This window comes from Erinaceus europaeus, chromosome 2, assembly GCF_950295315.1.
Source record: "Erinaceus europaeus chromosome 2, mEriEur2.1, whole genome shotgun sequence".
NCBI lineage: Eukaryota > Metazoa > Chordata > Mammalia > Eulipotyphla > Erinaceidae > Erinaceus > Erinaceus europaeus.
Genome location: NC_080163.1, coordinates 19779118 through 19851206, shown reverse-complemented (window position 1 = coordinate 19851206; position 72089 = coordinate 19779118).

Below are 72089 nucleotides of genomic sequence, written 5' to 3'. Positions count from 1 at the left end.
AAAACCAAAATCCACATGATTATCTCAAGAGGCAAAAAAAGCCTTTGACAAAATCTAATACACATACATGTCAAAACACTACAAAAATGGGAATAGATGGAAAATTCCTCAAGATAGTGGATTCCATATACAGCAAACCTACAGCCAACATCATACTCAACTGACAGAATTTGAGAGCATTTCCTCTCAGATCGGGGACTAGACAGAGCTGTTCATTATCACCTTTACTTTTAAACACAGGACTGGAAGTTCTTGCCATAGCAATCAGGCAAGATAAAGAAATAAAATACAGATCAGAAGGGAAGTATTCAAACTCTCACTCTGTGCAGATGATATGATAGTATACATCAACTGCAACAATAAAAAAAAAAACAAGAGCAATCAAAGGGAATAAATAAATAAATATTTAAAAAGCAGTGAAAGACTTGTATGCTGAAAACTATGATGTATAATTCACTATTCAAAGAAATATAAATTGATACCAAGAAATGGAAATACATCCCATGTTCATGGATTGGAATAATTAATATTCATCAAAATGAATGTTCTCCCCAGAGCCATATACAAATTTAATGTGATACCCATCAAAGTTCCACCAAGCTTGTTTAAGAGAATAGAACAAAAGTTACAATCATTTATCCAGAACCAGAAAACACCTAGAATCACCAAAAGCATCTTGAGGAAAGAAACAGAAATGGAGGCATCACACTGCAAGATCTCAAACTATATTATAAGGCAATCAGCATCAAAACAATCTGGCACTGAAACAAATATAGGCACACAGATGAACGGAACAGAATTGAAATCCCAGAACTAAACCCTAATACCTATGGACATCTAATATTTCATAAAGAGGCCCAAAATATTAAATGGAAGAAGGATGCTCTCTTCAATAAATGGTGCTGGGAAAACTGGGTTGAAACATGCATAAGAATGAAACTGAAACACTTTACCTCACCAGAAACAATAGTCAACTCCAAATGGATCAAGGACCTGGATGTTAGACCGGAAACTATCAAATACTTATAGGAAAACATTTGTGGAACACTTTCCCACCTAAACCTCAAGGACATCATTATTGAAACAAACTTAATTGCAAGGAAGAAGAAAATAAAAACAAATCAATGGCATTACATCAAATTTAAGAGCATCTGTATAGCCAAAGAAAACATTACTCCAACAAAGAGACCTCTAACAGAATGGGAGAAGATCTTCACATGCCATACATCAGGCAAGAGACTAATAACCAAAATACAGAAAGAGCTCAGCAAACTTAGCAACATAAAAGCAAATGACCCCATCCAAAAATGGGCAGAGGGTATGAACAGAACATTCACTACAGAAGACATCCAAAAGGCTAACAAACACAAGAAACACTGCTCCAGGTCACTGATTGTGAAAGAAATGCAAATAAACACAACATTGAGATACCACCTCACCCCCGTGATAATGGCATATATAAAAATGCTGGAGAGGCTGTGGGGACAAAGGAACCCTTTTGGACTGCTGGTTGGAATGTAAATTTGTTCAACCTTTGTGGAGAACTCTCACAAAGCTAGACGTAGACCACATGACCCAGCAATTCTTCTCCTAGGGATATACCCCAAGGACTCCATAAAACCCAACCAAAAAGATATATGTACACCTATGTTCATAGCTGCATAATTCCTAATAGCTAAAACCTAGAAGCAGCCTAGGTGCCCGACAAAAGATGAGTGGCTGAGAAAGTTGTGGAATGGAATACTATGCAGCTATTAAGAACAATGAACTCACCTTCTCTGACACATCTTGGATGGAGCTAGAAGGAATTATGTTAAGTGAGCTAAGTCAGAAAGACAAAGATGAGTATGGGATGATCCTATTCATAAATAGAAGTTGAGGACAAAGAACAGAAAAGGAAACTCAAAGCATGATCTGAGTGAGTTTGGAGTAGGGCACCAAAGGAAAAATCTCTGTGTGAAAGGTGAGGGTCAATGCTCAGCTTCACTGGGCCGGTGTGTGTGTGTGTGTGTGTGTGTGTGTGTGTGTGTGTGTGTGTGTGTGTGACAGGACATAGCCTTTTTGTGGTGGGAATGGTGTTTATGAACTCCTATTAACTTGTAGTAATATAAATCACTCTTTAATTAATGAGAGGGGAAAATTGATTGAATGTCTCAAATTTTAATGCACAGGACATAGTCTAAGTCTTTGAAATGTTGAGTCTCCTAAAAGATTAGACCAGGAGAGCATATGCAACAGGTGACATTGCATTATAAAATATAGAAATATAATGTCAACAGAAAAATTATGATGAGGTTGTGTATGATACAGCAAATCCTAACAATAGGATTTTGAAAGTCAACCCAGTTGCCAAATAATTTGATTATAGAAATAACTATTTAGGGAGCCGGGCTGTAGCACAGCGGGTTAAGCGCAGGTGGTGCAAAGCACAAGGACCGGCATAAAGATCCTGATTCGAACCCTGGCTCCCCACCTGCAGGGGAGTAGCTTAACAGGCGGTGAAGTAGGTCTGCAGGTGTCTATCTTTCTCTCCTCCTCTCTGTCTTCCCCTCCTCTCTCCATTTCTCTCTGTCCTATCCAACAATGACAACAACAACAATAATAACTACAACAATAAAACAACAAGGGCAACAAAAGAGAATAAATAAATAAAATATATATAAAAAGAAAAGAAATAACTATTGTCTTCTTAAACCCTAAGACAACAGGAACCTCTTACTTCCTCTATAAATGCCAAATTTCCCCCAGTTCTGGAACCTCTAGGGTGAGGCTTACTTTCCAGCATGCTTCTCTCAATTCATACCAACTGATGCTGCATCTGCTGTTCCCAGCCTATTTAATGCAATGAGTACCACCTCAGCAGGCTTCACTTTGGAATGTGTCCTGGGACATCAGATATGGAATGTCAATCCTTTAGCATCATTACTTGAGTGAGACCTTTTCTTTCTCATAGGATTTCTTAATTCCATTTTGGGTAGTATACTTCCTACAAAGCCTCAAAAAACAGATATAAACTAGTTCCCACCAGATAGGACAGATGTACACATGCATCCATAAATTAGGTCAAAATATATACCTTAAAACAAGAGTGCACAATAGTTTGCAGTGAGTCAAAAAATGAAGCAAGAGAGTTGAAAAACCTAAAAAGACACCTTAATGTACCTAATTGTTGTTAAAATTTCGGAAGGCTCTTGTCGGGCGGGTCTAGCTTCGCGGTGGTGAACAGAGACGCGGAGACAACGGCTGGGCAGGGAAGCTGTATTTCTTTATTCAGGAACAACGATTCACAAACTAAGACAAACTAATCACCAAACAGAACTCTGCTGTCTCTTTGCGGCAGCACTCCCTCTTACTCTGTAACTCGGGAACTCTCCAACTCTGGAACTCTGGAACTCTCGTACTGAGGAACCCTCTGAAACTCTGACACACTGGAACTCTCTCTTACTCTGTAACCCTAAAACTCTCGAATTCAGGAACTCTGTCTAACTCAGGAACTCAGGAACTCTGTCTAACTCAGGAACTCAGGAACTCTGGCACTCTCGAACTCAGGAACCCTCTCCCGGGGTTCCTTGGGGCGGGGCCAAGCAGGCCCGCGAAATTAACAGGACTCACCCAATTCTCTTGGCGGGGGAGGGCTAGAACAAACCAATGTAAAGCATACGACAATTCCCCCTTTTCTTTTTAACTAAATGACTATAGTATCAAGGGTGTGGTGTGAACAGAAACATATATAACAAAAACCAGCATGTTGCCAAGGGAAGGCCTGAGGGGGCCATATCTGCCTCTGGGGGGCTACTTGCCTCGACGGGCATTTGCATGGGGGCAGGGAACGGCCTAGGGTCCCAAAGGCAGCTGGCTGCAACTTACTTACTATGAAACAAAACTTGTTATTAGCATATCTACTGCACGATCTAACATTTCTAATAGAGAAGGAATTTGAGACTTTTACATATCAACAACGTCTTTTAACCTTTTGTTACACCCATTCAAGATGGAGACACACCCTAGGTGTGGGCCGGAGAGGAAACCTCAGGCATGAGAATAATTAGCATAGCCATTGTGCGATCTACCATTTCTAATAGAGAAGGTAGTGTTTTACATATCAACAAGTCTATTTAACCTTTTGTTTAGACTAACTTAGTTAAAATATATTGATTGTTAACTAATTTTTACCTTAGACTTTAAATGTAAGTTAATTTTATCTTTATGAGAATTACATTGAAAACCTTTTTCATTTAACTTTGACTAGTAAGAATTTAGCCTTAAAGCTACTGTTTACCAAACTTTAAACATACACATAAACATGGTCATTAATACACAAGGAGAGAAACCTTTGTTACGAAGACATGTCATTTTAAACACGAATTTAAATCTGTACTGTCTTAGTGGTTGGGGGGGGGGGTCACTATTCGGAGGTGGCTTCCCGCGCAGCTCCATTCCTGAGCAGCTCCACCATAAAACTGCTGTCTTGTCTTGGTGTATTATTAGATAGTCCTGCTCTTCATAAGGAAACAATAGTTTGAGGCAGTAATCTTATGAGGATAGAGTAGAATTCCCAAGAATGAATAATGCACATCGAACCAAATGGTTGATTATATGACAGCCCTATATAAAAAGTCCTTGTGTGTGAGAACCAACATGAGTTCATGAGTTTACCTATTTGTCATCATTCAGTGACACAATGGAGACATCTGTATTTTCTGTCCTCCAACTCTAGCTTCAGCATAATAATAGGGGCAAACACCCACATGGACACACTGCTGTCAAGTCAAAAGAAGAGTAACAGTAAGATATGTTTTCACTCATGTAATGACACTTTCATCTCCTTGGACTCTGAGACAATCAGGCAATAAATAAATAAATGAACAAATAAACAGATTTAACAAACATATTACTTTTTCTATTGCTTAGTAGTATCCCATGGGGTATATATATTGTAAAATATCATTAAATAACTAGTATATATTTTTTTAAAAATCAATGATAATCCAGATACATCTTTTAAAATTTAATGGGAGGGGGTCCCGCAATGGCACAACTGGTTAAGCACACTTAGTACTGAGCAAAAGGACCTGCACAAGGATCCAGGCTTGAAGCCACTCCCCATCCTGTTTTAACTTCACAAATTGTTAACCAGGTCTGCCTTTGTCTCCCTCTCTATGTCCCACTCCTTCAACTTCTCTCTGTCCTATCCAATAAAATGAAAAAAAAATGGCCTCCAGGAAAAATGGATTCATAGTGTCAGCACTAAGCCCCAGTGATAACTCTGAGAAAAAAATAAAATAAAATTTAATGGGGCACAGGGAAACAGTTACTAAAGGAAAAAAAATTATAGCATTGTAAAAATACAATAGGTCATAAGAGTTAAGTTCAATAACCTAAGCATTCACCAGAGGGAAACAAAGAAGAGTTGAATATCAAATCTGAAGTAGAATAAAATATTAACAACACCAAGTAGCAATCAATAGACAAAGTCAGTGAAACAAAATTCTGGTTCTTTGAAAAAATCAATAAAATGTATAAACCTCTAACTAGGCTATGGTGTGTGTGTGTGTGTGTGTGTGTGTGTGTGAGAGAGAGAGAGAGAGAGAGAGAGAGAGAGAGGGAGAACAGAAATTGCTAAAATCAGAATGAATGAGAAAAGAATAATACATACTTCTTGAACTTTTAAGAATACTTAAGGTAAATAAATATGCCCACACATGTGATAACTTAAATTAAATGGCAATTTTCTTGAAAGATGCAGTCTTTCAAAACTAGCAATGGAATAAATAAATAAGCTATATTTTTTAGAGATAAAAATAATTAATTAACTTCTAAACAAAAAAAATGAAAAGAAAATGTTAAACCAGATGTCCACTCAGATGTCCATTCATGATAAAAATTCTCAACAAATTAGAATAAAAAGTATACTTACAAAGAATATACATAAAACATTCTCCAGATAACATCATAACACATTGCAAGAAACTCAGTTGTATGTAAAATATCAAGAAAATCAGGAGTGTACCCTTTTATGAATTGTAATGGATGTTTCAGTTACTAAAATAACACAAAAATTAAAATAAAAAGGATACTGATTGAGAAGGAAGGTACTGAAATATCTTTGTTCACAGAGGACATAACTATCTGTTAACATCTGAAATAATTAGAAAAAAATCTCCTGGAATTAATAATTTATCCTAGTGATGTAGCAGGATGCAAAATCAATACAAACAAGAAGTCTAATATTTTCCTTTATATCAGCAATTTTGAATTTAAGTATAAGATACCATGACCCCAAAAAGGACAAGAATGTCTGATATGGCTCCAGACTGAGGAAGCAGATGACTGGGGTGATATCTATAGGTTTTAGCTTACAAGAACTCTTTGCAAAGGAAAAGTTAATTTCTTAAAACCAATAGGGAGAAAACAAATTTGAATTAAAAAATGCCCTAAAGACATGAGTATATGCCTCATCAGTGATAGTCTAAAGAAGGCAAATGAGAACATAGAAATACACCCTCTCAGTACTGTTTTAGCTGTGTCCCAAATATTTTGATAGGTTGTGTCTTCATTTTCATTAGTTTCCAGGAACATTTGAATTTCCTGTTTGAGTGAGTCTCTGACCCAGTGGTTCTTAAGGAGCATGTTGTTTAGTTTCCAAATTCTGTGTCTTTTAATAATTGTCTGTCTGTTGTTAAATGTTAGTTTTACTCCACTGTGGTCTGAGAAGATACTTGGAATGATTTCAATGCTCTTGAATTTATTGATGCTGTCTTTGTGGCCTAAGATGTGGTCTATCCTTGAGTATGTGTTATGTGGATTTGAAAAGAAGGTGTATTCCAGTTTTTTGGGGTGGAGGAGTCTGAAAATGTCCAAGAGGTCTAGTCTGTCAATCTCTTAATTTAATTCTCTTGTATCTTTATTGGTTCTATGCTTTGTTGATCTGTCTAAGTGTGAGAGTGGGGTATTGAAGTCTCCCACTATTATTGTATTACTATTGATGTATTTTTGAAATTCTTTCAGTAGGTGCTTAATGTATTTAGATGGTCCCTCATTGGGTGCATAGATGTTAATAATTGTTAAGTCTTCTTGGCTGATTGATCCTCTAATCATTATGTAATGCCCTTGCCTATCTTTTATTACTTTATTTAATTTAAAATCTATCGTGTCTGAGATGAGAATGGCTGTTCCTGCCCTTTTTTGTGGTCCGTTAGTCTTTATGATAGTTTTCCATCCTTTCACTTAAGTCTGTGTTTATCTTGTTGTGACAGATGGGATTCTTGCAAGCAGCATATGGTTGGGTTATGTTTTCTGATCCATCCCGCCACCCTGTGCCTTTTGATGGGTGAGTTTAAGCCATTGACATTTATTGATATTATGGATTTAATGTATTGTAGTGTCATTGTTAAAAAAAAAAATTGTTTGCTCTGATATATTGCATACGAAGAAATACTGCAGTCAATAGAGTTACCAGCCATCAGTATGTCAACACATAATAAACCCATGTTTGGGTTCCCGGAAGATGGCGGACTGAGAAGCTGCTAGTGGCTTGAGCTCTGATCACATCTTCTGGAAACGGTAGGATTTTCTGCCTTTAGTAGGCCAGTCAATAAGGGGTCCTAGCGGTGACACCAAGGAGGTGACTATAACTTAATTTGGGTTAAGAATTAGAGTAAAGGTGGCACGGACTAGCGGGCGGGCTGCTCCAGACTTCCCAGGCGGCGACAGGCAAGGCGGGTGAGCCAGGCACTGTCCTCAGCCCGGGAAGGTGGCTCCTCCACCGGTTGCAGAGCGCTGCTGGGCAGCTGGCAGAGGACCAGGAGGGAGCACTGTAGCTCGGGGCTTTCTCTTGGGAGTCTCTGTGGACTACCGTGACCCTGAGGGCGGATCCGAGGACTTCTTGAGTACAGCTCTCATTGGATCAAAAGGACTTGGAGCTAGTTTTCATTTTTGAGAAATCCTTTTAAAAAGTCTGGAGGGGGGGGTTTCCTGGAAGATGGCGGATTGAGAAGTTGCTAGTGGCTGAGCTCCGACCACATCTCCTGGAAACGGTAGGATTTTCAATGACCCTGGGTCCATGCTCCCAGAGGAATAGAGAATGGGAAAGCTATCAGGGGAGGGGGTGGGTTATGGAGATTGGGTGGTGGGAATTGTGTGGAGTTGTACCCCTCCTACTTTATGGTTCTGTTCATTAATTCTTTCTTAAATAAAAAATTTAAAAAAAAAGAATACACCCACTCCATTACATGTTACCAGAAAATACAAGTTAAAATGATGAAATACCACTAAACATCTATAAATCAACAGAATCCAAAAACTGGCACAATCAAAGACTATAAACATTAGTCATTCTCTCTGCTTGCTGGTGAAAAAACAAGTTGGTATTGTCATTTCAGGAAGACAACTTGGTAGTTATTACAAAATTAAACATACAATTATAATACAACAATCTTGCTCATTGGGTTTACCCAGAACAGTTGAAAACAGATGTCTATGTAAAGTCATTCATTCCACTGTAAAATCCATGTATATAGGCTTCACTCACAACTGCCCATTTGGTGGCACCAATGTCTCTCTCCGTAGATAAATACATAGTTACACCATAGAAGCCATGGAAATAAAATGAGGAAGCCTATGTGTGTATTACCAAATGACAGCAAGCAATATGAAAAAAAAAATTGTGTGGTGTGAGATCCTGTAAATTATTCAAGTATGAATGATCAAATATGAATCTAATCAAACTTGGACTTAGTGAAATCATTTCATGAATTGACAGTAGGGTGCAGATATTTCACAGTGACTATTTGCAGGCTTGCAAATGCTGGGTGTAGTAAGTATCATTTAAATGGACAGGGGAATTACAGGAGACTAATAAACTGACAAGGAAATAGAAGGAAAAGAAAATAGTCTACTCAAGTCTGACTTCGTCTTCACTGAAAAAAAAAAAAAAAAGACCAAAGTAATTACTAGAAGAATGTGTAGGGAAAAAAAAAACCTCATATTCATATTCATTTAGTTTTAAGAAATCCAATTTTACTTCTCAGAAAATATTTTGACCTTTAAATATACTATTCCAGGATATATACAATAGGAGGATTCATAATTGCCTTATTTAAAACCTTTATATAAACATATATCTGTCTCATTCTCAATACACACACACACACGTACACACACAAGCACACACACACACACACACACAGACACGTATATTCACTTTGTAAAAAATTTAGATAATGTGTGCGCTGAACAATTTGAACCAAATAATCAGAGCTTGCAATCTATACCTCCATGGAGAAACCATCAGTAGCCTGACTCCTAACTGCCAAACTGTAACTTCTCTCAGCAAAATTCAGTCCACCTAAAGGAGTGGATAGAACTATCACTCTTAATTTAACAGTGTAGATTGTGTTTATATCTAAGCCAGTAGCAAACGTGCAAGTAAGATGATATTTTAATTTCTTTTTAATTTCCATCATTGATGTACAACCCCCTAGGCTCTTCTCTCCTCAATAAATGAGTAAATTTACTACTGAGATATTATCTTTTTTTTTTCTCTAGCAATTCATATCCTGGGTTCTGGTTTGCCAATAAGTTATTACCATGAGTAATTATTTTCAACATTTAAATAGATTATTTGAAAGATATCAACCATGTTCTAGGCAAACTTCTATCCTATAAGGGCAGACAATGTCTTAAATTATGTTTCTTGGGAAATTTCAACAAATATGTTTATATTTTAACAAGACAAACCTACCAGTAGTGTGGGCATTTAGCATCTAGACATCCATAAATCATATTTCAAAGTACTTAAATTAATTGCTGGTGTTTTAAAAAAAAACATATGAATGTATTAATTTATATTGTACTTTTAAAACATTGAGGGATTATTTCTATTTATCAGTATCTTGTGAGGTTGTTTTTTGTTTGTTGTGGTCTTAAATAGAGATTTCTTTATAGATTTCTCTAGCATTCTTGTATGTGTCTTATAGGAGTTTCAAGAACCAATATTTTAATTTTTATTTCTGCTGTATGTGATTAATTAGTAATTTCAAAGAAAGTGATTTTGCATATGGAAGATATAAGTAACTTTAGCAGGGAAGAAGGAATAAGTTCTTTGAAACTCAGATAAAACCTACCTTTCAAGTTGGTTCCGAACCACAAAATTCAGTTCAGCCCATTGTAGTATATTAAAAGCAGGGAAGAAAAAAATTGCATTGCATATATAAACCCAGATCTTTTATCTTCCCTGCTGTTACTGCATCTGCTAGAGGTTGCCATAATAGGACCATCTACACTGAGATTTATGCAACAATAGTACTAGCCTGCATTCAATTCTAAAATTGAGAATGTATTCCCTGTTGTCTGGTAGCCTTCTTATTCATCCTGAAGGTCCTTTAAAATTTACCATTTCTACCCCACACTTACTTATTAAAAAATGTTAGTGAACATCTGCTCAGTAAAGTAGGACAGTAACTAGCACTTTGAGGGACCATTAAAAAAGCAAGAAATGAATGAGCCCATGAGTAGATAAAGAAAAGGAACTCGACTTTGAAAATACTGTTGGAGGGGCTGGGTGGTGGCATACCTGGTTGAGTATATCTGTTACAATGTGAAAGGACCCACGTTCAAGCCCTAGGACCCCACCTGGAAGGGGAGAGCTTCCCAAGTGGTGAAGCAGTGCTGAAGGTGTCTCTCTGTGTCTCTCTCCCTCCCTTTGGTCTCTTTTTTCTTCTCAATTTCTGACTGTCGCTATCAAATAAATAAAGATAATATCAATAAAATATCATAGTAAAGAAAAAATGCTATTAGAGATACTAAGATAAAACTAAAAAAAAGAAAACTAACCTGTGAAGAGCTTACTAAATGGCAGCTTAGAGATGACATAAATAAATAAATAAACAAACAAACTCCAGAGAGAGAACCTGGGAGTTTAGAAAGCTCAGATCTAATTCTGGGGTCAGTGAGAAAGTCATGGGGGAGATAAGGAATTTAAGATGAATTTCGCTCCTGAGAAGATTCATTCTGTGTAGAATGAGAATAAATGTAATTCGACACAGAGAGAAGACTGTGAGAGAAGCCGGAGAAGTCCGAATAAGATGAAAGCTCCAAATAAACAGTTCACTTAGGCAAGAACACAACTTGGTCCTGAGAAATAAAAAAATTAAAAAGAAATAACTATAAAAAGATAAACAAGCCTGTATTTTACACATCAGATCATGGGAGTAAGTTTTCATTCTATAGCTCCTAGAGGATCAGACATAACAAACATCCATTTCTATGAGATTTACATTTTAATTAAGATGCATTGTAAACATCTAGACAGAGTAAAAGCAAAAAAAAAAGGAAAGAGATAATCCAAATTAAATCGATCTCTACAACTAAACATCATTTCTGACACATCAAATAAAGTCACTTGGGATCCCAATGTCAACCTTTGGAAAGGACAGGATTAGACACATGCATGATCTCTTGGCTTCCTTAGGTGATAAAAATCTCAGCTTAAAAAGTGTAGTATTATTTCTTCATTGTCATTACATTGACTCTCACATTTGTCAGATGCCATTGTACACGTTCTGGGTCGAGTCTTGCAAATGCCAAGTTTAACTGGAAAATCTGGGTTATTCCCTTTTGCATTCTATTCAGTTTTTACTAAGTTTTTAACTTCAACATTGTATCTTACATCTCTACATATGACCAGTTTGGACTATAAAATCACTGATTTTTCAATTTTCATAAAGTGGGTCAGATTTTTACTGTACTCCACCAACCTAACATGGAATGGACAGTACACACAAAACAATAAATGTTCTGTAAAATATAAATGTATACAAAATTACTCATACTTTATATCTGTGTAAGCTTTCATATATGCAAATACATTTTTGTGTATGGGATTATATTTCACAAAGCACATTTCTTTATGTTTTTTTCAGCAAAACTAAACACAAAACTAAATTATTTATGTATGTTGTGTACAAATGCATGCAGATATGTGTATATGCACACTATATTTAGTGACATCAGAATCTGTTTATCCATGATAAGTGATGAGTTGGGGGGCCAAGTGGTGGCACATGTGGTTGAGTTCACGTATTTACATAAGGATCTGGGTTCAAGCCCCTAATCCCCATCCTCAGGGGCAAAGCTTTGCAAGTCATGAAGCCCTGTGGCAGATCTCTCTTTCCTTCTCAATTTCTGGCTGTCTTTATCCAATAAATAAGCACACAAACAAACAATATTTTTTAAATAAATGATTAGTTGGAATGATCTAGGACATGACCTTACTCCAGAAGAGTTCAGAATTAGATGTTGTTTTTTATTGCTTCCAATGCCTGACTACGTGGTACAATTCTGCACAGAATTAGGCATGACAAGTTGCAAAATTCAGTGGAACCCCGGCCCTTTAGCCAGTCAAATTCACGTACCAATCCTACAGGTCAGTTTGTCAAACCTGATCTTAGCTGGGAAGGCTACTCATCACACAATTCTGAAAGCCAAATTCCTCTAAAGTTCTCTTTTGTGTTTCTTATCTACATATAACCACTTCTGCAAGTGAAGAGTTTCAAGGATTTTAAACAACTGGCATGTCAGTACCTCTTGCTTCACAACTACCACTTCAGTGAGAAATTACTTTCAGTAGTTTTTGGGGATATCAATGCATATTTCTGTGTATTTGAACTTCACTAGGAAACAACATATATTAAACTGTTAGCTCAGTGGCCCTTTAACTAACAAAATGGTACAGTTGTCTTTTGGTGGCTGGAGAAATGACTAAGAGCTGACTTTAATATATGGGGTTCCAGACTCGAACCCCAGACCATTCCGTTATTTGTTGGAGCACTTTTCTGCATATATATATTGAAATTTCACTAATTGGATGTAAGTTTTCAGATTGGAGAGAGGAAGGAGATGGATACCACAGCACTGAAGTTTTTTCAGGTTTAAGCCTATATGGTATTCCAGGACCCAGACCTAAGCCCATATGGTATCCCAGAGGCTTAAGCCTGGATCCTACACCTGGAAAAGTGTCTTGCTAGGTGAGCTATCTCAGCCTGTCTTCTTTCTTTTTTAAAAATATTTATTTATTTATTCCTTTTTGTTGCCTTTTTGTTGTATTTTATTATTGTTGTAGTTATTATTGTTGTTGTTAATGTCGTTGTTGTTGGATAGGACAGAGAGAAACGGAGAGAGGAGGGGAAGACAGAGAAGGGGAGAGAAAGACAGACACCTGCAGACCTGCTTCACCGCTTGTGAAGCGACTTCCCTGCAGGTAGGGAGTAGGGGGCTCCAACTGGGATCCTTATGCCAGTCCTTGTGCTTTGTGCCACCCGCCCGACTCCCCTGTCTTCTTTCTTAAACTACAATAAGGTCATCATGTTATTGACTTTCCTGAAAGGTATATCCTGTGGACCAAACTATTTTTTTTTAATGATTCATTAAACCTCTTTAAAAAGTAAAAATAGCCTACCATAAAATGTAAAATATTATTATTAAATATTCAGAGTTAGTATTTTCCCCCTCAGAATTTATTAGCATGCTGTTCAAACGAATGCTAATACTGTGAACTCTTTGGGCAACACCTTTAATTATTCATGGAAGTAATGTCTATGATGTGTTGATGGTGGATATGCCAGGCAACATATTTTTCACCTCTTCATGATGATGGCTTCTGACAATAACTCCCTCTCTGGGTAAAGTGAAATGAGATGCTTTAGGCAGCTATTTCTTTTAACAACTCTTCATCTGATATACAACTTTATAGGAAAGTTTCTGCAATCTGTGTCAAACTCTTTGTCTTCAGGGAGGCCAATTCACCTGTGTGAAACCTTCATCTCCTCAAATGAATGGGAAAGGCTGGAAGGCAAGAGGGCTGTGCAGAGAACGAAAAAGAATGCGACATAAATCAAGAGAGATCACTCCAACATATCCTAACCTGGTAGAACACAGAAACTCATAGCAAAGAAATGAAATATGCACTAAATGGGAAATTTATTTTTATTTATTTATTTTTTTCAGTAAAGAAACTTGCTATATGGGAAGTGAGTTGAAATTCTGTACAAAAATCTGGCATCAGAGAAAGGTCATAGTTCTTAGATAAAAGTAAAGGTGATTATGGTAATAAAATAGGCCTAAAGGGGGAGTCCGGCAATAGGTAACACAGCAGGTAGCACAAGGATCCTTGTTCAAGCCCCTGGCTCCCCACCTGCAGGGGAGTCACTTCACAGGCAGTGAAGCAGGTCTGCAGGTTTCTATCTTTCTCTCCCCCTCTGTGTCTTCCCCTCCTTTCTCCATTTCTCTCTGTCTTATCCAACAACAATGTTATCAATAACAACTACAACAATAAATAAGGGTACCAAAAGGGAATAAATAAATATTTTTAAAACATAAAAAAATAGGCCTAAAGGGTAGACAAATGATGACAGTGAGTAATTATGCTTGCAAAGACAAATTTTCTATACAGAAAGGATTACATAACTCACAAGCATTTAACTTCTCCTAGATAAGCATTGCTTGCTATATGTATAGAGGACAATTATACTTAAAGGCACATGTGGAGCAAATATAATATATTGGACACAGAAATCTCTATTTGTACAGTTATTTTAAAGCTCTAGTCATTTTCCTTAGACATTCATGGAGAAGACAGTCTGTTAAAGGAATCAAGAGGTCAACAACATTATTACTCAGTGATATTTCTCTAAAACTCAGCATGGAAGACATTTTAAAGTGAACTCCAATGTTAACAGCATTTCTTTGAGAAAAAGACAGAGGTGCTACTTTCAAAAAGCTTCAAATTCTTTCACATATCACTACTAAGGGTTACTTAAAAATGGAGAGTACAGAAGGAGGGGAGAAGAGAAGGAAACATGGTGTGGGGGAGGGTAGAGACCAGGCAGTGGCACACCTGACTGAGCACACATGTTCCCATACTGAAGGACCCAGGTTCATACCTCCCAGTCCCTACCTGCAGGGAGGAAGTACGGATAGGTGAAGCAAGTACTGCAGGTGTCTGTCTTTCTCTCACAATTTCTCTGTCTCCCCTGCCTCTCTGCTTCCTCTGTCCTAACAAATACATAAGAAATAAAGTTAAACAAATAAAACCAAAGAAATTTAGGACTCTGTCTCATGATGACTTCATAAAAGGACTAAGTGGTCAGTGAGAGTGTTCTGCAGAGAAATTTCACAGAGACATAAGAAACTTTAACTGGATGAGAAAAAGTTATGGGGCATATACTCAACCAAATATTAAGCAGGAGTAAAAAGGAATGGTATTGTGTCCTTTGGGATAAAGTGGGTGGACTTGGAGAAGATTATGCTCAGTGAAGCAAGTAATGAAGTGAAGAACAACTACAGAATGGTTTCACTCTTAAATGGAATATAGATAATTGAACATACAAATATGAAAAAAAAAATTCAACCTGTTTTCAAGACTATGGGACAACTATAGCAGTTTTCTATGGAGGTGGGGAAGAGAACACAGACTTTTGGTGACAAGAATGAAAACATTAAATAAACAAATGTGACAAAAAATAAAAGGAAAAGAGAGAGAAAGAGGGAAAGAGAGAGAAAGAGATAGAGAGACACCTACAACACTGCTTCACCACTCACAAAACTTCCCTCTGCAGGTGGGGACCAGGCATTGAAATCTGGGTCCTTGCACATTGTATTATGTGTGTTCAAGCATGTGTGCCACCACCCAACCCTAGAGAATTTATTATCAATGTCATTTAAAGATTGAGCATTAAGGACCTGGGAGGTAGGATAATGAGCTAGAACTCCAGACCTGCAGTCCTAGGTGTCCTAGATTCAAACCCTCCCCCTGAAAAAAAAAGAAATTGTACCCATGTACTGACAAATGCACTATAAACCATAAACCCCCCAATAAAATTATAAAGAAACCTGAAAACAGTGATTACTTGGACTGCTCCTGTAATTTACTCATTTTTTTATTATTGACATCCATTTTCACCCTTTTCTCTCTATATTTTATTTGATAGGATAGAAAGAAATGAATAGGGAAGAGAGAGATAGCAAGAGAGAAAGATAGACATCTGCAGTCCTGGTTCACTGTTCATGAAGCTCCCCTTGCAGATGGGGAGCAGGTGCTGTAACCCAGGTTGTTCACCGTTGTTGGTATGCATGAGACCCCTTCTGTTTCATTTGGTTTAAATCCCCCCTGCTTAACACTATTCTATTTACATAACCACTTCATTCTATTTACATAACCGCTGTTAACAAGCACCTCCCTCCAGGGCATTGGTTCAATCCCCACTGTTTCATGATATGTTTTTGCTCCACCCCCCCCTCCTTGTCACACCCTGATCCCTTCTTTATCACACCCTGATTTTCACCAGTCACTTTTCTCTCCACCCTCTCTATGTCACATCCTGTTTCCACCCTACTTGGGAAGTATATATAAAGACAGCATTGTGAGTTTTAGAGTACTGTACTTTACCTTGAGTTTAGCTTAGCTCGTCTTAGATTGTGCTGCGTGAATAAAGAGATACTGCCTACAGCTCAACCATGAGTCCCTGGTCGTCTGTTACCCGCCTGTGAAGCCAGCCCAGCAAAAACAACCTAACCCGTCGAAAACAACACACCATAGTAATATATACTCTTAACCTGGTATGCCATCACCAGGCCACTAGGAGTTTACTTCTTAGAATTCTTGAGAAAAAATATATACATCATAGAAGATGTTTATAGCAGTGTTATGAATTATAATAAATTTGAGGTTTTTTAAAAATTTTTATTTATAAAAAGGAAACACTGACAAAAACCATAGGATAAGAGAGGTATAACTCCACACAGTTCCCACCACCAGAAATCCATATCCCATCCCCTCCCCTGATAGCTTTCCTTTTTTTTATCCCTCTTGGAGTATGGACCCAAGGTCATTATGGGGTGCAAAATGTGGAAGGTATGACTTCCGTAACTGCTTCCCCACTGAACATGAACATTGACAGGTTGATCCATACTCCCAGCTTGTCTCTGTCTTTACCTAGTGGGGAGGAGCTCTGGGGAAGCAAAGCTCCAGGACACATTGGTTGACTCATCTGCCCAGGGAAGTCTGGTTGGCCTCATGTTAGCATCTGGGACCTGGTGGCTGAAAAAAGAGTTAACCTATAAAGCCTAGAGAATCTAAAGGGTGGAATAGTTCAGATGAAGAGTTGAGGGGGTCTCTGTTTTACAGGTAGTTAGTAGTCCTATTTTAGTTATATTCCAAAGATCCCATGACAATATGAGTTTTTGATTTTTTCTTTCTGAGCCTGAAATCTGATATGCAGGTGGATCCAAGTTATGGTCTGGGGAGATGATGTCATGGCTCAAAAAAGGACCAGAAATCTGGATAAGAAAAGAGAGTATCTCCCAAATACGGGAAAGGTATATAAATATTGTTGACTATAACCCCTATCAGTTTGTGTTGGGAAACTGTGAGGATATGGTTGAGCTTGACCAGAGGAGTGAATCTAGCCTGTCAGTCAGCCTCTCTATGTTATCAGACTCCCTGCCTCACAAAGCACCCTGAATTCCTAATACTATGGCCATTAAATAAAAATAAATGGGAGGGGGGAGTGTAAGGAAATTGTGAGGATGTGGTTGAGCTTGGCAGGGCTCACAAAGCACCCTGCATTCCTGATACTATGGCCTATCTACATAATCATTGTTTTGCCTGAAAGATCCCCACCCATTCCATTCCTTTCATCTATCTTCTTTCTACCCTCAAGAACCTCCCTGCCTCCAGGGTATTATTATTAATCCTACCAGTTAAAACCTTCACAACAGTTGCTAAGGCAGTTCCTACCTTTCCAGTCCATTTTTGCCTTTCTCCACACCTTTCCTAGCCATTTCCGTTTCCGACTTGCCATTTCTGGGTCAGACCTTTAAAAGCTTTGGCTCCCTGATCAATAAAGACATTGCATTGTCTCACCACGTGTTTGGTTCCTGAGTCATCTCCCTCAGTGGCTGAGTGAGTAGCAGCCCAGGCTGGCTCTGGTCCAGTTCTCTTCAACACAGAGAGTACTTGCCTGGGAAGAGGCACCCCCACGTTAGCTTGGCAAATTTGATCTGATCTTGGGCCCATATTTTCAAGGGTTCAGTCACAGTTAATGAGGTTATTATGTAACAGTAAATGCAATAGCCATGAGGTCATGAAGTACTATTGAAGGTAGTAATTAACAATTGACAATAATAATATGCCTGTGTGTATATGCTTTTCATATACATAAGTGTATAAATTCAAATATAATATGGAAAGTAAAACTAGTTTATATTTATAAATGTGTAAAATCATGAGTGAATTTTCACTTCAATAATGTTTTTGAGTATTAATTTTCATTTTTCACAAGAAAGAAGACTTGGTAGTCAGTGTAATATGCATTAAGAAAGTACAATCATTTGACAACTACTGTCTTATAGATAATCATTTCTCCCTTTCAGGTGATTTAAAAATTACTTAGAAGAACCACTTAACCCATTAGTAGACCAAGATGAAGAAAATTTTATTTTATTTTATTTTATTTTTATTGCCACCAGGGATAACACTTATGTTCAATGCTGACACTACAAATCTACTAATCCTGGTAGTTATTTTTCCTTATGCTTTTTAAAAATATTTATTTATTTTATTTTTGTTGCCCTTGTTCTTTTTCTTGTTGTTGCAGTTATTATTGTTGTTGATATTGTTGTTGAATAGGATAGAGAGAAATGAAGAGAGGAGGGGAATACAGAAAGGGGAGAGAAAGACACCTACAGACCTCTTCACCACCTGTGAAGTGACTCTCCTGCAGGTGGGGAGCAGGGGCTCGAACCGGGTTCCTTACGCTTTGCACCACAGGTGCTTAACCTGTTGCACTACCTCCTGACTCCCTTTCCTTCTGCTTTTATTAATATGACAGAAATAAATTGAGAGGGGAAGAGGAGACAGAGTGGGTAGAGTAAGATAGACATTTATAGACCTGCTTCACTATTAGTGACATTTCCGCCTGGAGGTAGGAAACAGGTGCTTGAACCTGGGTCCTTGCATGTGGTAATGTGTGTGCTTAACCTGGTGTGCCATAACCCAGCCTTTTAATTTTTAATATTAATATTTTTATTTTTAATATTAATATTTTTATTTTCACAATGGTTATCACTAACTTGTTTGGTGTCTGCAATAAGAATCCACCACTCTTGGCAGCCATTGTTTTTTCTTTCTTTATTTGATATGACAGAGAGAAATTAATATGGGAGGGGATGGTGGAGAGTAAGAGAGAAAAGGATATATCTATAGCCATTTCATCACTAGTAAAGATTCTACTGCAGTTGGGGGCCTGGGTTCTTGTGCATGCTAATATGTTTGTTCTCCTAATTACACCATCATCCTTGTAGTCTATCAGGCTAAGAATCAGTCTCTTGACTGAAAACAGCTGTCTTCAATTTCTTGCTGCCTAGCCTCTCTTCAGGGTAGTTTACAACAAATTTGCCTCATAACTGCACAGTGGCATTATGTAAGCCAACCAAGGAGAGAGGGAGTGTGTGTGCGTCCTAACAAGATGGTTTACAACATTATTTATCACCTTAGTTATAATTGCTAACTAGAGAATAACAAGTATTAGCACACACTCCAGTGGAGGATATGATACACCATTCAGAGACCCATGAAGGGGGTGTTTGGTGACTATGACTCAACCTGTCATCTACATAAATAGGTTGTAGTAAGGTCCCTAAATACTTGCTTAGCATTCTCAGGTCAATGGAGAGAAAGAAACTACTGGAGGTTAGAAGAAAATGATGGAAATTTCAGAAGACGTAGTAAATTAGGGATATTGGACTGGATTTAATATGTAAAACTGAAGGCCCTATAATTGAATTTCACAGGAAAACACTCCCTGTACTAAAATAGTAATAAAGGAGTTCCTAAAAATAGTTGGCTAGCTCTCTGTATGTGGAATTGACCAAAAGAGATGGATATTCTAGGGGTGGACCTGAAAGCATTTTTACTACCCAGTTCAGAAACTAGATGGTATCACAGAAAAATGAGAAAAGCTGAATATATTTTGAATGTCTACTCTTTTTTCCAGGTACAAAAGTGATTTAAACATAAACCACATTGAATTTTTTTCACAGATTAAACCTCAAAGATAGTTGCTAGTCTTCTCATATATAGTATAGTTAATTCTAAGAAAAGCCAAATTCCTTTAATTTTCCAAAACTGGAAGGCTCAAACTGCAACCACTCTAACCAGTGCTTCCTGCACTGTCCACCTTTTCTCCACCCATGTATGTGGGAGTGCCTAGGAAGTGGAATTTTTTCTACCTGTGTGGATTATTACTTAAGAGCAAAGTCCAACATGGCATCACCAGAACCCAGAGAGGGAGATGATATGGAAATAGACAGATGTGATAAACAAAGTACATAGTTACTAACTCTAAATCAGAATTTTATGTTTTATGTCTTATTAGGGACTTAATATCTATTTATAAAATTGTAAGATAATTGGGAGTCGGGCTGTAGCTCAGCGGGTTAAGCGCAGGTGGAGCAAAGCACAAGGACCGGCATAAGGATCCCGGTTAGAACCCCGGCTCCCCACCTGCAGGGGAGTTGCTTCACAGGCGATAAAGCAGGTCTGCAGGTGTCTATCTTTCTCTCCTCCTCTCTGTCTTCCCCTCCTCTCTCCATTTCTCTCTGTCCTATCCAACAATGACAACAACAATAATAACTACAACAATAAAACAAGGGCAACAAAAGGGAATAAATAAATTAAAAAAGTAATAAATATTAAAAAAAATTGTAAGATAACAAAGGTATAACTCCATATGGTTCCCAACCAGAGTTCTGTGCCCCACCCTTCCATTGGAAACTACCCTGTTGTTTATCCTTCTGGGACAATTAATTTTGGAGTGCAGAAGGTGAGAGTTCAGAAGTATATTTGTAACTATGATTTCAAAACTTTGAATGTTCAACATTTGAAGATAAAAGAATCACTATTATATAAAACCAAAAGAGGTGTTTCTATCCACATTCATCTGGGACTTCAGTTGCAAGGCCACTTGCTGTCTTGGGGAGGGAGGCATAAAGTTCCAATTAATTTTGCCAGCTGATGCCTCAAGGGGACATTCTTCATTTACTATCTGGATTCATTTCTACAAGGAAAGTTGTTGCCTTTTAGGAATGATTACTTGGCAATAAAAGACAAAGTATGAAATCTAAAAATGGAATTAAAAAAAGGCTGGCAAAATGGGTCACTTGTATAGTGTATTGCTTTGCCATGTGCAGAACCCAGGTTTCAGCCCACTTCCTACCTCATTGAAGAAAGCTTCATTGTTCTGTGTTCTCTCTCTCTCTCTCTCTCTCTCTCTCTCACACACACACACACACACACACACACACACACTACCTCTCTGCCTCTATTTAAAAAACAAAGAAGAAAAAAAGTTGTGCAAGGAAGAAATATAGTCTATGAAAGCAATAATTTCCAAATTCCATATTTTAGGACTCTGTAATATATAAGTATACTATATACTCAAAAGCTGAAAGCAACCCATTACTAATCCTCTTCATTGAATTAGCAAGGAATCTTGAATTCACTGGTACCACTGATTTACTTACCTGCCCTGCCTGGGAATGGAGACTTTTATTTTCCCTTAATGTAAGGGGGAAAAAAGATGGAAAACAGAAACAAATAAAAAATATAGTAATAGTATCCTCAGTGTAACCCAGGTGTTTTGACTAATTTTCAGAATGAAATGTATATATTAGACCCTCCAGTGTCACCTACTGCATGGACATGTCTAAGACATTTGCCCTCCTGACCCCCCTATGTTATAGTAAGAGTCTGTATTTTCTGAAGACTTGAAGAACCTATATTTGTAGCCATACAAACTAGGCACTATCTTAATTTTTTGCCACCAATTAAAAAAAAAAAAGACAAGGGGAAAAGAGGTATCCCACTCACCATGTAAAGCATATGCCCTAGCATGCAGAAGGACCCAAGGTTTAGCTTCAGCCTCACAGGGGAGTGCCATGGACAGCACTGGGCAGCTCCATGGGTAGTGCAGCAAAGCATGGTTCCTCCTTTACTCAGAGGATGCTCACAGTATGCCTTTAAAAATCTTTCTTAGAGAAAAAAAAGTGTTGAGTAGAAGCAAAACTTCATAGCACATCCATTTGAAACTGAATAATGGCTCATTTGGTAGACTGTGTGCTTTGCCATGTGAAAGATACTGGTAGTACATGGGAACATCCTGAAAGTATCAGGAGAAGATACAAACAATGGAGTGGTACTATGGTATATCTCTTTTCTCTCTGTCTCTTCTCTCTATCTGAAAATAGTAAGAAGAATAAGAATGAATAAATGAAAGTCAATATCAGTCTAGGAGTAGTGAAATGGTGCATGTACCTCCCCACCCAAAAAAAAAAAAAAGTTAAGCAGACCATGGGCTTTATAGCACTACTTCTTTTATTTATTTTCATTAATTATTTAATAATTATTTATAAAATTACAATATAATTAGAGATATAATTCCATACTGTTTCCACCACCAGAGTTCTGAATACACAACCCCTTTATTGTAAGATACAAGAGTTTTCCCAATGTTGGAGATATGGGTTTACTATTATTAAATGTCTACATTTGTATATAGTTGTCTTTTTTTTCCCTTAAGTTTCTACCTTCTCTTCCTTTCCAAGATACATATAATCGTATTACTATGACCAAATGACCCTCTTTTTTTCCCTCTTTTCTCTGGGTCCTGATGGACTTGGAATTCAGACCTCTCTTCTCCTCTTCCTGTTATCACTTCTCCCCCACAGGGAGTATGAATCAAAATTATTATTATTATTTTTTTTTAAATATTTATTTTATTTATTTATTCCCTTTTGTTGCCCTTGTTGTTTTATTGTTGTAGTTATTATTGTTGTTGTCGTTGTTGGATAGGACAGAGAGAAATGGAGAGAGGACGGGAAGACAGAGAGGAGGAGAGAAAGATAGACACCTGCAGACCTGCTTCACCGCCTGTGAAGCGACTCCCCTGCAGGTGGGGAGCTGGGGTTCGAACCGGGATCCTTATGCCGGTCCTTGTGCTTTGCGCCACCTGCGCTTAACCCGCAGCGCTACAGCCCGACTCCCTCAAAATTATTTTTGAGGTGTAGAAAGTAGGAATTTTGGCTTCCATAAGTGCTTCTCTGCTGGACATGGACAGATAAATCCATCTCCCAGTCTTTGTCCTGTCACCTTCCAGACACCAAAAATGCAGATTCTATCATGATTCCATCCTGACTTCCCTAGGCAGAAGTTACCTCAACAGTGTGTCCTGAAACCTAGTCTTTCCAGAGCTCTAGGCCACTAGACAATGTGTCTGCTTTGTTATATGCATAACCAGGTTTAAGTTCAGCGTACCCTACACTGGAAGTTTTGATGTTATGATTTCTTTTTCTTTTTTCTTTCTGCCTCCAGGGTTATTGCTGGGGCTCAATGCCTGCACTATGAATTCACTGCTCCTGGATGCCATCTTTTTTCCATTGTTGTTGCTGCTGGATAGGACAGAGAGAGGCAAACGCTAGAAGAAGAAGGACAGAGAGAAATTGAGAGAGTATAGCACTACTTCTAAAAGTCACTAACCTCTCTGCAAGGTGTCTTTGAAGCAACAGAAGCAGTGTTGGATGAACTAACAAGTATGAAATTATATCACCAACAAAAGCAGCATAGTTACATTGATGTACACATAGCATCCACATAATCTTAGGCAATGTAAATTAAGCTGTGATTTAGTGTCTAGACTAAAGTTCTATTTTTTAGTTGTATGAATCAAGTACTTACATTTATTTTATGGAAGATAACTAGTTAAAACCTTCTGAACACTTTAAACCTTTTACAAACTATTAACATCTTGCTTCAGCTTGTATCAATGACTCTACATTGAAAAAATAAACTTGTGAAATTCAGATATTCATGAGTATCTAGGGGTGATAATGAAATAGTTCATCTTAATTAACATGTATTTTTTAACTGGAAAGAGGTTAATTAATACATTAGAATTCATTATCTCATCTCATTACTTAGTGGTAAGAGTAGATTTAAAAAGAGATATAATATTATATATAATATAATACATTATAGAAAAACTAAAGTAAAGATAATATGGAGTAAAGTGTCATTTTTAAAACAACTTTGTAACTATAAGCATTATACTTGAATCTTTTAGTAGATTGTTTTTTTAACTTCACTAGTTCCCCTTAAGTCTAGCTCCTCATTTGATTTATGTACATTTATACCAGCTGTTTCAGGAAATTCCTGATTTTAGGATTTATAGCCTTCTTTCCTTTGTTGTTTTAGTTTGATTTCATTTGCTGATCAAATATTGAGACCTGAATGATTTGATTTTTTTATGTCACATTCCACTAGTCACTTTTGTTAAATATGTTGTGCCAGATAAGAAGACAGAAGTTAAAAGCTTATGAAAAATGTTCCATTAAAAATGAGAGGAAAACAAATTTGTAAATTAAAGAAAGACTCCTTACAAAAAAAGTTGTATGCTTGAAAGCAAAATTGATTCAAAAGTGCTTGAAAACATTGTATATCTCAAATTATAGATCATGTAATCACGATAAGTCTACTGGACGTTACATTCCTGATCTATATAAAATTTGATTTGACTTGAGATTTTCCATGAATTTCTTTCGTTGCCTAGGTTTTTAGATTATGAATAAAGCAGATTCTGATTTTCGAAAAAGAATTCCATCTAGGATGAGTTAGAGAATATTAGTAGTCAGCACAAAGAACATTGGGAGGGATTACCATAAATTAAGAAGAGAGTCAAATGTAACTGTGTTGGGCAGTACTCCAGCTTCCCCCTGCTTATCCCTGTGGTCTATTTACATAACCACTTACCTAGGAAACGCCCTGCCTGCAGGGCATTGGTTTAATCCCCACTGGTTCAGGATGTCTTTTTGCTCCGCCCCCTCTCATAGTCACCCTGATTTCCACCAGTCTCTTTTCGCTCCACCCTCTCTACCTCACATCCTGTTTCCACCCTACTTGGTGAGTATATATACAGCTGCTCTTCTGTTTTAACACACTGGGGATTGCCTTCTGGCTGGGAGAGTTCCAGAATCTATCTCCTGCAAAGGTAGCTCAGCATGAGTTCCTGATCCCTCTGCCACACAGCAGCCTAGGTTGGCTTCAATTGAATTCTCTCCAACCCAGAGAGCACTTGCTCAGGAAGAAGCACCCTCAGGCTATCCCGGCATAAATGCATGTCTCTGTTTACCTCTGTCAGAATACTAGACTACTTTTGCTGAGAACCTTCCTTACTTCCTCAGTGTGAACTATAATATATGAAGTGACACTAGGCAGCAGTATCCTTAGTAATGCAAATAGCCTTTTTGCTACCTTTTTGCAACTGTTGGATGTTCAAATTCTAATTTCCCTTCCTTATCGCTAATGTAGCTTTGTCCCTTGAAGCATGGATGCATTTAGATTAAGGACATGGAATAATATATATGTCCACTTGGGACAAAGAAATATTAGAAGATGAAAGGCAACAAGGCAACTGGCTGAATCTAGATGCATCATTCCAAAACAGAATATATTTCAAAGACCCACAAAGCATTTAAAAACCAATTTCATCCAACTGTCACACAGTTTACTTTGAGTCACTAATCTTATGACTTCCTTGTACATGTATAGCAGTTTCCAGTTTGGAAAATTAGGTGACAATGTTTACTTCAAGAGAGTCAGCCAATATGGCCTCTAGATTTATAAACGTTGTCTCTGAACACGGAGGTATCTTGTTGGGGAATAATAAGATATATTTATGACCTTTCCTGTCAAATACAGCAAGATATTACCTGAAAATTGCCAGATGCATTGTTTAAAGTTTCCAGATGGATGGGTGCTCAGCTGCTGTTACTATAATTTCCTGGTCATTGCTGTCCCTTCATTCTTGAGAAATAGCTCCTTCCAGGTGCTAATTCCTATTCTCATTTCAAAATCACATGAACATTTCAAGTAATTCAATGAATGGTTTGTTGAAAGAATACCACAATGTACCACTGTGGTATAAAAAGCCAAGAGGTGAAGAAAGTGACCCATGTTCTGTTGTCATTAGGCCAATTTTGTTTTAAGAACTGAATAAACTAAGGGAAGAGTTGATATGAATAACTATTATCCTATGAACCCTTGCCACATTGTTAATTACATACTGAAGTTCAATGTCATGTCTACTGGCTGCACATTTCTCATACTTCAATTCTTTTTTTTTTTTAATATTTATTTTATTTATTTATTCCCTTTTGTTGCCCTTGTTGTTTTTATTGTTGTAGTTATTATTGTTGTTGTCGTTGTTGGATAGAACAGAGAGAAATGGAGAGAGGAGGGGAAGACAGAGAGGAGGAGAGAAAGATAGACACCTGCAGACCTGCTTCACCGCCTGTGAAGCGACTCCCCTGCAGGTGGGGAGCCGGGGTTCAAACCGGGATCCTTGTGCCGGTCCTTGTGCTTTGCGCCACCTGCGCTTAACCCGCTGTGCTACAGCCCGACTCCCTCAATTCTTATCTTAAATAGCATCACATCTGAGGTACCTTCCTTGAGAAAAGTTAACATATGTGGCCTCTCTCATTTACCTCAGAAAGTTGACATCATCATTTCATATAAAAAACAAAGCTTTTGTAACTTTAATTTTTTATTATATTGATGTATTTATTGGATAGAGAAAGCCAGAAATTGAGTGGGAAGAGTGTGATAGGGAGAGAGACAGAGAGACACCTGCAACACTGTTTCACCCCTTGCAAAGTTTTCTGCGTCTGCGTGCAGATGGGGACCAAGGGCTTGAGCCTGGGTCCTTACACATTGTAACGTGTGCTCAACCAGGTGTGCTACCACCTGGGCCCAACATAAATCTTTTGTAGTTGCATAGTCATGTGTCTAGTTTAATTATATGCCATGGCCTATAATAATTTAAACTTTAAAAAAGTCATGGGAGTGGGTTTCAATATATGTACATTTATCATTATATATTTAGTTTATATATATAAAACATGACATGTGTTAGATATATGACTGAACAACCACATGATGCCCTAATTTTAGGAGCTTACTTAAGGAGATATTTGACTATACAGTATAATGACACTGCCTCAGGGGGCTTTATACAAAATTTTCCTTTTGATTTTGTCATCATCCCTTTTATTCATTAATGTATTACTAGATATTAAGATTTTGAAGAGGGGGGGCTTTCTGAGCTGTAATCAGAGTCATCTCTCAGATACTCAGTGACAGAAAAAGGCAAGCATAGAAATGACAGTCATTCTTAGTTCAGAGGAAAGGGAATCCACACCTATAATTGCACTCACTTCCTGACTACAGTTGACAGCTTTCTCTCTGTCTGTCTATCTCTCTATATATCTATAATATAACTTTATCTGTCTATATTCTATCTATCTCTCTTATATAGGACTGCTAGCAGATTTCATGCTGGTTTAATGATAAACCTCTGGACAAATACAGAATTTGGTGATTACATGAACAAAGGAAATGGGTGACTTGGTTTATCTGGAAAATAAACAAAAAGTTGACTGAAACAGGCAGATGTAGATAAAGTGCAAGGAAACCCTGCAGCTGAGAAGTTGACCTTTTCAGCAAAAAATCTTTTGAAAAAAATCTTTTCAGCAGAACTTCCAAGGTCTCTAGGAACCTGTCTTGAAGACTAGTCAATCCCAAACTTGAATATTTTCTAAAAACCTTCTTTTGTATCTTTTCCTTGGCTTCTTGGAGACCTGAACTATGTGGCCCTAATATGACTTTCTAATCAACTGTACAATGTTGGAGTGGCTTTAATGAGTACTTTCTTCATAAGTAGAAAATATTTTTAGAATACCAAGCAATGCATCCCTCAATATTCAATTTGAGTTCATTTTCCCCTTGTAGTGGGGGGAGGGGAAAATGATTTACAACACAGTTGTCTACACATGGGCATAATCCCCCAGCTTCATGTGACAGGTGTCTGAAAAATACTCTTATTTAGGACCCTCACCCTACAGTCCCAACTCTTCATTCCTTCCCCAGAGCCACTTGGTTTGGTGTAGCACACCACCCACAGTCCAAGCTACCTCCTGATTTCCCAAGGTTTACCTACAAGTGAGGTCATCTAGTATCCATCTCTCTCTTCCTAATTCACCCCACCCAACACTATTCCTTTAAATCCCATCCAAGGTGAGACAAATATTGAGATTTTAGAGTTGCTGCTGCAATATCCAAGTCTTGGATCCATGTTGATATGATTTTGGTGCATAGTGTGAAGCAGTGATCTAGTTTCACTTTTCTATGTGTGGATTTCCAGTTTTCTGAGAATTTTTTGTTGAAGAGAAGTTTTTACCCTTATTGAGTGGTTTGGCCTCTTCTGTCATTTATTAATTGAATGTATCTACAAAGGATTATATTAGGTGATTGATTCTGTTTCCTTAATCCAAGCATCTGTTTATAGCAACACCAGGCTATTTAAATCACTATTGCTTTGTAGTGATTTGAAGTGAATCGCTTTAAAAACTTCTTTCTCTCTGCAGCCCAGGAATAATAGTGCACTCACCAAAACACTGCACTCTCCATCAAGAGACCCCCAAGTTCAATCCCTAGCATCTCATTTGACAGAGTGCTACTTTGATTCTTTCTCTCCTCCTCTCCTTAAGTAAATACTTTTTTAAAACATTTACTTAATATATTTCTTTTTGTTGCCTTTTTTTTTTTTATTATTGTTGTTATTGATGTCATTGTTGTTGGATAGGACATAGAGAAATGGAGAGAGGAGGGGAAGACGGAGAGGGGGAGAGAAAGACAGATACCTGAAGACCTGCTTCACCGCCTGTGAAGCAACTCCCCTGCAGGTGGGGAGCCAGGGGCTCAAACCTGGATCCTTGTGCCAGTCCTTGTGTTTTGCACCACCTATGCTTAACCCGCTGGGCTACAGCCCGACTCCCTAAATAAATACTTTTAAAAAGACTTTTCTTTTCTGTGGCGGAGGGAGATGGTATGTTGATATTGGATGAAGTGGAATGATACATATTTTGAGGATATATGAAGCTAGGCCATGGAGACAGGAGACTTGTGAAACATTTCCTCAATAAAAATGAAAGTAAACCAAGAAAATATGTTTGTATCTTGATCATTAAAGAATACTCTGATAAACATTAAAGGAAATCACAGTAAACACAATTTTGGTATTTACTAGCAGAATAACTGGCTAGGTACACTCTAGCCCTGATTGTATACTTTAGCCATAGAATCAAAGATAGTAGTTGCATTGTCCCTCTGTTTCCTCTTCTACTGGTGCTTTTGCTTATCTTTTCTTTCATCCTCCTTGGATACTTATGTGTCCTTTTTCAGTATCATCTTTCTCATCCTCATTCTACTTACTCTGCTCCCTCTCTCTCCCTTTCTACTTTGATTTTGTTATCAAAATTCTGCAGGTTGGGGGGTAGATAGCATAATGGTTATGCAAAGAGACTCAGGGACTCTCATGCTTGAGACTTCAAAGTCCCAGGTTCATTCCTCAATACCACCATAAGCCAGGGCTGAGCAGTGTTCTGAAAAACAAACAAACAAAAATCTCTCAAAATTCTGTTAGCTGTTCTTTCAGTCAATAATATGCAAAAACAGATGTTCATTGTTATGAATCACAGTACTACACCATTTACAATAGTATTTACCCTAATAAATGTTAAAAATAAGTTATATGAAATATTTGTTGCAGGACTTTCCTACTCACAAATCTCATACAATGCATATGTGTGCATTTTTAATTTACTCATGCATACCTGCTAATAGCTAACTGCTGACATTAATTATAAAAGGTGGAATAGCATACTTGAATAGTGCCCTGATTTGTCATGTGCACAACACAGGTTTGAGCCAGGACGTCATTGCATTACAGGAAACTTTAATGTGGTGGTCTCTTTCATATTCACTCTACTAAGAATAATGGAATTAATTAATAATCATATGTTGTTTGCAAACAAATATGGATGGTGGATAGTAGGTCTGAAACAACACAATGACTAAGCCTACCTGTAAACAAAATCACTAAATCCCTGACTTCCTGACATATATATGAGATTGCTTTGTAAAGTGAACTACTTGAAGACAAAAGACAACCACTGAAGTTTGCCACCATTATATTTCATTTTCATATCTAGGCTGAAAATTCACCACACACAAGCTTTGCAAATACATCTTGCAAATGTATCTCTTAGTGATAGATAACATTAATTAATTTTGAAACATAGTATGTGGCGTAGGCCTGTCTAGAATTTCAGTTTTTTGTGTAATTGAGGTGAACTGATTCATAATGACTCATTCAAAATTTTATAGAAAATGCATAATCCTAGCAGTTTTATCTTCAGGTTAATTGCAAATGACTTATTCCCTTTCTAGGTCAATTACTGAATCATAGAACCCATAAATAGATGTAATGGAATAAATGCTTTTGTTTTCAAGTACCGTCTAATTCCAAGATGAATTCACAAAGTGTCTTTCTGTCCATGGTATACACAACTAATATCATCATCATCTGAAAGGTTTTTATTCTAGCTAGATGGAAAATGAATTGTCCCTCCTTAATCTATTTTTTGGAGAAAAAAATACTCCCTAAATTTTATTCTTTGCACCACTATAAACCATTATTTGTCAGAAAGTTTCAAGTTTCACTTCTCTGCTGGCACTTTGCTGACTAAACCAATCATTTTCAGTAGCAACCACCAATATGAAAGTTGAAGCAGTCTCCATTCCGTTTAAGCATTTAATCTGAAAGGTTGAATTGGACTATGCTATACAAGAAACACTGGGGCTTATTGTATTCAGTAGGGCTAACCTAAACCTGTGACCTTGTGTTCCTTCAACATAGCCATTTTCTGCTCCTTTCTAAAGTTTATACATTCTATATTATCCCCTTGCAAGCTCTGTCCATCTGCATATTTGTACTATGATTATATAATAAAAAAATCAAAGGTATCTGATTCTAGATTCTTCCAAACTTGTCCATACTTCATCCCCTGCTCTTATTTCTTTGTTAACCACACTCCCTGTAAGAAAAGAGAATGATATCATTGAAAATGCACATTGCATGTCAACTATTTCAATAAACTCATTAAATTAGAACAAAATCACTCAGTATTTGTGTGTCATGTACCAAACACCTCATGCTCAACTCTTGAGTAATTTTCTTTAGTCTTACCCACAAATCTCATCCATGTTCATTCAATAGGTCCAGCAACAAGAGCTGTTAATTGTGAGGGCATTATCCTGGTCCGGTGTCTGTATTTTTTGTTCCTTCTAATTGATGCTTGACTCTGGATGTTTGTTTAGCTGCCTTTCTCTTATCATTCAACTCTTTTTCCAAATGCTACTTTCTCAGAATGATTTCTGAATTCCTTATTGAAGCCCCAACTTGTGACTTTCTCTTTCATTAAATTTTCTCTGTTGCAGTATATTTTCCATAATTGTTTCTCTTACAAGATTTATAGATTTATGTTTGTATTGAGTCTACTACCATTATAAATCTAAATGATTCATATGGACACAGGTTTCTTATAATTAAATTAATGAATGGATTAAATAAAAAACTGATTTTCCTTCTACATTTTTATAGTTCTTATTTCACTTTTGCTTGACTTCTCTTCATCTTATATTTGTTTATTTATCTATTTACTTACCACTAGGATTATTACTAGGACTCAGCGTATGCATGACTCCATCACTACTGGGTGGATTGTTCATTTTTTGGTTTTTGGATTTGATAGACACTGAAAAACAGGAGTGGAATGAGATAAAGGAGGAGAGAAATACACCTGCATAGTGCTCCACAGTTTGTGAACTTTTCCTTACACAGATGAGAACTGAGGGTCTGAACCTGTGTCTTCACTCAGGTTCATTGTGCTCTTCAATCTACTAGAAATTCCTAAAAAGGGCACCATAATCTTTCTAATCAAATATTATGTAGGGTTAAACACCCTTCTCTCCTACCCCCTACTTCACTTCTCTCAATCACTTAGTCTACTCAATTAATTACACAAAGTAAAATAAAATATGTTTCTTAATCTAGTTTGATAACATCAGCATTATTATCACCCCCTGATAATAATCTGGGAAAGGGTAAGAGACTGGCTCACTTAATGGTGGCCTTATGGGTCACTTCTAGAACCCCCCTCACCTGGGGTGGAATCCTTTGATTTTCCCATAGATTCTGTGGGCCTGGGCCTCAAACATCTTTTTCTTTACCATCAAAGGTCACTTCCATCAGGAACACAATTATAAGCCCTCTTATTCTGGGTGTACCAGTTGTCCCTCCAATGCATCTCAGTTTGATGTATCCTTAGTCCATAACCTCAGAATGGTGCATCACAGTTAAATTCCAGAAATCCTTAGAATAGGTCTTTTTAGCCTAGTAACCTAAATAGAAAGGCCTGTTTCTTACACAGCTGTCTTCCAAATGGACAGGGAGCAATTATCAGTTTGTCACCATTTTCAAATGATCCTGAAAAGAAAAGTAGGTTCTATCAAAGGCAAACTCTATCCTGTGTGAGAATTCTGCAATTATAAAGCCTGTGATGGTGTTGATTTATAATGGTTTACAAGAGCCAGTTGTTCAGTTACCAGATTATTTCAATCACATGAGGAATATAGAGAATTGAAACACATGAACCTGTGCTATAACAGAAAGTGACCAAAAGGTCTCTAAAAGATTGTGAAAACTCTGGTGGTTAACTGTTGGTGGGGGTGTGGTAGGAGCACAGAACTTTGATGATGGATGTGGTGTGGAAATACAGCCCTGCAATTTTATCAGCCTGTAAGCCAATATCAAATAACTAATTTATAAAGATTCCATGGGGAAAACAGATCCAACTGTTAAACATTCAGTACCAGAAAGTTATTTATTAAACGGACATAGTAAAACTATGCACATGCTAAAATTGGAAAATGTTACATCTATGAGCTTCTACCAACATGGTTTATCAGATGATAATGAAATGGGTCATCTTTCCAGTGACTGTTAGGTGATCTTTTCACTGATATGGGGCAAAATCGTTCTTTCTCTTAGGAAGTAGGTAATGGGACTTTTGTATGTTGAGGACATATCTAGTGATCATACAACATAAATGTTGATCTATTATCCTTACAGGTATTAGAAAAATCTTCACACTCATTATTTAAAAAAAAAATACCTGGACATTTTTGTATTTATTTGGTACCAGAGGAGAGCCAGAAAAGTTCTACTTTTTAATTTATTAACTATATTGTTTATTTATTTTAATGAGTGAGATACAGGAGGGGTGAGAATGGGATATATACCAGAGTACTGTTCAACTATGCTTATGATGGTGCTGGGGATTGAATTTGGGACCTCAGAGTCTCAGACATGAAAGAATTATGTAACCATTATACTACTTCCTCAGTGAAAGCTCCACTTTTATATTAACAGTAAAGTTCTGTAATTGCTTGGTTGTGCAGGATTGGAGAACAGCACTGCTCCTCAAAAGCCAGAAGTTACAGTACCTATGGAAGCTCAAAGCAGTGTGTGTCGGGGGGAGGGATAGCATTTTTCTTCTCCCATAATAACTAGCTTCTCTGGCACTTTATTTTTTCAGTTAGCAGATTGTTTTTTTTTTTCTTTTTATAAAATGGAAGTATTGACAATGTTTTTTTTTTTTCTTTTTATAAAATGGATAAGAGGGGTACAATTCACACCATTCCCACCACCAGAACTCCCTATACAACCGCCTCCCTTGATTGCTTCCCTATTTTTTCCCTCTGGGAGTATGGACCCAGGGTCATTATAGGGTGCAGAAGGTGGAAGGTCTGCCTTCTGTAATTGCTTCCCCCACTGAACATGGGTGTTTTCAGGTCAATCCATATTCCCAGTCCGTCTCTCTCTTTCCCTAGTGGGGCAGAGCTCTAGGGAAGTGGGGCTCCAGGACACATTGGTAGGGTCGTCTGCCCAGGGAAGTCCAGTTGGCATCATGATAGTGTCTGGAACCTAGTGGTTGAAAATGAGTTAAGATATAAGGCAGAACATATTGTTGACTAATCATGAACCTAAAGACTTTAATCAACAGAGCTTTTGGATCACATAGTTAGACAATGTTATTCATTCAGAGTGAATACACAATAGCAATGGTGCTGATAGGGGATTTTAGAGTGCACACTTAACTATGGGAGAACTGAGTTTTAACATTCTATAAAACAACTAAAAGATCACATGGTCTCTGGAGGAGACACCTTATCAGAGTTGCAACTATGACCTATCACATGACTAGGAATGACGAGAGATATAGCTTGGTACCTTAAACGATAATAGCATGGACATGGTTCTTGCCAACAGTCCTCTTTCTCAGTAAGTTTAACCACTGATTTTTTTTCCTCTTCTCATTTCTTGTGGAAGGATGAAATCTATTTCAGTCAACAATATGTATGTCAACACAAATTAAATTCTATGACACTGTGATTCTGGTATTCCTGTCTGGTTGGCATTTCTGGAAAGCAGATGTTCTCACACATAACTGACTTTGAGAGACATCATCACAATGGGCTGAGTTCCCACTCAAACATACAATCCTTGTTTTATGTGTATATTCTAGGGTGTATATGACTAAACTATACATATTCACGTATATCGTTAGGAGTATGTTATTACACTATAGCACTTCACACAGAAAGTTATACTGGACACTCGGTAAACTTAAATGGAGAACTTAAATAGATGGGTTTCTAAAAAATGTGTGGGAGACTCAACTTATTTTTAGTTGATTATTAACAATGCTGTAATATCAAAGATTGGCTAAAATCTGAAGATGCATTTGACCTTTAACTAAAAGTCTCTCATATTATAGAGAAAGTTAAGGGATTCATCCCTTTGCACTTGGAAGTGGACAAGAGGAAGTGGTCTTACAGCCCACAAAAATCTTTGCTGACTAAGGTCAGAGATATCCATATGACCCAAAGTGATATTAAATAGGAAGGAAAAACGATAAAATAAAAGCTATGGAAATAAGATGCCACACCCTCTACCTAAATAGGGGTTGCAGCCTTTGATCTACAGGGGCAGATCTGATTGGAATAATTGGCACCCAGAAATTAATTTTCCACACAGCAAGTGCCAAAAGAAATCAGTGCAGAAGAAAACAGAACTGATTTTGGTTTCACCTCTGTCATTTACTAAGCCATGTAGAATTATATCAATCATAAAAATTCTCTGGATCTCACTTGTCTCATCTGTAAAACAAATAGCTTAGTGTTTGTTGAAAAGATTTCACAAGAAAGATCTTTGAAAAATCATTAAGTAATCTCATTTAAATTTTGTTCCATTTGTTAAATAACAGCTTTTTGCGTGATATTTCATATTTTCTAAAGTTCCTGTCACAATTAATTGTGCTCATATAACTATATTATATTCTCATTATAACATTAGCATTGTAAGAACCTCAGCCAGATATAGAGAGTTCCTTTTCTGTATGTAAATTTGTCTGCCAAGCAAATGTTTGTTGACTTCTACTCATATAATAGGAGTAGCTCTATGAAACTAGTGGAAATATTTTTCTTTTTAAAATTTTTTAAATTATCTTTATTTTATTTATTGGATAGAGACAGTCAGAAATCTAGAAGGAAGGGGCTGATAGAGAGGGAGAGATAGAGAGTCATCTGCAGCCCTACTTCACCACTCACAAAGCTTTTCCCCTACAAGTGGGGACTGGGGGCTCAAACCTGAGGCCTTGCTCATTGTAACATGGGTGCTCAGCTACGTGCACCACCACCCAGGCCTAGAAATATTTTTCTTTCCAAATGTATCACCCATGTGTACTTTAGTGCTACTCAAATCACAAAGAATAATGTGAATGCTAAAATTAATTAAGTAAATGTACTGTTTATAAGAAAATATAAGACAACAATTCAGGTATTTCCATTTTGACCCCAAATTAAAGGATTTTTTTTCCACACACTGAAGATGTGACAGGGTAACTTTGAACAATTTAAGAGTTTTGAAGAAAAATTAAGCAGAAAGTGGTCACAACACTATATAAAATTCTGTTTGTTCCAGACTTCACCACAATTTCCTTCAGCTTATGCCAAACTTGAAGATATCATTTTCTGTTCTGTGTTTACTTGATCACCTGTCTATGTGGTTTGAACAAAGAAAATGTGCTGCTTGATATTATAAAGAGCACCATGAAATTTTTACTAGATCCCCTTCTGTTTTCTTAACTGAAAACAGGCCTCTGGCATGTGTTTCTCTCTCTCCCTTCTCTCAAGCTCTCTCTCCCCCCTCCCTCTGTGTGTGTGTGTGTTTTGAAAAAATTTTTTTATTATTTTTATATATTTAATGGATAGAGACAGCCAGAAATCAAGAGGTAAGGGGGTGATAGAGAGACACAGAGAGACACCTGAAACACTGCTTCAACACTCACAAAACTTTCTCCCTGTAGGTGGAAACCAGGGGTTCAAACCTGCGGCCTTGCACATTTTAACATGTGTACTCAACCAGGAGCACCACCACCCAGCCCATGTGTGTGTGTGTGTGTGTGTGTGTTTTGAATATGAATTGTAGCTCTAAGAGTTCTTCAAGCTTAAAGTAATTTTTTATATTTAGGTTACTTGCTTCTATGGACTTGAGTGCCTGCCTGCCTGCCTGCCTTTCAGTTAAGTATGTCTACCCTTTTAATAGTTAGAGGCAAATGACTCCTCAACTGCTCAGCCATTATTTCACTCCAAAGTTTTCAATTGGTTGCCTAAAGAAAATAAAGCATCCACCACCATTTTCAGTTCTGGCGAAGGTGAAGAAATGGGTCTCAGTATTTCAAGAACCACATTAGATGAAAGGAGACCTAAATTCTTCTGGATTATCTAAGGCATTTGGAGGGCAAACGCTAGAAGAAGAAGGCATTTGGAAAAAGACTGACACATTTCCCTTGGGGCTGATTTTATTTATTGTGGCAACAATGGGTTAGTTAGAAAGTTCTAACCATTTAACACTTGTTCTTGGGACTAGAAAGAATTTTATCTAGATCAGAAATTAAAAACAATAAATAAATACACAAATACCACACCCTATTTTCGGTTACCTGATCTGAAAGATACTTACAATTTTGACCCCAGTTTAACCTCAGGAGTTTAGCATGTAATTTAGTAAATTAGTTTAGCATGTAATTTAGTAAATTACAGTGATGACCTTAGAAAGACATCCTCCCTTCTCTTGCCAGCTTTTGAGCTACCTGAAAAGAAATTTGTCTACTAAAAAGATAAAAACTAAGGGTGCAAGGCATAGTCTTGTAAGCAAATAAATCCCAGTTGGAGGAAGGGAGGTGGATAGTGACACACCTGGTAGACCACACATAATCATACTTGCAAACCAGAGGAATGGTGCAGGTTTCTCTCTGTCTCCCTATCTCCCTCTTTTGTTTTTCCCTCTCTATCTCTATCAGCAGAAAAGAAAAAAAAAAAGGCCAGTAGGAACAGTGAAGTGTTAAGGTACTGAGCCAGAACAATAACACTGGTGACAAAAAGAAGGGAGATAGGGTTGGGGGGTTGGGGAAGAGATAAATCTGGAAATCTGTATAAAATTGTATTTAGTCAACATAGTCTTTTCCTATTGTCCATTTTATTTTTCTCACCTCGCTATTGATTTCTTTTAGTGTTTTTGAAAAGTAAACAAAAAATATCAAGAGTGGCAGGAATTCAATCCATAATTGAGGGTTGGGATTTGGTAAAGGGTAGAGTTCAGCCACCTGTCAAATCCTGGCTTCAAAAAAGACTAGAAATTGATTTCTTTGCATTATGTTTTGGAAACACAACATTCTGAGCCAAATGCTAAATTAAACCCCTCACTTTGTGTTTCTTGTTTGTTTTCTGGTTTCTTGCCTACTCCTGGCTTTGTACACCATCTGTCTCCTCTCTTTCATATCTCCCATCTCTCAAATCCCTTACCTCTCGCTCTACTTCTACTTCATATATGTAATGATCTCCTTTAATTATTAACATGACAAGACAGTTAAAAATCAACAGGAATAGTGATCGAAGTTCAAGTAATCCATATATGGAACACTTCCGAATGCTGAACAGTTTTTAGTTTGTAAAAATCCTTTAAAATATGGGGATTTTTAATATACTTATTATTAGAAGATAAGGAAACATTTATAGACATGCTGGTATTCTACATTCACATCTAAATTCTAAAATGTGATAAATTCTTAAAAGGTAAATGGTATATGGTTTTGTCAGTGTTTCCTTTATATAAATAAAAAAGGTAAATGGTGAACCAATAAAGAAATATAAAATAATAACCAAATATTTAACAGATTAAATGCCATTATGGTGCATGTATAAGTTAGGTATATATACACAAATATACATGTATTTATACATATATATTACAAGCCCACTTTAAATTTTTGCATAAATAAAACTACATTCCAAATTTTTTTTTTCCATCAGAGCTTATCACTGCGGTTTGGTGCATGCACTCCCAGTAGCTATTCCCTTCCCCCATTTTTATTTATTTATTTATTTTTCTTTATTTTATACTTTTTTATTGGCAGATTGTTCTAATTAATAAAGGATATGCCCACTTACTTGGAAACAATATAAGTAGCTAATAAATGCTAGGACATATACAGGATTATAAGTTGTCAGAGCATTTTTTAAAAATTTTTTATTTAAGAAAGGATTAATGAACAAAAACATAAGGGAGGAGGGGTACAACTCCACACAATTCCCACCACCCAATCTCCATAACCCACCCCCTCCCCTGATAGCTTTCCCATTCTCTATCCCTCTGGGAGCATGGACCCAGGGTCGTTGAGGGCTGCAGAAGGTAGAAGGTCTGGCTTCTGTAATTGCTTCCCCGCTGAACATGGGCATTGACTGGTCAGTCCATACTCCCAGTCTGCCTCTCTCTTTCCCTAGTAAGGTGTGTCTCTGGGGAAGCTGAGCTCCAGGACACATTGGTGGGGTCTTCAATCCAGGGAAGCCTGGCCAGCATCCTGGTGGCATCTGGAACCTGGTGATTGAAAAGAGAGTTAACATACGAAGCCAAACAATTTGTTGAGCAATCATGGATCCCAAGCTTGGAATAGTGGAGAGGAAATGTTAGGGAGGTACTCACTGCAAACTCTAGTGTACTTCTGCTTTCAGGTATATATTTTGCAGTAGTTTATGGATACGTGTGCACGTAAGCTCTCTCTCACAGAAACTGGTGTATATCTAGGTTATGGGACTTTGTTAGAAAGTGAACTACCTGAGATGAAATTAGAGTGTACTATAAAAGGAAAGGTCTCACCCGAGTAATGAAGCTGAAGGGTTGTCATTCCACACGTGAAGTCTCTGGACACAGTCTGAGGTGAAGCATGTAAATTGGTACAGCCTCTGTGGAGAGCAGTATGGAAAACTCTCAGAAGGCTAGACATGGACCTTCCATATGATCCAGTAATTCCTCTCCTGGGGTTATACCCCAAGGACTCCATAACACCCAACCAAAAAGAGGTGTGTACTCCTATGTTCATAGCAGCACAATTCATAATAGCTAAAACCTGGAAGCAACCCAGGTGCCCAACAACAGATGAGTGGCTGAGAAAGCTGTGGTATATATACACAATGGAATACTATGCAGCGATCAAAAACAATGAACCCACCTTCTCTGACCCATCTTGGACAGAGCTAGAAGGAATTATGTTAAATGAACTAAGTCAGAAAGATAAAGATGAGTATGGGATGATCCCACTCATCAACAGAAGCTGACTAAGAAGATCTGAAAGGGAAACTAAAAGCAGGACCTGATCAAATTGTAAGTAGGGCACCAAAGTAAAAACCCAGTGGTGAGGGGTAGACATGCAGCTTTCTGGGCCAGTGGGGGGTGGGAGTGGGCGGGAGGGATGGGTCACAGTCCTTTGGTGGTGGGAATGGTGTTTATGTACACTCCTAGCAAAATGTAGACATATAAATCAGTAGTTAATTAATATGAGAGGGGGAAAATCAATTGTATGTCTCAAAGTTTCTCAAAACACAAACTGAATCCTTTTAATATATAGGCTGTGTATTTGATATGCGGACTCTCTCAAAATCCTAGACCAAGTAGATTAGAAGCATCCAATAGTACAGCTATATACAAGATACTGGATACTGTACAGCAAACCATAACAAAAGGACTTTTCAAAGTTAACCCAATTACCAAATAATGTGATGATAACATTAACTATTGATTGTCTTTTTGAACCCTAAGACAGCAGGAACCTCACATCTCCACTATAGAGCCCCTACTTCCCCCAGTCCTGGAACCCTTGGATAGGGCCCACTTTCCCGTATTTTATTACATTTTTTTAACCTCTAGGGTTATTCTGGGGTTTGGTGCCTGCACTATGAATGCACTGCTCCTGTAGGCTATTTTTTTTCCCTTTTGCTTCCCCTGTTGTTTATCATATTTGTTATTATTGTTGTTGTTATTGCTGTCATTGTTGTTGGATAGAACAGAGAAAGATGGAGATAAGAGGGGAAGACAGAGAGGGGGAGAGAAAGATAGACACATGCAGACCTGCTTCACCACTTGTGAATTGACACCACCCTGCAGGTGGGGACTTGAACCGGGTTCCTTATGCAGGTCCTTGTGCTTTGTGCCATGTGAGCTTAACCCGCTGTGCTACCACCCCCTTTTTAATTTTTATCTATAAAAAGGAGACAGTGGCAAAAACCACAGGATAAGAGGCATACAACTCCACACAATTCCCACCACCAGAACTCTGTATCCCATCCCGTCCCCTGATAGTTTTCCTATTCTTTATCCTTCTGGGAGTATGGACCCAAGGTCATTATGGGGTGCAGAAGGTGGAAGGTTTGGTTTCTGTAATTGCATCTCCGCTGAACATGGGTGTTGACTTTTTATAGAGGCAGAAAACCATTGGGAGTGAATTGAGAGGGCAGGGAGAGAAAGAAAGAAACCTGCATCACTGATACACCATCATGGTGCTTCCCCTGTAGGAAAGGACCAGGGACTTGAACCCTGCTCCTTGAGCACTGTAATATGTGTGCTTTACCATGTACATCACTGCCCAACTTATAGTTTCTAATCTTTTGAAATTGATAGTGGTCAGATAAGCTTCTGATCACATAACTACAACAGAGTAGAGAATGTGAGCTGGGGCTTGGTGAACACATTACAATGCACAGTTATCTGGTTTCAAGCGTCTGATCCCTACTTGCAAGGGGAAAGATTCACAAGTGGGGAAGCAAGGCTGCAGGTGTCTCTCTGTTATTGGGAGTGCACACACCAGGCCCCAGTGATAAGCCCTGATGGAGAAACAAAACTTTTTAAATATAGTTTTATTTATGCAAAAATTTAAGGTGGGCTTGTAATATATGTGCATATATGCATATATATATTGCTATATATACATAACTTATACATGCACTGTAATAGCATTTTATCTGTTAATTTTTTGGTTATCTTTTTTTTTTTTGGCTCACTATGTTACTTTTCTCTCCCCCTCTACCTCTCTCTTCCATCTCAATTTCTGGCTGTCTTTATCCAATAAATAAATAAAGATATTAGAAATATTTTTTAAAAAGAGAATGTGAGCTATGTAGTACTGAGCACAGCTAGACATTTGCTAAACATTCTTGAGCAGTTTCATCAGTCTCACCTTGTTGAAATATGAGCACACAGATCATCCTAATTGATAATTTGAACAGTTGTTTAAAGATGTTATTTATTTATTTACTTATTTATTACCACCAGGGTTATGGCTGGGGCTTGGTGCTAGCACTGTGAATTCACAGTACCTGGTGGCCATTTTTTTATGTTTTATTTTACTTCTATTTCATTTTTTTTTATTTGACAGGACAGAAACATATTGAGAGGGTAGGAGAGCTAGAGAGGGGAAAAGAAGATAGAAACTTGCCAGCTTCGCCGATCATGAATCATTATCACTGCATGGCCTCCTAAATATGATTTTTATTGGTAGTTGGGCAGTATCACAGCTGGTTAAGTGAAGGTGGCACAAAGCGCAAGGACCGGTGTAAGAATCCCGGTTTGAGCCCCCCAGCTCCTTACCTGCAGGGGAGTCACTTCACAGGTGGTGAAGCAGGTCTGCAGGTGTCTATTTTTCTCTCCTCCTCTGTCTTCCCTTCATCTCTCCATTTCTCTTTGTCCTATCCAACAACAATGACAACAATAACTACAACAATAAAACAACAAGGGCAACAAAAGGGAATAAATAAATAAATACATAAATAAATAAATAAAAGATGGTTTTTATTGATGAAACTATAAATTTTTAAAACTTGACACCAGGGTTATTGCTAGTGCTCAGTCCCTACACAATGAATCCACTGCTCTGGAGGCTATTCCTCTTACTGTTTTTGTTATTTCTTTTCATTTGATAAGATAGAGAAATTGAAAGGAGTTGGGGGAGATAGAGAAGGAGAGAACAAGAGGCACCTGTAGTTGGCTTCACCACTTGTGGACCTTTCCCCCTATAGGTGAGGACTACGGGCTTGAACCCAAGTCCTTATGCATGGTAACAAATCACTCAACCAGGTGTACTGCCAGTCAACCCCATGAAACATTACTTTAAATTGTTAATTTTAGAAAAGATGTATGAAAGTGTAGGAATAATTACCCTGGTGTTTTATTGTATTCTCACTTATCTGTCACATGGCATTGAGTGGTTAGCTTGTTACTTTCTCATTATATTTTAATTTCTATCTGTTTTCCTCAAGTTCCTTGAATGGCCTAATAGCCAACCCCAAGAGAGGTGCATACATAGTGCAGTGACTTCACTTTGTTGTTGTTGTTTGTTTCTGAAACTAGAAATCTGTCCAGAATATAGGACAATCTGTTGTTGCTTTGCAACATGATACAAAAATCAATCTAGAAAGCAGTGATGTTACAATGTTAGTTGAAAATAGAAATTTGAAATCCTTGCAGAATATTGCTGTAGAGATTAAAAATACCAAGATTAGGGGCCAGGTGGTGGCGCACCTGGTTGAGCGCACATGTCACAGTGCGCAAGGACCCAGGTTCGAGCCCCTGGCCCCCACCTGCAAGGGGAAAGCTTCACAGTGGTGAAGCAGTGCTGCAGGTGTCTCTCTCCTTCTCTATCACCCCCTTCCCTCTCAGTTTCTGACTGTCTCTATCCAGCAAATAAAGATAAAAAAATAGCAAGATTAAGCTTTAAATCTAATTAATCATATGAACATAAAAAAATGATAGGGGGAGAGTATGGCTGTTGTAGGAGTTTTGTTATATGATCTTTTTCCTTATTTGGTCCGGATTTCTGTTCACAAAAAGTGCAGCTCTCCTTACAATGAAAGAATGTAAGCCCAGACACTCCTTACTTTGTTAAACAGGAGACACTGTAGTAATGTAAATGACTCGACTAGATGACCTTCTCTAGTATTTGATGCGAGAGTATTTTCCTCCATTTTGTTCTTGATGTCGTTGTTGGACAGGACTGAGAGAAATGGAGAGAGTAGCGGAAGACAGAGAAGGGGAGAGAAAGATAGACACCTGCAACCTGCAGACCTGCTTCACCACTTGTGAAGTGAAGTCCCTGCAGGTAGGGGGCCAGGGGCTTGAACCGGGGTCCTTACATTGATCCTTGTGGTTTGCGCTCAACTCACTGCGCTAACGCTCAACTCCCATTTTCCTCCATTTTATCTAGAATGGAAGCACCACTGTCTCCAAATGGCATGGTCATGCCAGTTCTTTCCTTTATCTAGTGTAGTGTCCATCAACAGAGAAGCTTGGAAAGTGTGTCATTTAGTCAGAAGAACTTACAAAAAAAAAAAAGAAAGAAAGAAAGAAAGAAAGAGAAAAAAGAAACCTGAAGTTTATGTTAGTTATGTCCGTAAAAATGGATGTGATTTTGCTGAATTATTGGATGCAACCCAGTTCCCATTCATTTCCATTGGCAGCAGCCTCCCCCCGTATAATCTTGTCCATCACATCCACCCATCACTGACTTTCTCTTGTCTGAAGGTTTTTGAGAATGATGCCTCAAAGGTCTCTGTTAAGTATTTTTGAAATGTTGCCCACTTCTCCTAGACTCTTATTTCTGGAGTCTACCTCTTTTTCGTGTTGATCTTGAATAGGAATCTAAGGTCAAGTCTGTGCTCTTCTATGAGTTACAGTTATGGGAAATTGCTAGAATCGATCCTCACATTGGACCTTAGACTAGAGAGGTCTAATTCTCCTCCTATTACAGTTCCCCTGGCACAGTTTTGCTCTCGGGATTCTCTGAGCTTCTTTGGAAGATTATCCTCAGGTCAGGCTGCTACATGATTACACAAAGTGGACCAACAATCGATGGTTTCGTCTAACCTGTCCAGTGTTTTTTTTCTCCTCTTACCTCCAAAGTCAATCAGAAGAAGAGCTTATAAATCCTCATCAAACTCCACACGATTTTTTTTATGAATTTCTACCCTTCCCTAGATTTTTCTTCCACTTTCCTCTCTAAAATGAAACTTTACGTGAACTATAGTTGCTGATCATTTGAACTCTCCTCACCCATTATAAAGCAAAAATTAGGATACACTTTTGTATATCCTTACTGCTTTTTATGAGTCCTGACTTTAAATTCATCCAACTTTCTTTTACCATTAGCAAACATCATCAGTCTCAGTATTCTCAATAGTTCTATAAAGCTACTGATAGAATGTGTCATGTTCACTTGAATGTATTTTCTATTTTTGTGTATTCATTTATTTTTTATTGCAACCATAGCTGTCAGTGGAGCTAGGTGTCTGCACAATGAATCCATGCCTCTTGGAGGCATTTTTTTTTCTTTTTCTACATTTTCTTTTATATAAATAGGACAGAAGAGAAATTGAGAAGGGATGGGAGATAGAAAGATACCTGCAGACCTGCTTCACTGCTTGTGAAGCAGAGTCCTTCAGGAGAGAAACAGGGACTTGAACCCAGGTCCTTTGAGCTTGGTAACATATGAGCTTAACCTGGTGTACCGCCACCTGGCCCCCTTAGTATATTTTCTTAAAGATACTTCACTACATTTATTCCACAACCACAAGTGTTCTTCTATCCCTACAATAAAATTGGATATGTGTAGAATTATAATATGAAACAATCATGAGAAGGTAACGGCACGACTTACTCCTCTTGTGTAATTTCCTCTTTTTTTTTGTCAAGTTGTCAACAATTGCTCTATCTCCCCAAGCCTAGATTTTCATAAAATATGAAGCCTAGAGCTTCATATTTTCTTTATTATTATTATTATCTTTATTTGGTTATTGGATAGATACAGTCAGAAATGGAGAGGGAAGGGGAGAGAGAGAGAGAGAGAGAGAGAGTTTACCACCCGCAAAGCTTTCCTCCTGCAAGTGGTGACTGGGGGACTCAAACCTGGGTCCTTGTGCATTGTAACATGTATGCTCAACCAGATGCACCACCAACTGGCCCCCATATATTTTATTTTTAATATTTTTAATATCTTTCTTTCTTATTGACCTCTTCCATGTTCTCTCTAAACTTCAACATGCTCAGACATGAACATACACTTGGCCACATCGGTAGGCAAGGGAGGGTATGCTCTCCTTGTTGTCTTAGTGCCAATCCGTGTAAATTATTGTTAAAAAAAAAAGGCAAAAGTAGTAAAGGATAGAGGCAGAAACAGTATGTGATAGAATTAGAAAAATTTCCAGAAAAAAAAATAGAGAATGTTTAGTGAAGCTTCACCTTGTAACAAAGTAAATAATAAAAGATAAAGCTACACCCACCACAGTCTACTTTTGATATATTGTCATTCATCTCAGGATCACCATTCTTGCTAGGTCTTTTGTTAATGGTAGTGTTGTTTATGTATTTGTTTGTTTTGCCACCAGTGTTATCCCTGGACTATGAAGCTGGCACTATGAATCCACAACTCCCAACAGGTTTTTTTTTGTTGTTGTTTGTTTGTTTGTTTCCTTTTCTTTCTTCCATTTCCCCATCCCTTTCTATTTTATTGGACAGGACAGAGAGAAACTGAGAGTGGACGGGGAGATAGAGAGGAAAAGAGAAAGACACCTGCAGACTTGATTCACCACTCCTGAGACATTCCCGCAGTGCACATGGTGATAAGTATACTTACCTGAGCACCAATGGCCCCCCATAGGTCTTTTATTTGTTTGTTTAATTTATTTCTTGAATAAGAAAACCTAAGGCACAAGTATCATATGAACAAACTATATCAATCCCCCTTCTCACCACTCTCCTGACAGGATTCACAATAATCAGACCCTCAGGTAGACAGTATCACCTTACTCTCCATGTTCCCTTGGTTTGGAGAATTATCATGTGTATTGTCTTCCCTTTCCTTTATTGTTTAGATAATGTTTGACAGAAGAAGAATCCATATAAATTTTCTGTTTCTTAAAGAGTTCTGGGAGAACGGTTTATTTTCTTTTCCCTCCCTCCCTTTCTTTCGTTTTCTTAAATGATTTATATTGTCTTTATTTATTTATTGCATAGAGGCAGCCAGAAATCTAGAGGGAAAGTGGAAATGAAGAGGGAGAGAGGGAGAGAGGGAGAGAGGGAGAGGGAGAGGGAGAGGGAGAGGGAGAGGGAGAGGGAGAGGGAGAGGGAGAGGGAGAGGGAGAGGGAGAGGGAGAGGGAGAGGGAGAGGGAGAGGGAGAGGGAGAGGGAGAGGGAGAGGGAGAGGGATACCTGCAGCCCTGCTTCGCCAGTCTCAAATCTTTCTTTCTGTAGGTGGGGATGGGGACTTGATCCCAGGTTGTTGGGCACTGTAACATGTGCACTTAAACAGGGGTACCACTACCTGGCCCCTCTCTCTTCTTTTTTTTTTCCTTTCCCTAAAGTGTAAACTGCCCTTCTTCACTTGACTACAGTATGAAATGTCCCTTTTGAAAAAATAATAATTTGTTTTTGTTTTGTATCTTTTATATATGCCTTATGACCTCAGTTGGCATAATAATGTATCAGTAGAATCAAGATATACTAGAGAAGGTTTTTTAGTTTAGTATCACCTTGGCCAGTGGAATAAAAGTCAAGACAAAATGACCATTACTCTAATTGGTTTACTTCTAGAGACAGTGAACTAGACAAGCAGAAAAAGTGAGAGACCTCTGTTTCTTTCATTGCTCACAGAGTAAGACTTGAATCTGGGTCTCGCAAACATAGAAAGAAGCACACTATACAAGGTAGCTATTTCACTGGTTCAGGGACAGTTGCCTTAAAGAAGGAAGACTACCAGAATCACCTCTAGAAACAGTCTTTTATTCGAGAAGCCTAACTGATGGCAGGGCCAACAGAGCATTTGATTCTGTCATCTGAGTCACTCCCCTCAACTGGCAAAGGCCTTTAGCTTAATAATAGAAAAGTATTTTGGGGGCGTGGAAAGTGGAGTGGCACACCCAGTTAAACGCACACATTACAATATCAGAGGGCCTGGGTTCAAGCCCCTGCCCTGTCCCATCTCTAGGGAGGACATGTCCAGAGTAGTGAAGTATGTCTGTAGGTGTCTCTCTTTCTCCTTCTCAATTCCTCTTCCCCTTTCAATTTCTACCTGTTCTATCAATAAAGAACAACAACAGCAACAAATGACTGGCGGGAGTGGTGATTCATCTTACAGGCATAGATCTCCAGTGACAACCCAGGTGGTTAAAAAAAATAAATAAACTGTGCTCTCAGTCATCCCAAATTACAGACATTAAATTCTCTGAACATATGCAATTAAATTTGTTCTTTTCCTCCCACTAATCTCTCTGATGTGCATTTGTTTTGTCATCATCAGAAGCTGATTGTCTTTTTTTTTTGGGGGGGGGAGAGGAATGACATGAACACAGTACAGCACAGAAGCTTCCTCCAGTGAGGTAAGGGGCAGGGTGGCACATGACTCCTTCATATGACAAAACAGGTGCACTATCCAGAGGAGCTTTCTAAGCAGCCCTTTGTTCATTTATTTTATTTTATTGTATTGTATCATATCAAATCATCTTATCTTATCTTACCTTATTTTATTTTATTTTATTTTATTTTATTTTTATTCTATCAACCATACAAGAACTCAGAGGATTGGAGGCATCATGTCACCTGCACCCTGACAATGGTGTGGTCTTGTTTTTGTTCCATATATGAGCAAGTTACCCTGACAAAGAGCTTGTCAACTGTCACTTTTAAATAATTTTCAAAGATTAGTCACATGCATGCCTTAAGTTTTCTGTTTGTTTGTTTTTGGTTAGTTTTTACAAAGCTAACAACTAAGGAAAAAGAACATGAAAATTATAAGACATCTTACTATCAAATATTTTTACTTATTTAATAGCTCGCACAATTTATATTATATTGTCTCTTATCTCATAGAATATTTTACTAGATAATTCCTTTCTTTTTTCTAACTCAGGACTCCATGGCATCTGACTTTGAACCAATGTCTTGAGCCTGTTTGAATATTATCAAATGCTCTTCTAAATATTAGATCCAGAAAAATATTACTGAAAAAAATCTAATATGGGACCTGGGTGATAGAGCATAAGGCTGATTGCACATGTTAAGATGAGCAAGTATCCAGATTTAAACCATGGCCTCCACCTGCAGAAGGAACATTTTGAGAGTGGTGAAGCAGGGCTGCAGGTGTCTCTCTTTCTCTCTTCTATTTTATCTTCCCCTACCCTTTAAATTTCTGGATGTCTCTATCCAATAAATAAAGATAATAAAAAGAACTTTAAATTAAAAAAATCAAAAAATTAATTGCTATTTTGGTTATAACTACAACTCTGATTAGCAACTAAATTGTATCTAATTCAGCCTCTTCAAGTTTTTTTTTGTCCTTGGACTTCACCTCATGTCAGTATTTTCTGTTTTGAAAACTTTCTATCAGCCAGAATCTGCATTTATATTGTTTCTTTCCACCCTGTGATTCTTCATTTTCCCTCTGACCAGTTTGTCTCTCTTTTCTCAGTTCTCTCATTCTATATTTTACCTCCTCATGTGTCTCAGTGCCTGAGACAGCATCAGTTATGTTTTACAGTGAAAAGATCAATACCACAGTTGAAGAAAATCCTACTGATAACAGTATTATTGACTTGACCTTTTTAAAATGTTGGCTGCCTCTAAAATTAGGTTCACAGGCATAAAAGTGCTATACGTTTGAGAGAGTTTACCTTCCTTTCTGCTTTTTTGGGAGCTCCTTGTATCTGGATAAACAAAGATAGACTTCTAAATATCAGATAAATGCAAATGTCAGATCAGATAAAGATGCATAAAGTTGAAAATGTGAATACAAATTTAACAGAAAAAATATTTGCCAAGAAATGAAACTTTAGGCAATATTGAATCAGAGGAGAAATTTTTTTGGCACAGAGTGATACATTCTTTCATGATAAACTGTCCTATTCATTGAAATCAGTTTCCATTTTGTCCCAGACTTGACTTGGCATTAAAGAAACATAGCACCTCCAATCCCAATCCTTTAGTACAATTGTTAATGAAAACCACCAAGGAAGAAAACAGCTCTGGAAAGAACATCTGCTACAAATTTGCAGCTGTGTGTTAGAAATGGCCTGAAGAGGAAAGAGGCATCTTCTCCAGTTGAATGATGCAGTGACGTTGAAGATATTTTGACTACTTCTAGTTAGAACAGGGGTAGCAGAGAATTTCATATCTGAGATGCTAGCTCATGTTATTAATTTTGGTTATCAGATGGGACCAGAGAACTTAAAGCTATGGTGTCCCAGATGTGCAATCATGTTTCTAAAAATATGCTAGGTGAACTTCATATGAAAGTAAAGTCAGTGTGTCCTGGAGCTCCGCTTCCTCAGAGCCCTGCCCCACTAGGGAAAGAGAGAGACAGGCTGGGAGTATGGATAGGCCTGCCAATGACCATGGTCAGCGAAGAAGCAATTACAGAAACCAGACCTTACACCCCATAATGACGCTGGATCCATACTCTCAGGGGGTTAAAGAATGGGAGAACTATCAGGGAAGAGATGGGATGTGGAGTTCTGGTGGTGGGAACTGAGTAGGAATGCACCCCTCTTATCCTATGGTCTTGTCAGTGTTTCCATTTTATAAATAAAAATAAATAAAAATTTAAAAATAAAAGAAAGTAAAGTCAGTTAATCTGCCTCTCTAACTAGCTATACATTTATGTAATTTATCAGTTCTATCATCTATCTACCTATCATCTGTCTGTCTATCATCTATCTATACCATCTATCCATCATTTGTCTTCTAAGTTATTAAAACACCAGACTAAACAATACTGTAGGGATAAATAACACCTCAAATGCTTTCATCAGGAAGAATTTTTGTATTTGCTTATGTAGATGCATTTCAGATGAGTTACAGCTGGGAGATCCCCAAGTTTCTAGCAGAGACAGAATAATGATTATAGACAGGTTCCTAGCTCTCCTTTTTAGAAATGGCATTTCTAAATGCCAAGCCTGATTGAGAGCCCACATTACCATTTGCAGGATCCAGGATTGGATCCAGGATTGAATCCCTGCTCCCCACCTACAAGGGCAGATCAGTCTGGAAGTGTCTGTATTTCTCTCTCCCTCTAGAACTTCCCCCACCCTTGTAAATTTCTCCCTGTCCTATATAATTAAAACAAAAAGAAAGAAATGCCATTAATCATTTCTACTCCCAAGTCCAGTGGCCATACCCAAATACAACAGGGCAGTCATGTAAAATCTCTCTCAGTAGCTCATTATAAAGAAGGGATACTTGGGAGAAAGATACAGATGCCACCACACCTATATTTGAGTATATTAGAGATATCTGTCAACAGTACCATTTATGTAGTTTTCTGTAATTTCCTTGTGAAAAATTTCAAACTTGCATGTATACTAAAAAAAAAAAAAATGCAATCCACTCCCATACACACTCACACACACACACACACACACACACACACACACACACACACACACACACACCTTTGCAGTGCATAGAACACACACAACATTCATTTTATTACATCTCCAATAATACAGCATCTACCTTGTCCATGCAAAGTAAATCACAGACACCCAAACAGATTACATCACCAGGAAGCCTTTCCCTAAATAAATGAGCACTCAGGTCACAAAAGAGATTGTGATTAATTTGCCAACACAACCACTTAAGCGTACAATTGCTCAGTTTTGGTCACTGTACCCATCCATACAGTGAAGCCCTATTCACATTGTAGAACATTATTCCAAACCCAGAGACTTCCCTCAAGTCCTCAGTCATGCTCTGCCTCAGGTTATTTCCAGAAACAATAAGTCCTCCAATTGTCTTCCCAAGTCTAAAATTCACAATAATGGATCAATAGAAAAAAATCATAGTTTAGGAAAAGATTATTTTAAACTTGAATTTTCTGAGACCATCCATATCATACCCACAGGTCATTTTCCATTGTATGTGCAGTCCAATTTTGCTTATTTATTCTTATCTTGCTTGTCATCTCTATTTCTTATTTTTAGCAAATATTAACAAAACTGCCAAGAACATTATATGCATCTTGATTTGTGAAGACAGGTGGTTTATTTGGGGGTAACATTCTGTGATGGGACTTTTCATAGTAGAATAGTAAGTGTATATTTATGAGAAGCCAATAGAGATTCCAAAGCTTTTCACAGCATTTTAGATCTCCTCCAGCAATGTCAGGAATTTGTAGTTACTCGTTGGTATGCTCAGCAAAGCTTTGTAATTTTTTGCTATTCTAGTGGTTGTGAAGTTTTGAGAATATCATTCTATTTTCCATGTTCCCAGTGAACATGATGTAGAGAATAATTGTTGAAAACAAGCAGTAAAAGTACCCTAGACATAACTATGTACAGAAAATGGCTTTGAGCATGAGAATGTATACATGCAGTTATGAAGGTTATGAGCTGTAAACTCTACTTTAGTTCTTATGGCATGAATCAAGGCAATACACACTGTTTGTCACAGAAGGGACAGTCTGGAGCAAGAACTCCCTATAGGCAAAAGTTCAACTTTTACCTTCTGTGATAGCCTTACCTTGCTAATCAAAGGACCATGATAGCTTGGTAGATGACAAATTTATAAGATTGCTGTGCTATGGAAGATTAATGTCTATACAGTTAGGTTCTGGAATGAGATAGAATTTACATACAAAATACCCTACAGGAGTCACATCAAGTTTATCTTCTCTTTGAATTTTTATTTTATTTTATTTTTAGTTTATTATTTTATTTATTTATTTATTTTATTGGATAGAATCAGAGAGAGGTTGAGAGGGGGAGAGAGACAGAGAGACACCTGCAGCCTGCTTCACCACCCATGAATCTTTCCCCCTGCCGGTGGGGACTTGAACCTGAAGTTTTGTGTACTGTAATGTGATTACTTAGCTAGGTGGACCACTGTCTGACCCCCTTGATCTGTTGATGCATGCTAACTTTCTTTGAATGTCTTTTTTCTCTGATGTTATTGTACTAAGCAACAGTCAAAGGTAGCAAACTTTTGTTTGAGTGTTGCAATTCAGTTTTCCCTTGTTTGTGAGACTTTCTTAGAGAAAGTCAGTTTGGGAACAGTTGCTCACTGGACTATGTGTGCTAGTTTTTCTTTTCACTTCTGGTTGATGTTGGGACCTGAAAATACTAACAAATAACTCCATGTGTTTATTAACTATTCCTAAATCATCTGAGTTAAAGTGTCCATTCAGATATAGATATTTTTTAAGTTTTTATTTATAAAATGGGAACACTGACAAGACCATAGGATATGAAGGGTATAATTCTACACAATCCCCACCCCCATAACTCCATATCCCATTCCCTCCCCTGATAGCTTTCCTATTGTTTATCCCTCTGGGAGCATGGACCCAGGGTCATTATGGGGTACAGGACATCTGGATATTTTGTTCATTCATTTTAATTGTGTTCATTCTCTTACTATGTGATTTTTAGCTTAGAAATAGATGCTTGCCCTACCTCACCAGGGAAAGATAGAAACAATCTGGGGATATAGTCAAAGTGCACGTCCAGTGTTGAAGCAATCACAGAAGCCAGAATTCCCACCTTCTACACCCTATAAAGAATTTTAATCCAAACTCCTAGTGGGGGAGAAATGATAAGGGAAAGATGACCAGAAGGCTCTTAACTCCAACTCTATCAGAACCTGGAGAGATAAGAGGAAAAGGGAAGGGACATTTGGATGTAACAATGAATGTATAACTTGGAAAGGAAGTGAAGATAAGAGATAAGAGGGGAGATAAGTTATGAGTATAACTTGGAAAGGAAGTGAAGATAAGAGATAAGAGGGGTACAATTCCAAACAATTCTCACAACCAGAGTTCCATATACTCTCCCCTCCATTGGAAGGGTTCCTAATATTTGTCCCTTTGGGGGCCAAATATTGCTATGTGGTATAGAAGGTGAAAGGTCTGGCTTCTATAATTGCTTCTCTGCTGAACATGGGTATTGGTAGGTCTATCCATACCCCCATCCTGTTACTGTCTTTCCCTACTGGGGTAGGGTTCTAGGGAGGCAGGGTTCCAGAACACATTGGTGAGGTCATCTTACTAGGAAAGTCAGATTGGCATTATGGTAGCATCTGCAACTTGTTAGGTGAAAAGTATTAATATATAAAACATAACAAATTGTTTAATAATCAGGAATCTAAGGGTAAGAATTTAGCAGATTATGTTTGGGGTCTTTCTGCTGGAAAAATTAGGAAATGTGTTTTAGGTATATTCTAATATGCTTTCTGAAGAGTGGCCATTTTAAATATTGAGGAAAGTAGAGACAGGTTGGGAGTATGTATGGACCTGCCAATGCCCATGTTCAATGGGAAAGCAATTACAGAAACCAGACCTTCCACCTTCAGTACCCCATAATGATCCTGGGTCTATGCTCCCAGAGGGATAAGGAATAGAAAAACTGGGGCCAGGTGGTGACACACCTGGTTGAGCACACATATTATAATGCACAAGGATCCAGGTTCAAGCCCCCAGTCTACACCTATAGGGGGAAAGCTTTGCAAGTGGTGAAGCAGGTTGTGTCTTCATTTTCATTGAAGTTTCATTGAAACATTTTGATTTCTTCCATGATTACCTCTTTGACCCAGAGGTTGTTAAGAAGTGTACTGTTGAGCTTCCACATTTTGGGACTATTAATAATCTTTTGTTGATTGTTAAAAGTGTTAGTTTCATTCCACTGTGGTCTGAGAAGATGCTTGGGATGATTTCAATGCTCTTGAATTTGAATTTGCTGATGCTGTCTTTGTGGCCTAACACATGGTCTATCCTTGAGAATGACCCATGTGGACTTGAGTAAAATGTGTATTCCAGTTTCTTGGGATGAATGACTCTGAAAATGTCCAATACTTCTAGTTTATCTATCTCTTCATTTAGCTCCCTTATGTCTTTACTGATTTTCTGCCTGGATGATCTGTCAAGTTGAGAGAGTGGGGTGTTGAAGTCCCCTACTATGACTGTGTTGTTATTAATATATTGCCGTAGCTCTTTCAGTAGACGTTTGATGTATTTAGATGGCTTCTGATTGGGTGCATAGATGTTAATGATTGTTAACTCCTCTTGATTGACTGATCCTCTGAGCATTAAGTAGTGTCCATTCCTATCTTTTTTAATCTTATTTATTTTAAATTCTATCAGGTCAGATATGAGAATAAAAAGGCTGTTCCTGCCCTTTTTTGGGGGGGGCATTGGATTAAAGGGATACAGACTGGAAGAGAAGTCAAACTCTCCCTACTTGCAGATGACATGATAGTATACACAGAAAAACCTAAGGAATCCTGCAAGAAGCTTTTGGAAATCATCAGGAAATACAGTAAGGTAAGGCTACAAAATTAACATTCAAAAGTCAGTGGCATTCCTCTATGCAAACACTAAGCTAGAAGATATTGAAATCCAGAAATCAATTCCTTTTACTATAGCAACAAAAACAATAAAATATCTAGGAGTAAACCTAACCAAAGAAGTGAAAGACTTGTATACTGAAAATTATGAGTCACTACTCAAGGAAATTGAAAAAGACACAAAGAAGTGGAAAATAGTCCATGTGCAGGGATTGGTAGAATTAACATCATCAAAATGAATATACTACCCAGAGCCATATACAAATTTAATGCTATCCCCATCAAGATCCCAAGCACATTTTTTAGGTGAATAGAAAAAATGCTACAAATGTTTATCTGGAACCAGAAAAGACCTATAATTGCCAAAACAATCTTGAGAAAAAAGAACAGAACCGGAGGCATCACACTCCCAGATCTCAGATTGTATTATAGGGCCATTGTCATCAAAAATGCTTGGTACTGAAACATGAATAGACACACTTACCAGTAGAATAGAATTGAGAGCCCAGAAGTGATCCCCCACACCTATGGACATCTAATCTTTGACAAAGGGGCTCAGACTATTAAATGGGAAAACCAGAGTCTCTTCAACAAATGGTGTTGGAAACAATGGGTTGAAGCATGCAGAAGAATGAAACTGAACCACTGTATTTCACCAAATATAAAAGTAAATTCCAAGTGGATCAAAGGATGGATGGTAGACAACAAACTATCAGATACTTAGAAGAAAATATTGGCAGAACGCTTTTCCGAATAAATTTTAAAGACATCTTCAATGAAACGAATCCAATTACAAAGAAGACTAAGGCAAGTATAAACCTATGGGACTACATCAAATTAAAAAGCTTCTTCACAGCAAAAGAAATCACTACCCAAACCAAAAGACCCCTCACAGAATGGGAGAAGATCTTTACATGCCACATGGATGGACCTTGAAAAAAATCATGTTAAGTGAAATAAGTCAGAAACAGAAGGCTGATTATGGGATGATCTCACTTTCAGGCAGAAGTTGAAAAACAAGATCAGAAAAGAAAACACAAGTAGAACCTGAAATGGAATTGGCGTATCGCACCAAAGTAAAAGACTCTGGGGTGGGTGGGTGGGGAAAATACAGATCCAAGAAGTATTCAGAAGACCTAGAGGGGGTTGTATTGTTATATGGGAACTGGGGAATTTTATGCATGTACAAACCATTGTACTTATTCTTGAATGTAAAACATTAATTCCCCAATTTAAAAAAAAAAGTGGTGAAGCCGGGCTGTGGGTGTCTGTCTCTCTCCCTCTCTCCCACTCCCTTCCCTCTTAATTTCTGGCTGGCTCTATCCAATAAATAAAGATAAAAAAATTGAAAGAAAAATAATATAAAAACTTTCAAGGGAGGGTATAGGGGAAGGAAATCTGGTGGTAGGAATTGTAGGGTACTGTACCCCTCTTATCCTATGGTCTTGTCAATATTTTATTTTATTTTTTCAAAAAAATCTGATGAGTCCAATCTGTAACTTTGTATTATTACTTGAGATTTATTTGTGAGTGGGAAAGACGGAGGGAGGGAGAGAAGAAGAGATAGAGGGGGAAAGTGAGAAAGGGAGGGAGAGGGAGGGAGAAGAAGAGGGAGAGGGAGAAAGATAGGGGGAGAGAGAGAGAGAGGTGGAGAGAGAGAGAGAGAATATGACTCATACGACTTTGGCATATGTGATGTTGAGCAAAGGGAGGAGAGGGAGAGGGAGAGGGAGAGAGAGAGATGGAGAGAGAGAGATGGAGAGAGAGAGATGGAGAGAGAGAGAGAATATGACTCATATGACTCTGGCATATGTGATGTTGAGCATTTATCTTGAGACCTCAGGCCTGTAAGCCAGGATCTCTAGTCACTGCAGAACCTCAGGTGGCTAGTTTGTCTTTTATCTTTACTGCACTGTATATACCTCCTTAATTACCTTAGTCTATTTCAAGTATGTTCTGCATGTCCTTCTAACTGTTCTATACATTTTACATTTAGATCTGTAATAAAGTATTGCACATTTTGTGTTTAAGTTCAAGCAAGATTGTGGTTTATACTTTTCTCTATAAATATCAAATTGTTTCAGCTCTTTTGTTAGCAGGACCATTTTCCTCTCTCTCACTGTGGTGCCTGTTTAGAAAATCAGCAGGCTATAGATGTATGAGTTTATGTCTGGATCCAGTGTCCTATCATCAGTATGGTTCAGTTTTCAATTGCTGTTCTCAAGGAAGTACTGAAATAAATTTGTATATCTTTCAGATAGATTCTTAAAAAATTATGTGGGTCATTTTAGTTTCTGTGAAATTGCATAAAGTTTATTAATTAAGTTAAAGAGAATGGACAATATACTGGCTTAAAGATGTCAGCCACAAATTATTTTAACCCTTAAGGTTTTTTTTTTATTTGCTTTATTTTACTATCATTATTCCTGTCATCTCCAGGGCCTGCCATATGTGCCATTTCACTACTCTGAGTCAACTGTTTAAAGATACAGACAGAGACAGAAATGTAGAGATAACAAAGTACAGAAGAATCCTGCAGTGCTATGGTGCCTCCCAGGTGGTCCTGAGATTTGAATATGGGCTAAGCAAGAAGCAAGACAGAAGCCTAACAAGTGAGCTATCTCACAAACTCCACTTCTCCACTTTCACCTGGACTGGACTGTTGTATCATAGAAGTCCTAAAACTTCTGTGTGGGAGCTTAAACTTCCACCTTCTATGTCTAACTTCAGAGTCCCACCAGGACATCCTTGTCTTCCCCATATTCAGGAGAAAATAGTTGCTTTTTTTTTCCCATCAAGTTTAATAAAATACAGTCTTTCCGTGTATGTTGTTTACTGTTTAGCTAAGTAATAGTTCTTCCAATATTTCCACATCTTTATTCCTATAACTTGTAAACAACTTACTTATATGGTGAAAAAGACTTTGTAGAGTTGATTAATTGAAGGAATTTTTAAAAGAAGTTGTTCACTGCTCCAGGACAATATTTTTATATAGATAGCTAGGGAGAAAGTGAAGAAATCATGGCACCAAGATTTCCTCCAATGTAGTGAAGACTGGGTTGCAAGCATGGCAAAGCAGGCACAGTACTCATGTAAGCTATTCTGCTGGTCCAATTTAAAGATTTTGTGAAGCATAGCTTATACTCATGTGGGTCCAGTGTGGCAAATAGGATGCTTTAGGACTAGGGAGATAGCATAATGGTGATGCAAAAAGCTATCATGCCTGAGGCTCTGAAGTCCCAGGTTCAGTTCTTGACTCTACCATAAAGCAGACCTGAGCAGTGCTCTGGTCTCTTTCTCTGTGTATCTTTCTCTCTGCATCTCTGTCTTTCATTAAAGATAATCATTTTAAAATAATAAAAATGTATGTAAATAGAGAAAGGTCTCTATAAGATAGAAAAGCAGAAGGAAGGATCAGAAAGTGTCTGAAGACAGAGCCAAAGTTAGAACTTTGGGGTTTCATTTATTTATGTTTTGGTAAGTTTATTTTCTTTATACATATAAGTGAAAGTTTCACATAAGGTCAAAAGAAAGAGAAGTCAGAGCATCATTCCAGGAACTGTGGTAGAGGAGACTCAGGAATGCAAATTCAATATTCTATCCATTGAACCATTTCCAACACCCTTCCTGTTGAGCTATTAAGATAGAATAAAGGGCCTCAGCAACATAGCTCATGTGGATAATAAACTGCTTTGCAAAGTGCAAAACCCTTGGGTCTGGCACAATGAAGGAAGTTTGGGGTTTGGATTCTGTCAATTCTCTCTCTCTCCATTTATCTAAAAAATAAAGAGAGAGAGAGAGAAAGAGAGAGCAAGTGAAAGCTTCCCTAAGCCAAATGAAAGCAAGTGAATAATAGAATAAAAAATTCTAAAGGAAAAAAAAATACTGAAACTTCCAGAAGAAATGTAGCATTTTGATCTTGAACTTCAAGTCTCTAGAATGTTGAAGAATAATTTTGAATTGTTTATTATTATTATTATTATTATTATTATCATTATTACTATCATCAGGATTATTCATGGGGCTCGTTGTTAGCACTACAATCTACTGCTCCTAGTGGCCACATTTTTTTTTTCTATTTTTTTTATTAGATAGGACAGTGAGAAGATAAGGAGATAGAGAGAGGGCGAGAAAGATAGATACTTGCAGACCTGCTTCGCCACTTGTGAAGTGTTTTCCCTACAGGTGGGGAGCAGGAAGTTGGGTCCTAGCTCTTAGTATCATATGTGCTGGGTGCACTACCACTCCATCCCCCTTTTGAATTATTTAAAACCACATGATTTGTTATTCTTGCAGTCAACACTAATGTAGATTAAAAAAATACACTAAGTTTTTAATGGCTACCAGTATTATCACTGGTGCTTGGTGCATTCACAATGAATCCAGTGCTACTGGCAGTTGTTTCTTTCTTTCTTTTCTCTCTTTCTTACCTATTTTTGTTTTCTCTTTCTTTTACTCAAAAGGAGAGAGAAATTGAGAGGGAAGGGTAAGATGGAGAGAAAGATAGAGATAGGATGGAGAGGAATTGAAAGTGAAGGGGCAGGTATAAAGAGAGAGGAAAAGAGACAGAGAGAAAGAGAGAGACAGAGAGACCTACAGTACTGCTTCATAGCTCCTAAAGCTCACCTTACTGTAGTTGGGGGAACAGGGACTTGAACCTGGGTCCTGGAGTAGGTTCAACCAGGTGTTCCACTCCTTGCCACCTGAAATACAAATTTTTACATAACAAGAATGATATTGACTTAAAATGATAAAATTTAATGATTTTAATTTAAACAATTTTTGGAAGAAAGTGCTTGATATCTTATTTAAAATTAAGCCAGAAGTAGGTTTTTCATATGTTTCTTCATTTATAGAGCTGAGACTATTTCCTTCTTTGCCTGATTTCCTAAGTCTTTTTATTATGATGCTCATGGCTTTTGTAAAATTATTTCCCTATGTCATCAAGTTGATTAAATGATTTACGCCTTTTATACCGTTAATGTGCTGAATCTCATTGATTGTGGAGCTCTCTCTGAAGTACATTTACATTATATTATAGTGGTTTAGGATTTTTAATAAAGTATAGTTTCAAATTTATAGATCACTGGAAGATTTTTTTTACTGGATTATCAGAAAAGTCACGATGCATTTTCACATAGGAAAATACTTTCTAACTTTTATTGATATTGTGGATTGAATGTATTGTAGTGCCATTATTCAACAGTTCTTTATTTGCTCTGATATATGACAAGTACTATAATGATGTTCTAGTTTATAAAAGGTCTTTTAGTACCTCTTTCAGGGCAGGCTTGGTGATGGTTGCCTGTTTTAACTGTTGTCTGTCTGAGATGGTTTTGATCCCTCCATATGGTTTGAATGAAAGTCTAGCAGGGTATAGTATCCTTGGTTGAAATCCTTTTCCATTCAGGGCTCAATAGATATCTTACCATTCTCTTCTTGCTTTTAGAGTTTGAGTGGAGAAATCTGCTGATAGTCTTATGGGTTTTCCCCTGTATGTGACTTTTTGTTTGTCTCTTGCAGCCTTTAGGATTCTTTCTTTATCCTTGCTTCTTTTCATTGTAACTATGATGTGTCTTGGTGTCTTCAGGTCTGGGTTCATTCTGTTTGGGACTCTCTGGACATCTTGAATCTTAATGTCCTTTCTGTTGTTTAGATCTGGAAAGCTTTCTTCCATTATTTTCTCTAGAATATTTACTTCCCCTTCTTCTCTTTCTTCCTCTGGCAGGCCAATTATACAAATGTTACTTCTTTTGAGATCATCCCATATGTCTCTGTTGTTGTTTTCAGTGTCTCTCAATCTCTTTTTGAGTTCATCCTCTGTCTGGATAATTATGTTTTCTGCTTCTGTTAATCTGTTAATCTGCTAGCTTATTTCTTCAGTTCAGTTATAATATTAGCTTGATGTTGGTATGCTTCTAAATCCTGCTTATAAGACCTTCTGTTTTGACCATCACATTAGGTTCGCTTGTATTACTTACGATTCATTCTATGTACATAACTACTGTTCACTAAGCATCCCCTGTCTCCGGGACACTGGTTTAATCCTCACTGGTTCACACTTTTCCTTTCTCCCCACCCCCATCCTATGCACTTCCTTGTTCCTGCCTCTTCCGCCTCAAGAGAGATGCAGGACAGAATTGTGTTGTGATTAGAAGAGATTATATTGTTGAACCACATCCTCTATCATCAATAAAGAGATACTGCTTCCCAGCTCAGCCATGAGTCCCTGGTCGTCTCTCTCCTGCCCAAAAAACCAGTCTGGCAGCTTGGTCTGCTAGTTGGCCTTTTAGCTCAGCTCTTTCAGCTTTCATTTCTCTAATTACGTTGAGGTAGCTTGTATTTTCTTGGAGGTTCTCCTCTGTTGTTTCCCTAATTCTGATAGCCCTCTCCTCCATAGTAGTCTTCATTTATGTGATTATTAGGTTTACTATTACTTGCATACTTGTCTTATCTATGGTTACTTCTGACTGATTTGGAGTTTCTTCTGGACTCCAGTCATGATTAATTGTGACCACAGTTTTATTTTCTCTTTATTTAACCATTTTTATAATTGATGTGGTTTTTATTTTTCTGTTCTGTCATTCTTAAGTTGTTGTGTTTTGAGTACCAGCCATGCTATACTAAAGACCTTTATAGGAAGTGCAGTCACCAATCTCAGAAATTACAGCAATAGTAACTGAGGCAATAATTGATGCAGTTCAACCAATACCATTTAGCCAAACAATGCCTCCAGTGCAAGAAAAATAGCAACCAAATAAAAGAAAAAGAAAGAGACTGGAAAAAAGGGGGGGGCAAGAATAGATAATTGTGCAATTCTATTGTCCACTATAAATTATAGGTATAGAAATGGGAGAAAGAGAAGTGAAGAAGATCCCTACACAGAAATTTCACTCCAAATCAGATTTCCCCATAAATAATTCATAAGAGAGTATCAGTGAGTTCAGAAAACAAAAGAAGGAGGAACAAATAAAAAAATAAATAAATAAGAGAAAGAAAAGAAAAAAAAAAGGAAGAGAAATGAAAGGAAATAGTTTTTTTTTTTTTAATTAGCTAGGAAGAAAGGAAAAATGAGAATAGAGAGAAGAGGTAGAGAAAAACAAGTTCCTCTCACAATGGATAGGACACCCAGTCACCTAGCAATGGAAAAAGCAACAACAGTTAATTTTGGTCAGCCTTAAAAAGGTGGGTGGAAAAGGGATACGTGTATATAATAGTAGTAGTAATAAAATAAAATAAAATAAAATAGAGTAGAAAACCTCTAACAGTCAATCTTCAGCTTGGACTGCTCGATTGACTGCAGACAGCCTGGACAAAGACAACCAATTGTGAGAGGAATCCAAAAACCCCTCCATGTAGTCTTTCCCATGCAGGGATGAGGCTCTGATTGGTCAGGTATTTTGTCACTCAGATAGAGCACCATCCACATAAAAAAAGAGAGAAGTTAAAGGAAGAGAGTTGGAATGACACCCCTGATGTCTGCTGAACCCGCTGCACTACAGCCTGACCCCCAGGGTAAACATTTTATTGATAAATATCTGTCAGATTTATTAGTCCAGTATATAAAGAATTACTTGTTGGAGGCCAGGCAGTTATGCATCTAACTAAAGTGCACATAGTACTAAGCTCAAAACTCCACTCAAGGATACGGGTTTGAACCCCAGATTCCTACCTGTAGGGGAGGAGCTCCACAAGCTACAAAGCAGGTTTGCAGGTGTCTTTCCCTCTCCCTCTCTATGCCCCCCTACACCTCTCCAATTTCTCTCTGTTCTATCAAGTAAAATTGCCTACAAGAGCAGTGGAATCATAGTGCAGGCACTGAGAACCAACATATTCTTGGAGGCAACAAAATCAAATAAAATAACTTATTCAGTATATATAGAACAGATATGAGGCCAACATGGTTGCTGTCTTCTTTTTTAAAAATTTTTATTAATAAAATGGAAATATTTACAAGACCATAGAATAACAAGGGTACAATTCCACAAAATCCCACCACTTGAACTCTGTACCCAATCCCCTCCCTTGATAGCTTCCTATTCTTTATCCCTCTGGGGTGTGGGCCCAGGATAATTATGGGTTTCAGAAGGTGGAAGGTGTGGATTCTGTAATTGCTTCTCTACTGAACATGGGCATTGACAGGTTGTTCCATACTCCCAGATTGCCTCACTATTTCCCTAGTGGGGCAGGGCTCCAAGACATATTGGTGGAATGTCTGCCCAGGGAAGTCAGGTTGGCATTATGGTAGCATCTGGAACATGGTGGCCAAAAAAGAGTTAAGATATAAAGCAGAACAAATTACTGAATAGTCATGAACCTAAAGGCAAAAATATTGCAGATAAAGATTGGGGTCTCTGTTTTGGTAACAGGTAGTAGGTCTATTTTAGGTATATTCTAAAGGGTCCATGACCCTGCTAGTTTTTGCCTTCTCCTGACATCTAATATGCAGGTGGACCAAGGTATTGTCTGGGGAGATAGTATGTTAATTGGGAAAAGGACTAGAAAACTGGATCAGGGAAGTGAGTAGCTCCCAAACATGGAGAAAGTATATAAATACAGTTAACTGTAAATTCCATCAATTTGACCTGTGGCCCATATTCAACATGGAACCTATATAATCTCTGTATCCCTATAGGTCTGAGATGGCCTTCTGTGGTCATGGCTAGGAACATATCAGGCTGCATTAATTTCAGGACACATCTTCTTCAGGTTATTTTCTATCCCATGTGGTGATAAAATTCACCCTTTAAGAGCCCTAACTCTTGGGCTAGGGGTAGATAGCATAATTGTAATGCAAATAGACCTTCATTACTGTGGCTCCAAAGACCAGTTTCAGTCCCATGCAACATCATAAACAAGAGCTGATCAGTGTTCTGGTAAAATACATAATTAAATTAAATTAAATTAATAAATAAAAAGAATCCTGACTTTATGGAAGTTATTTCAGTAAGTTCAGAGATTATATTCCTATTATATATGTTTAATTTTTTATTAGTGATTCAATGATGATCAACAATATTGTGGTATAGGAAAGATACAATTCCATACAATTGCCATTACCAAGTTCCAGTTCTGAATACCATCTTCTCATTGGAAAATTCCCTATTCTTCATCCTGGAAGTATGAACCAAAGATATTTTTTTTTTTTAATTTTTATTAATAAAAGGAAACACTGACAAAACCATAGGATAAGAGGGGTACAACTCCACACAGTTTCCATGACCAGAACTCCCTATCCCATCAACTCCCCTGATAGCTTTCCTATTTTTTAACCCTCTGGGAGTATTGACCCAGGGTTATTATGGGGTGCAGAAGGTTGAAGGTCTGGTTTCTGTAATTGCTTCCCTGCTGAACATGGGCATTGACAGGTTGATCTATACACCTAGTTTGTCTCCCTCTTCCCCTAGTGGGGTGGGGCTCTGGAGAAGCGGGGCTCCAGGACACCTTGGTGGGGTAGTATGCTCAGGGAAGTCCTGTGGGACTATGTGAAAGCTTGGTAGAGCTTAGGGGAGTTCTCCCATCCTTGGATGGAGGTCTCAAAAGACACCCCACTTGTTAGCCTCTCTCCTTATAGAGATGAGCCAAGAGGGAAAAGTCTCCCAGACTCAGTTTCTCCTTGTTAGTCTCTCAAGCTCACAGAAAGCCTACAGGCCTCTCACACTTAGTTTCCCCTCCTAGCAGCAGGCCAAATTTCTGCCTGTTCTACAGTTCACTCAAAGTTCACACATGCACTTCATCTTTTGATCATAAAGGAGAACACACTCTATCATACACCCCCCCCAACACCAGACAGTGAAAAGCCCCCAAATCTTATTTTCTTGTGCTCCTTCATATCTATGATTTTACATCAAGCTTTGTTTTTCTTTTCTCTACCTCACCTTACTGGTTTAAGCCCTATGGTTCTCTCAAATACCTTTGGATTATGAACTTGCTGACATCATGGAGACTAATTGTTTTGACCTTTATGTATCACATAAATTCTTGTCATATCAGCCCCCACCATTAGAGCAAGCTGACCTTTAGGAAACCTGTAATTTCTGACATAAGTGAAATATGTTCTTTGTTTAACTCTCTATATAAACCTGTACCCATCTCCAAATAAATGATTGTTCGTACCAGAGTACTCCCCGAGTCCTTTCTGAATTACATGGTTCCTGAGAGCCAGTGAGGGAGGATCAGTGGCTTACCCCCTGGATGAATCTACTCCACGTGATTTCCAGCAAAGTCCATTTGGCATCAGGGTAGCATCTGGAACCTGGTGGCTGAAAGAAGAGTTAACATATAAAGCCAAACAAAGTGTTGATTAATCATGAACATAAAGGCTAGAATATTGCAGATGAAGATTTGGGGGGTTCCGTTTTGTAGGTAGCTAATAGGCCCATTTTAGTTACATTCCAAAGAGCCCATGACTATACTATTTTTTTTCCTGAGCCTGATATTTAATATGCAGGTGGATTCCAGTTATTGTCTGGGGAGATGATGTCATGGCTGGAAAAAGGACAAGAAAGCTGGATCACAGAAGAGAGTAGCTACGAAATATGGGAAAGTTGTATAAATATTGTTGACTATAAAACCCATAATATGTTCTGATGTAACCTCATCCCTGTAGACTAAAGAGTCATCCTTAAAGTATGCCAGTCTCTTACCCCTATTCAGTTTTTGTAGTCCTTACTTTGATAAGGTTAGCTTTGAAGTGACTGAGGAAAGTATAATAGGAAGTAGGTGAATAGGGTATCTAAGTCTAAGTAGACACTATTTCATTAGGAACTTTATGGTGTTTTTTTAGGTTTTTCTACTTGCTTGATGCAAATACTGACTCATTGCAGACTATTGTGCACTTTTGCTTTCAGGTGTATAGTTTTCCCTAATTTATGGATACATGTGTATATATATCCTATCTCATGGGATCTGGTCTATATCTAGGTTTGGGGACTCTGTTAGTAAATGAACCCCCCAAAATGGAATTAGAGAATCCTATGAGAAAGGAATGGTCTCACTGGAGTAATGAGGCTGAAGTGTTGACATTCCATGCCTGATGTCTCTAGACACAGTCTGAAATGAAGCATGCTGAGGTGGTACTCCTTGTGTTGATTAAGTTAAGATCATTAGATGCAGTGTCAGTTGGTATGAATTGAGAGAAGCACGCAGGAAAGTGAGTCTTACCCTAGAGGTTCCAGAATTGGGGGAAATATAGGATCATAGAGGAAGCAGGAGGTTCCTACTGTCTTAGGGTTTAAGAAGACAATAGATAGTTATAGCTATAATTAAATTATTTGTCAGTTGGGTTAACTTTGAAAATCCCATTGTTAGGATTTGCTGTATCATACACAACATTGTTGGGCAGTACACCAGCTTCCCCCTACTTAACTGTGTGGTCTATTTACATAACCACTAGAACCACCCTGGCTGCAGGGCATTGGTTTAATCCCCATTGGTTCATACTCCCTTTTTGCTCCACCCCCTCTCCTAGACACACCCTGATTTCCACCACTCTCTTTTCACTCCACCCTCTCTATGTCACATCCTGTTTCCACCCTACTTGGCAAGTATATATACAGCTGCTCTTCTGTTTGAACACACTTGGAATTGGATTCCAGCTCTGAGAGTCCCAGAGTCTCTCTCCTGTGATGCTAGCCCAGCATGAGTTCCTGATCCCTCTTCCATGCAGCAGCCTAGGTTGGCTACAGTCCAGTTTTCTCCAACCCAGAGAGCACTTTCTCAGGAAGAAGCACCCTCAGGCTATCCCGGCAAACATCACCTTTGACATTATTTATATATAATGTCTTTTGACATTATATATAATGTCCTTTGACATTATATATAATTTCCTTTGACATTATTTATATATAGCTGTGTCTTAAAGAATAACACCACTTATTGCTTCTGTTCTAAGCTTTTAAGACAGTCAACATTTCAAAGACTCAGCCTATGATCTGTACATTAAAAAAGTTCATGAATAGCCAATCAATTTTCCCCTGTCTCATATTAATTAAATATTGATTTATATGATTACAATAGTAGTGTACAAACACCATTCCCACAACCAAAAGACTGTTTATTTTTTTAAGTTGCTGTTTTCTAGAAATATGTCACTTTCATCAAAATAATGGAGTTCGTTGGTATTAAAGTGTTGGGCAACAAATAACCCTTTCATGTTTTCACAGGGTTTTAAGAGTAGAAGTCACTGGCAACTAAGGTTCAAATATGAGCCAAGGGAAAACAATATTTAATAAATATTTATAGAAGAGTAAAGGCCTCCAGAATCATCTACATTTATCTTTCCTAGTACCTCTTGTTTTGCATTTCAAAGTGCAGTGAACTGTACTAAACATCTAATACATAGATGTATTTCTACTAGTTAAGCCTTTCATGTTCCACCTTAAGCTCCCTTAAAGTTTGAGTCTACAAGGAATTCCTCTCTCTTCCCCTTGAACAGCTTCTTTCTTTCCCTTTATTCTTTATTTGGGAGAACAGTAGCACCAGTTATCCAGCATTCCAAGACAAAATTATGAGTGTCAGTCTGAAACTTAACTTTATTTCATCATCCTGTTAGAATAATATTCCCCCACCCAATATCCACATTCTAATCTCTTGAAGCTTTAAATATGTTGCTTTATACTGCAAAAGGGATTTTTGAATATGTGATTTAGTTAAGGATTATTATATGAGAAGACTAGTTAGGATTATCTATATGTCCAGTAGCCATGGGTCCTTATAAGAGGGAGACAGGTACCAGAGAGAGAAAGGAAAATGATTTTAAAAATAGAATTTTTCTGTCTTTGAGGATGGGTTAAAGAGCCAAAGTCAGAATAGGACCACTTAAAATTGGAAAAAATAAAGTACAGAGATGTTCTCTCTAGAGCCTTCAAAAGGAATATTGCTCTTGGGGAGCCCCACTCAGTTAGCATGTGGTATTATACATGAGTATCACCCTTCTGCTACCTGGAGTTAGTCCACTAAAACTGACGTCAGTCTCTGCTCTCACAACTAGAGGATAACACATTCATGAATTTTTTTTTAATTCATTATGTGTGTGGTTGTTTGTTCCAATTCTGAAAGTGGGAGACAATTATCAATATGCACCTGTTAAAAAAAAGATCTCAGTCTCTCTGTCTTATCACTCCTTATTCACTTTGATGGTTTTATGCTGCACTCCTAGGCCTATCAAATTAGTCTTAGCCCTTATCTGCTTTCCTATTAATTAACTCTACAACAGTCTCATATAATGAGTCTCTTCTAGATTAGGTACACAATAGAGCTACCAGAAATTTCCTAAAGCCATGATCCAATTATGGTGTCACTAAGTTTAAAGCTCTCTTGGAGATTATAATGCTTTTAATACAGTGTCTAATCTTCTGCTGGTAGTACATAAAAACCTTAGGCTCCTAAGCTGATTTTGGGACCCAGATGATATCAAATCAATGGGGTTTACAGTCAACAATATTTATACTTCTTTCCCATATTAGGGAGCTACTCTCTTCCTGATCCAGCTTTCTAGTCCTTTTCCCAGACATGACATCATCTCCCCAGACAATAACTTGGATCCACCAGCATATCATATTTTATACTCAGGGGAAAAAGGAAAAAGGAAAAAAATACTATAGCCACAGGACCTATGGAATATAACTAAAATATGCCTACTAGCTATCTATAAAATGGAGGAACCCCCAACTCTTCATCTGCACTATTTCAGCCCTTAGGCCCATGATTGGTCAATAATTTGTTGGCTTTGTATGTTAACTCTCTTGTCAACCACCAGGTTTCAGAGGCCAGCATGATGCCAGCTGTACTTCCCTGGACAGACAACCCAACCAATATATCCTGGAGTTCTGCTTCCCCAGACCCCTTCCCTACTAGGGAAAGACAGAGACAGGCTGGGAGTATGGATCGACCTGTCAATGCTCATGTTCAGTGGGGAACAATTACAGAAGCCAGACCTTCCATCTTATGCATCTCACAATGACCTTGGGTCTGTCGGGCGTTAAACAATCTCCCCCTGCTGTGTGCTGCATTGCTGATACTATGGCCTATTTACATAATCATTTTTTTGCCTAATCTATCTTCTTTCTACCTACCTATCCTGTCTGCAGAGTACATTAATCCTAGCAGTGAAAACCCTAGCAACCACTGCTATGGAAGCTACCTTCCTGCTCTTTCTTTTCTCCACCCCCTTTCCCAGCCATCTCCATCCCGACTTGCCACTTCCAGTTTTACCCTATAAAACCCACTTCTGTTCCTGGTTTCACTCTCTTTTCTCTCCTGTGTCCTGACCTGGAGAAGGACTGGCATGCAGAGCAAGAGGCGACCATTGCAGTTTGGTGCCATGTGGCTTAACCCGCTGAGCTCATGCCTGACACTGGGGCACCCGCATGAATAAAGAATTGTATTACCACGCTGCCACGAGTTCCTGATCTCTCTCCCTATGCTAGCCCGGCACGGGTTCATACTCTCAGAGGGTTAAAGAATAGGAAAGCTATCAGGGGAGGGGATGGGATACAGAGTTCTGGTGGTGGGAATTGTTCGAAGTTGTACCCCTCTTATCCTAGGTTTAGCCAATGTTTCCTTCTAATAAATAAAAAAATTAAAAAAAAAAAAACCTTGTGTTCACACTGCTTACTAGTGTCTATTCCCATTGTCTCCTGTGTGCCCCAATGCTGTGCTCTTCATCTATATTGACGAGCACACAAGTATGCCACATTTCAAAATGCCCCCCCTCCAACTTCCTTCTCCTGTACTGGGGCATGCCATAGCCTGCCATTGAGTAAACGACTGGATAGAATATCCCCATCAACTTGAACAGATTGATTTAACTTCATGAGTTTGATCTTCAGTTGAATGCACAAGAAGCCTTTGCTTGTGTTTTTATTCATTGGCATGTGATGTTTATATCCCTGGGGCAAACAACATTGCTTATTCGCACTGTTTTCAGCATCCTGACACAGTTTTTTCATTGGTCAATAACATTTGTTTTGAAGGGATAATGCACAGTGCTTTCCTAGTAGCTTTCTTTTGCAGATGCGCTTAGGAGATCTTGATGAGCTTAAATACATCCTATAATATGGGAGTTGTGCAGGTATGACCCTTCTCACTGCTTATATATGCTGACCTAAACACTTTCAGAAATGTAGCAAGAAGACTTGGATGATGTCATGATTTTCTTGAAAATTCTATCTCAAAAGTTCGTGTGTTGTATAGTTTATATGAAACAAACAGAACTGACAAATACAAAATGGACCTATCACAAAATTATATGCAGAAGAGAATGAAAGAAATGTAATTCTGACCAGAATAAAAAAAAAAAAAGGAATGCAGACAAGATGTTGTGAGGCAGTAGTATTTGAATTGCATTCACAGTATAAAAAGATTGCAAGGACAATCACAACAAAGGAGCTATGAATAAACAAATGCATATAAACACGAAGCAATGAAATGCAATTTAGAAACCTGTTTATACTTTAATTTTACTGGAGCCTGGAGATCAAGGAAGAAGCAGAGTGGGAGCTAGAGCAAGAGAGCGAGAGAGAGGGAGGGAAGAGAAGCAAAGAGAAATGTAGAAGTGGGTAATCTGGATACATAAGCTAGTTAACTAAGAAGAACATTTGAATGGACTTTACAAATGTATCAAACTACAGTTTATCATCTATAAAAGTGTGAGTTTGTACAGAATTGTGGCCCACATAAATTAGTTTTTTTAGAAAATAATTCTGCAGAATTTAAATGGTAAGGACATATGAATTAAGATAGCATGGAAAATATAAAAATGTGTTTAAATTTTGTAGCAATGCAAGTGAGATAATATGATTAAGAGAACATATAGAGATATTTGACACTGAGATTGGGCAAGATAGGTGACACTACAGTAATAATTAAGACTATAACATGTTCGCACAAAGTGCAATGACTGGCATTAAGGATCCTGGTTCAAGCCCCTGGCTCCCTACCTCCTAGGAAGTCACTTCACAAGTGCTGAAACAGGTCTTCAGGTGTCTTTCTCTCCTCCTCTCTTCCATTCCTCTCTCCATTTCTCACTGTCCTATCCAACAACGACATCAATAACTACAATAAAACAGCAAGGGCAACAAAAGGGAATAAATAAATATTTTAAATTAAAAAAAAGAATATAGCATGTTTCAGCTGAACAATAAATATAAGCTTCGAATATGGAATTAGAATCATTCCAGCTCAGTCATTTACTGGAAAATGGGAGCAGACATCTGCCACATTAAAATCACATACAACAACAGGTTAATTTCATGAGAGAGGCCCTGAAGCAGAAGGAATAAAATGCCTGACAGATACTTAGATATAATCATCTCCCTTATGGTTAACTCCAACACAGTACTGGTAAATATCTAATCAATGGAGAAAGCAAAATTTAAGTTCGTATATCTTTCTCCAGGGGCCTTCCAGATACCTTCCACTCCCCCAGAACTTCCATTTCTCCTTCATGATATGCATATGCTAGTACACTTCTCCCTATTTTTTTCTTTTATCAGTCTTTGTTGCATGTTTAATTATTTTTTCAGTCTCTAAACAATTATAGAGAGGCTGGATATTTCTTCCTCTCTCCCTTTCACTCTCCCTTCCTCCCTCTCTCCCACCTTCCTTTCATTCTTCCCTTGCCTTCCTCCCTTCCTGCTTCCTTTTTTAAAATCATTTTCTTTCTTCTTCTTTTTTTTTTTTTTTAATTCAGAGCACTGCTCAGCTCTGGTTTTTGGAGGTTCTAGGGAAGAAACCTGAGGCTTTGGAGCCTCAGGTATGAAACTCATCTGTATGAGAGTTAGGCTGCCTCTGGAGCCCTTGAAAATTTATAGGGGTATTGGTTGCTTTCTTTCCTGGCCTCACACCCTCTCAACCAAGCACTGCAACTTTATGAATCTCAAATGAAGAAAGTATTAGCAGTCTGTTTTGTTGTAGAGTTCCATGTAATGCAGATAAAAGAATCTGCACAATGTGTGAATTTCAGTGCCCATTTAACAATAGTGTTTGATCCTGTGTATATAAGCTACAGGATTTGAGGACTGATTAGATTTTGGAAAATAAAAGATGAAAAGAAGGAATGCAACTAGGATGCGTTTTCTGGCTTAGGTTTCAATGACTATTGATCACTTTCACTATGATAGGCAATGAGAAATAGAAACAGTTTTGGAAAGATAAAACAAGGGAGTCTGGTGGTAGTGCAGCGGGTTAAGCACAAGTGGTTAAAGCGCAAGGACCTGGCATAAGGATCCAGGTTCCAGTCTCTGGCTATGAGGGGGAATCCCTTCACAGGAGGTGAAGCAAGTCTGCAGGTGTCTATCTTTTTCTCCCCTT